The 60,948-nt window shown below is 54.7% G+C and overlaps 1 protein-coding gene across 1 annotated transcript; it reads left to right on the top strand.

The window, feature by feature from the left end:
• Positions 1–3,918: 3,918 nt before the first annotated feature.
• On the top strand, positions 3,919–43,381 carry Cntfr (ciliary neurotrophic factor receptor). Its single transcript, XM_037202526.1, is given in 11 exon segments — positions 3,919–4,053; positions 12,961–13,073; positions 24,572–24,656; positions 29,018–29,199; positions 29,201–29,252; positions 37,230–37,347; positions 37,532–37,698; positions 38,753–38,916; positions 41,991–42,171; positions 42,483–42,651; positions 42,741–43,381. Coding segments are annotated over 9 exon segments (1,119 nt in total). The 5' UTR covers positions 3,919–4,053; positions 12,961–13,073; the 3' UTR covers positions 42,742–43,381.
• The last annotated feature ends 17,567 nt before the right edge of the window (positions 43,382–60,948 follow it).

Here is a 60,948-nt window from a genome sequence, read left to right as displayed (position 1 = left end):
CCGATGGGAGGAAAGAAAGATTAAGGAGGGAAGGAGGCCTTGGGCCTATTGAATAATTTAGAATTTTGATGGGGCGGCGGCGGCGGTGTTTGATGTTGGTTGGTAATCTGGTAGGTAAAATAAATAAATAAATCTGACGTTATCTTGGGGCAGTAGTGGAAGCTCCTGTATCCGTGTGGATTTAAGGACTCTAGTAGGGTGGGACCGGAAGGTGGTTCCAGGGAACCTGGGTGAATGCTTTGCCTCGGTACTGGGGCCCCACCTCTCCACCCACCCTCTACCTTCGGAGAATGCTTGCCCTTTTGTGGTACTAGAGATGGAAAGGGTCAGGGCAGCGGTCTCCACCATGGGATTCCAGGAGGGGGGTTCTTGTGGGTGCGCCCCAGGTGCTGTCCCAAGATGGTGCTGGAGCCGTTTCAGGATGGGGGGCGGTGAGTCGCCCATGGGGGCGGCTGGGCTGGTCCCTGACTTGGGGGGGCTCTGGGTCCCCCTCCCTGGCTCGGCCCGGGGCTGTGTCGGGATCGGGTTTCTCGGCGCCTGGAGCCTCCGCGAGGCCGAGCTGTTCCCGGGCCCCGGCCAAGCCGCCCCGGGCGCTGGCACTGTGCGAGGAAGCAGGGGGGGTAAGGGGGAGTGAGGGGGGGCTGCGAGGGCGTTTACGTAACTGCCTCCCAGAGCCCGCCCCGACCCGCCAACCCCAGTGTGATTGAGAGCGTGTGTGACTGAGTGTGTGCCTGTGTGACACGCAGCGTGCTGTGGCTGTGCCGTGAGTGTGTGCTGCTGTGGATGTGCGACCCAGAAGTCAGTCCCGTCCTTGCCCAAGCAAGGGTCCCATGACGCCTCAAGTCCCAGAGTGAGGCTGAACGTTCTGTGAGGCCGATGAGTGTGTGACTTTATGTGACCCCGTGTTTGGTGCTGTTAAGGTAGCCCGTGTGAACATGTAGCCGGGAGGTTGCCGTGCTGTGGAACCTTCTGGTGCAAAGCTGGTTAGAAATGGGACTGTTTTCTGTAGGAGCGCTTGGAAAGGTGACCGCAGAAGTCGCTTTCCTTCCTGGGGACAGATCAATATAGATTGGGAAAGCGTCCTTGCAGCCTAAAGGCCTGAAGCTAAGTCCAGGGGTAAGGGGGGGTCGGTTTAGTGCACCCCGCCTGGAGGGTGAAGTCTGAAGACCTGGCCACAATGCTCCCTCTCACAGAGGCTATAAAACCCCAGGAGGGCTGGTGTCGCTCAGGGGTAGAGCACTTGCCTAGCACTCCCTGGGTCCGGTCTCTACCAAGCAGGAGCAAAGCTTCTCCAGTGTCCTGAGGCCTCTGCCTGATTCTGGGTCCCTCCACTACTGTGGGGCCTCTAGTCTGGGGGTTCGGCTTCCTGCCACTTCGTCACGGGGCGACAGTGAATCGGCTGAGATAGGGTTTGAGGGCAGGGATCTGAGTGAGTGGGATCTGCCTTAAGGCTAAGGGCACTACGGTAAGAGGAGCTGGGGGGCAGATGGCTGGCCAGCTCTTTCCAGGAGAGCTGGCAAGGGGGTGCGGCCAGAGGTGAAGGCCCGTCTAAGCGCCTAGCTCTACCCATAGGCGGGGGGTTAGACCCTCACAAGGCTGAGGAAGCACAGAGGCTAGTGTGGAGACAGGGCAGGAGCGAAAAGCCGCCAGGACTCCTCCGTTGGCCCGGCTCAGTGGAAAGATCGCGGGTTCGGGGCTAGGCGGCCACAAGATGGAAAGGGCACAGACCCTCCCTCCCTTGCTCGGTAGGACCTCCAGGCCTCAGCGCGGAGCCGGATCGCAGCCCGAGGACGCACACCCCGCCCTGCCCGCCAGGTGTCGCTGCGGTCCCGGGGAAGCGAGCGCGGTCGCTGGTCCCGCTCCAGGAGCTACCAGCCGACAGACATCCCCCCACTCCTGCCACCCCGGGTCCGACGTGCGTCCCTCTTCGTCCTCCCCACACTGAGTCGTGTTCCTGGACTCGGGACGTCTGGTGCGAGCCCTGGCCCGCACCAGGTGGTTGCGGCCGTGATGACGGAGGCCTCTCTCTCTGTGCCCCGGTCTCGTTTGGGGACCTTTGTCGGGCGTAGTTCCTGACTGCCCCCAACCTGCAGAAGGATTATCTGCAAAGCCAAGTCGGCCCACTCGGGACCCGCCGATCTCCGCGTCCGTTTGTCTGCCTGTCCCAGGCTGATGTGAGCGCATGGGTCCATCAGCATTAGCCCCTTCTCCAGAACCTAATCTGGTCCAGGCCTACCTACCATCAACACAGAAAGACATAATTGTGTGTGTCCCCATCTCCCCCGCACCTCCTGCGCTCCATCCCTCAACCCACTGTCTTATTAGGGTCCGAAGCCTGGCGACCTGAGGTGGGCCCAGAGAAGTCAGTTAGAGAACATCTGCGGTCGGAGTTATGCTCCGATCCTATGGGGCTCATCTATGTTGCTGTGTGTCCTTAAGCCCTGGCCCACCCTCTCTGAGCTTCAGCCCTTCCTGGTTCCAGACTGCTGCACCGTGGAGCCGTGGAAGTGAAAGCGAAAAGCCCCAGCAGTGGCGGGAAGGTTTTTTTCCTCTGCAATACAGTCTCTGAGGCATTTGTTGGGAAAGGGCCCGGGCGCTGTAGGCAGCCTGCTGGGGAAGGGCGTGAAGAAACAGCGAGATATTTCCCTCCCCTAGCCCTCTGCCCTGGACCGGTTCCCTGGAGGGGCAAGGCCCAGGGATTATGGGTCAAAGGCCAGTCGAAAAATCCAAGGGGGTGGACCTCTGGTTCTCTGCCTCTGGCATCCCTTTTTCTATTGCGCTTTCGTGTGGCCTCAGAAGCCGATCAGGTTGTCTAACCTTAATCTCCCATATTGTGGCCAGAACAGAGGCCTAGGTTCAGTGAAGTGAAGACCCAGGCTGCGGGGGTGGGCTGGGGCGGGGGTGCCAGAGCCAAGCTCAGCTAGCTGAGGGGTATACCCCGCTCTGGAACTGTCCCACCAGGCAGTTAAGTCACAGCCTCCCTAGCCCTTCCACGGAGGCTGCTCTCCAGGCCCCGTGTCCCGGGGACGGAGGAGAGTGGTGGTGATGACGAGGGCCTGAGCATCCACGCTGGTCCATTTCGAGTCCTGGGAGCGGAAAGCCCGCTAACCCCCCGAAAGAGGGACTCGGAGGGAGGTGGTTGATGGGGCGGTAGGAACAAGGGAGGATGAGAGGGCTGGTTTAACGGGCACTGGGGGGTTCTGCCTCGTACTCTTCTCGGGGATGCTAGAAGGACCCCCGGAGTTGATCCCGGGTGTGCCGGAGTGTCAGTGCGAGACGCCCGAAGAGCAGAGCGGACGAGAGTGTGTGTGCAGGAGAGACCTGGCCAAAGCTGCGAGTGTGCCGAGCGAGCCCGGGGGTGGGTGCGCGCCCGGCCGCCCTAGGAGAGCGGGCGGAGTGGGTGTGGGTGTGTGCGCGCGCGTTTGCGAGACCCGCGGCCCGGGCTGCGCGTGAAGCACGGGGTCCACCGCCGTCCCGAGGGCGCGCCGGAGAAAGGGCGAACGCGAGGGGGCCACGCGTGCCAGTGCGGGCGAGCGTGCCAGCGGGGGGGGTAGGGCGCCTGCTTGCGCGGGGCGAGTGGGGAGCGGGGGGCTCCCAGGCCTGCGCGGGCGAGCGTGCCCCGCGAGCGTGCCGCGCGTGCCAGGCGCGGGAACGTGCCAAGGCGGGGGGCGCGCGCGCGCGGGGGGGCCGAGGCGGGGAGGGGGGGGGTCGTGGCGCGCTGCCGCGGAGGCGCGGGGAGACAAGGCGAGAGGGGGAGGGGAGCAAGGGCGCGCGCGGCCGAGCGGGCGCCCGCGGTCACATGGGCGAGGGAAGGAGGGAGGGAGCGCGCGAGGGAGGGAGGAGGATGGGGGGGTTAAAGCCGCGGAGAGCCGAGGAGCCGGTGCAGAGCGGGCGGCGGCGGCGGCGGCGGCGGTGGAGGCGGCGGCTCCAGCCGGCGCGGCGCGGGGTTCGGCAGTGGGATCCAGCCGCGGTGCTCGCTCCGCGCTCCTGCCTCGCTCCCCGCCTGCGGCGGCCGAAGGGCGCGGCGCGGAGCCCGGGTGGCCCGAGGGCGCGGTGAGTGTTCCGTGGCCGTCTGCGCGAGGCTAGACCCTCGAACGCTCAGGCGGACGGACCCCGCGGACCCGCGGCCCTCGTGCGCGCGGGGAGAGAGAGCGAGGGGACACGCGTGGACCCCGCGGTCGGGGGAGGTAGGAAAGTTCACCAGAAACTTTGCCCGCAAACTCGGGGGCGGGGGGCGCACGAGCAGCAGCCCCCCACGTCCGGGCGCGCCAGGGGTTGGGCGTGGTGGTGGTGGTGGTGGTGGTGGTGGTGGTGGTGAAGCTGGGCAATCGGCTGGAGGGAGGTGGCCCGGGCGGTTGGTCCTAGTGTCCCTGTGCCTCCTACCCTTGAGCAGCACGCTCGGGGTCTGGGAAAATTCCAGAGCTGGGGGATCGCAGTGGCCCCCCACGCACCCAAAGCTTGCTTCTTTCTCGGGGAGAAAAAAAAAAATCTGGACTTCAAAGTGCCCGGGAGTGTAAAAGGATGGCTGCGCTTCTGCCAGTGCCCGGGTATCCGTGTGAATCCGCGCGTGGTGTGTGTGTGTGTGTGTGTGTGTGTGTGTGTGTGTGTGTGTCGGTGTGATCCTGCCTGTGGTTTTCTCATGAGTCCGCCTGCATGTATCTCCTCGCAGTGGGTCCCCTTCAGTGTCTCTTTGTAAGTCCTCTGGTTTGTGTGATTCCAAGCCTGTGGCATACCCCCAAGTGTCCTTTTTTGTGAGTCTGCCTATGTGAGCCTCCTCCGGTGCGGCTGGGTGTCCCCAGGTTGTACAGAGTAGTGTATCTCCCGGTGCGTGGGGGGCTGGGCCGCGGGGAGGTCACCAGACGGACAGCTCTCCTCGACTCCTCTCCTCTGCCGAGCTTCTCCGGCGTCTAGCTCGCTGCCTCCCCGGCCCTCCCCCTCCAGTAGCTTCAGGCGGGCAGGACTATTTCACGCCTTGTTGAAAATTCAGGATTTTCTTTCTCTCTGTCTAGTCTCTCTGTTTGAGAATCTATCCCCCTCACCCCCGCATGTATGTACGTGTGTGTGTGTGTGTGTGCATGCGAGTCTGGCACCTTATCTTGTCGGCAACACTGGGTGTGTTTCTGTATGGCGTGTGTCTTTAACACAAGTTGTTTTGCCTGTGATGTATTTTTTTTTTTGTGTGTCACAGGATGTATTTGTGTGCTTGTTTGCCATATTCACCGAGGTGGTAAGAGTTGGGAATACCGAGTGTGTTTGTGCCTCAGTGAACTGTTGTGTGTCCTGGGGTCTGAAACACCGGGTGTATTTTTGTGCGTCTAACCCTGGGTGTCTGTCATTACTTGGGGCTTGACCAATTGGATATTCATGGAGATGCAGGGTTAGCTTGGGTTTGTGAGGTGACTGAACGGTGAGTCTCATCATGCCCCTGTCTCCGCTCTCACAGCCCACACAAATCCTTCCTGTCGGTTCCTGAGGCTCCAGAAGGATCAAGATGGAGCTTAAGGTTCAGACCCTGTCAGAACTGATCCTCTAGTTGGGACTCTGAGTCTACCCAAAGACTAAGAGTTTAAAGTTCACACTCAAGACTTCCTGGGGTTCTGGAATTCACACTCCGATTCACACTGGAACACTTAAACTCATTCCAGAGACTTGGGGATTACCCTCGTGGGCTTGTATTCAGAATTCCCCCAGCATAGTGGACTTTGCGTTCAGATTTACACTTCCTTCCTGGGGTCTGCTCTCCTATTGGGTCGGCTCTCACGTGGGGCTCATATGTACACATCTCTGTCCTTTAGCTCATAGGTTTCCGAGGAGACTTAGAGCTGGCCCACAGAAGCTCTCCGGGGCTCAAGGGCTGCTACTTTGTCTCCTAAGACCACGGAGCTTCCTCAGATGGACACTTTTATTCAGAGATTCTGTCACATTGAGACTAGAGGCCCACATTCAAACTCACATAAAGAACATGGGGCCCAGCCAGGCGTGCTGGTGCATTAAAGGCATTTCATCCCAGCAGAGGTGGGCGGATCTCTGTGAGTTCGAGGCCAGCCTGGTCTACAGAGCGACGAGTTCCAAGACAGCCAGGGCTACTCAGAGAGCCCTGTCTAGGAAAAACACCACCACCATAGGGCTCGTATTAGAACTCAAGGACTCTTTGGGGACACTGAGGTTCCAGCCAAGCTCACATGCTCCCCGTGGTACTTGTGCTCTGCCTTACATCTTTACAAAGGGGCTCACGGTCAGACTCAGCAACACTCACATGGGGGAACCAAAGGGCTGGACCCCAGGGGGTAGCCTTGGACTCACACCAGGATCTGGGTGACTCCCTCAGACTGCTGAAATCCTGTGACTCACACTCAGATTCACAGAAGGATCTGAAAGTTCCTACTCAGACTCATAATAGAACTCAAGTGCCCACACTATGGATTCTCATGTCTCTCCTGTGATCAAGTAGATGATAACACTGGGATTCCGAAACACTTGGATTTACAGAGGCACTGTGGGGTTAACATTCATGCTTTAAAAGGGAAGCTTGGACTCACACCCAGAACGCCCTGAAGGCCAAGAGCTCACACTTTGAGACGGAGTTGTTAGGGGCTCCTAGGACTCAGCTGAAGTCACCTCAGTCCTTGAGCTCACTTTCTGACCCCTGGGACCGACAGTCAAGCACACCTCAGGACTTTAGTTCACACTCAGACTCATCCTTGGGTCTCCAGCACTGCCAGAGAACCAACCAGCCAACCAACCAAACAAAAAAACCACACTTCAATCGCAGAGTTCACACTCCGACTGACTTTAGAGCCTGGTGCTTACACGAAACTCATTCTTTTGCCCTGTGGCTCACACTCAGACCCACACTAAGACTGTGATGCTCACGATTCCGCTTTGGGACTTAGACTGAGTCACGTGTGCTCGTGTTTTTCTTCGGGTTGTGGTGCAGTGTCAGGGCAATCAAGGCGAAGCTCAGAGAGCCGTCCTGGGTGAAGACCGGATGAAGATGGGGTATACATTTGTTTATGTCTCTCCTTTCACACAGGGCTGTGCTCTGACGGCAGGGGGTGGGAAACACTGAGTAGTCAGAGTCTCCCTCCCGGCCTTCCACAGCCAACGGAGCCCTTGGCAGGATGTCTGAGTGGTTTGTTGGTACAGGGGTCAGTGAACTCTCAGATTCCTCCATGTGCCATATGTACATACTCCTTAAATAGTTGTGGGCACCACTTCCATGGTAGAAAGGATCAGGGCCAGGTGGGGGCAGATGAGACTCGCGTCCTCCCAAGACACCCCTCCCCTCAACCCACACATCCTTGGGGGTGGGGGTAGGGCTCCAGGAAAGTTCCCAGGTGCTGCATTTGTTATGCTAAGAGAGAAGTGCATCCCTCTCTACCCTTTGCCTGCTGGAGAAGGGTAGGGGCCATGTTACGTCTCCTGGCTCCAGTGTTTACCCAGGAATACCTACCCACCCCCCTGCTCCCTGAAAGAACAGTAGCCCTAGGGAGTCTGGGCTGCAGCCAGCCCTGGGACTCTACCTGCCTTAGAGAGATGGTCCTGGACTTCACAAGCCCACTGTGGAGACTAGTGGGTGGGATCACCTGAGGCATACTGTCCCCCACCCCTAGGAGCTTACACAGTAGAGACTCGGTCCACAGAGGGGGTGCATCAGGCTGAGGTGGTCAGGCTTTAACTGCTCCATAGCCGTGAAAGATGTGTCCCTTTGGACACATGCTCTCCAGCTCCCCTATGGGGGAGGGGGCTTGGAGGCAAGGCGTCCTGCACTCTGCCCCCCCATGGCGAGTTGAAGTGTAAATGAATCGGAAACATATGGAGTGGATTTTCTTTGAAATGCAGATCGGTTGGGGGGGGACCATGTGTGCCTGGTTTGGGGAGGGGGGGGTCCCAGGAAGCAAGAAGGCTGAAGTGAACTGACCCCTCCTCCAGACCCACTACGGGTGGGGGAACTCCTGTGGCCCTGGGTGACCACACCCACATGGGCTCTGGTTTCCTGGGGGGAGGGACTATGGATGGAGAGCAGGGGGTCATCTTTGCAACAGGCAAAAAGGGAGCCCCTAAAGTATGGAGCTGTGCTGGGTTGGGGGTCACCAGAGGCAGGAGCTCTGGCTGCCACAGGGTGAGGGCTGGAGCAGATGTGGGCGTTGTTAGTGTGAGCCCCTGTCCCTGTAGAGAACTGGCTCCCAGAAGCTGGAGCTGGGGCTGCAGCAGAAGCAATTGAAGTTAGACTGGGGTGGTGACTTACCAGGGCCTATGTGTGTGTTGGGAATGTGCTGGAGAGTCCATGAACGTGTGGGACAGATTTCCACAGATCCAGGGCAGTGTCCAACCATACCTCTATGTGTTCTTTCCTCCTCGCATAGCTCAGCAAGGTGGTAGTGTTGCCCGTGAACTCGGTGGGTTCTGGCTCTGCCCCATGCACCGCTGTGCCTGCCTGGCACATAGATGGGGCATAGAGTAGGGGAAATGCCTTTTCTCTTCCATCAGACGCGGGGCTTCTTGTGGGCAGGACCGGAGTCCCAGTGCTCGGCAGGAAGTAGATTCTCCATAAATGTTGAGGCATGATGTGGGGAGAAGAGTTCGAGTTTAAGTTTTGAGGACCAGCAGCTCCCGTGTGCACCCCTCTTTGGTTCAAAGGGTCTGTGAATGACTTGCAAGTTGGAATTGGGAGAAGCTTCCCTTTGCTCAGAGAAGGAGGGCGGGAATTAGACACTTTAGTTAGGTCTGGATGAGAGCAGTGACCTGGTCCTGAGGCATTGCCTGGAGGTCATTCTGCCCCCCCACACACACACACAATGGCGATTTTTCTGGTGATAGGAAAGTCTTTATTCCCCTACAGCATCAAATGTATCCCTCACTCCGGACTGTAGGTCCGGAGAATGGACCCCATGTCCAAGCCACCAAAACTCAGCTCTGAAGCTGGGTAGCTGCTTCAGGCAGGGTGGACTGTCTGTATTGGTTATTAATGTCTGAGAACACAACATTTGGACCTTAAAAATACTCAATCCTGCCAGACCCTGGGAGTTACTGGTGGGGGCCGGTGTAGCATGGCTGCACCTTAGTTGGGGAGAGAAAAGGAGAGATTCACACACCCACATTACTGTGGGAGTCTCCTAGGAAAAGCTATGAGTAAATGTGAGAGTTGGAGAAACTGAGGTGAGCCTGGGTGGCAAGCATACGAGAGACCGAGCCTTTGGTTTGTACAGAGCAAAAGTTTATCAAATCAGTTATGCCGATTAGTCAAACTCTGACAGCATTCAGGGCAGTTGGTGGTCCTAAACTCTGTAGGATTTCCTCCTTAGCGGGCTGAGAGCATCCAGAAGTACAACTCAAGTAGTCAGTAGGCACCTTTTCAAGTTCTGAGTGAGCAAGTGTGTGGTAAGTAAACAGAATCTTCCCCAAGTGCCCTCTTCTGAGCCACTGCCCATCCCTGTCCCTCTCCATGCAGTGGAGTTCCAGCAAGGGTTTTAAGACCCCCTTTTGTAGACTTCTACCTCACTTCTGACCTCGGGCCTTTGTGTAAGCCCTCTTCTCAGGAGGAGGAGGAACAGCCTGGTGGTCCCAAAAAAAGGCAAGAGGAGTCCAGTATCAGAAGGCAGATGCCACGTGACCTTGGCCCGTGAGCTGACCTTTCCAGGCCCCTCCGTGAAATCGCAGGATGGGGGGGTGGGGGGGCTGGGCCCTGGCCCAGGCCTGGAGAGAAGGAGGTTTTGGCACCCATCCAGGCCCCTGACGTCAATGTCTCTCCAAATAATGGAATCAATATTGGGGTGGGGGGGCAAGCGTGAACCAGGCCCCAGCGATTAGAAACAGATCGGCACAGACCCGCAGCTGATTCTGATAGAGATGCTTTGGAGATTTAGGGTAGGAGGCCTGGAAGGAGGTAGGCTGGGGGGGTGTAGGGGGGCACTGAGGAATGGGGAGCCAGAGCCACCCAGTATCCAAAGCTGGAGGGTGTATTCAAGCGGGCAGAGACTAGGGTATTTAGAGTTGGCGTGGGGCCGGGGGAGGTCCCTTGTCCTGGTGCCTTCTTCCTTTGAGCCTTTTGAGTTTCCAAGGTTAAGGCAGTTGTGGGTGGTGGTGACATCTTTGAGCAAAAGGGTGATGGTAGGCAATGAGAGTTCACCTGCCTGTGTCTCAGGCCTGGGCCCCTCCGCCATATTAGCATTAGGGTTATACACAGGTGGCGGGGTGGGGGGGGAGGTGTGAGTGAAACTAAGTGAGAGGGCGTCTTGCTTGGCACCTAAGGGCATTCATCCAAGTTAGAGAGATGGGTGGCCCCTGCAGAGCGGGAATCTGGGCTGTCAGCTCCATTCTCTCGGTCTCCTAGAAAGCTGCAGGTGAGGATGGAGTGATGGAGTGGATCATGGGGTCCATGCAGCCGGCCGGCCGGCGGGGAAGGAGGGGGCTGGCCTGGCGGCAGCTGACAAAAACCAGGAAGAAGGGCTGGGGGAGCAGCTGTAATTACAGGGCATTTATTATTAATCAGATGAAATTGCTGGAAGCAGCTGGTGTAATGTGCGTAGCGATGCTGCATGCTTCCCCAACACGCACACGCACATACATGCCACACACAGCTTGAGCCTCGCTGGCTTTTTTTTTTTTTTTTTTCTTGTGAAGGTCAGACGGCTCTGTATTTGTGTGTCTGCCTGTCAGTGTGCATCAGTCTGTGTTGTCCTGTCAGCCTGTCCCCTCTCCGCCGACATCATCTCTTTGTCAGGCTACCTGCCATTCTTTGGTTTGACGTACGCCTGTCCTCCCTTCCATCCCCTCTCTTCGGGGTGTCTTGGTGTGTTGGTATCTGTCACCAGCAGTCAGCCTGTCTCTCTAACACACTGTTTTAGTTACTGGCCTTTTCTGGTTACTGATGTGTCTGGTTTCTGGGCAGGATTCCATGGCAGAGCCCCTTCCTTCCTCATGAGCATGCATTTAGGCCCCTAATCATACCTTTGGCAGATTTATTCTGGGACCTGTTGAGGAAGCAGTCAGACCCTGGCTATCTCTTGGGAACTTGTAGAAGGTGAGGGGTCTATTGAGTGCCTAGATTTCATGGAAGCTTTTTGATAACCCTGAATTCCCAGGGCCCTTGCCAGTGGCCAGTCATGAGATTTGGGACAAGCCGCTTTTGCTGTCTCGGGGTTCTCACTACAGAATGGAAATAAGGTTATCTCAGAAGGCTGTTTTGATGATTCAGCACAAAAATGTAAGTTATGCCGGCTGGAGAGATGACTCAGCGGTTAAGAGCACTTCCTGCTCTTGTAGAGGACCCAGGTTCAGGTCCCAGCACCCACATGGCTTGTAACTTCCGCTAAGGGAATCTGATGCCTCCACTGACTTCAGCCTCCTGCATACATGTGGTACACACACATACACACACTTAGGTGCATGCACACACACGACAAAAATTTGCTTTTAAATGTAAGTTGGGAGCTGGAGACATGACTTAGTGGTTATTAAAAGCATTGTTACTCTCAAAAAGACCCAGGACCCACATGGCAGCTCATGTAACCTGTAACTCTAGTCCCAGGGGTTCTAACCCACCTCTTCTGACCTCCAAGGGAACCACACACTCACATGATATGCATACATGCAGGGAAAATACTCATACACATAAAATAAATAACTCTAAAAAAAATAAAGGAAGAAAGCCAGGCAGTGGTGCACACCTTTAATCCCAGCACTCGGGAGGCAGAGCCAGGCGGATCTCTGTGAGTTCAAGGCCAGTCTGGTCTACAGAGTGAGATCCAGGGCAGCCAAGCCTACCCAGAGAAATCCTGTCTCAAAAAACCTAAAATAAAAAAGGAAAACTATATGTAAGTTAAGCTGGAGGTGGTGGCACACACGTATACTCTCAGAACTTGGGAGGCAGAGGCAGGAATGTCTCTTGAGCATTTAAGGCCAGCCTGCTGAACATAGTGAGAGTCTGTCTGGGGGAAAAAAAGTCAGAAGTCAGTGAAGGACTCAATATAAAGTCTTCTAGCAAAGGCCCCGAGCAGTTCCCAGCTGATGGGATGCAGGTATAGGTCAGTGAGAGTGAGTTCCCAGCACGGGTTCCCCAGCACTGCAAAAATGGAAAAAAAAAAAAAATCCTAGCTGTTTGCATCACTGGAAAAGCACTGTGTAAGTGGGTGAGAGCCACAGAGGCAGATGGGTACGTTAGGCTTCGGAAGCGGGTACTGACTCCATTCAAGGCTCCAGGAGTGATCAGCTCTGCTGTCTCGGACACGTTATCTAACATTCTTGAACGCCAGGGTTTTTAGCTGTCAAGTGGCAAGACTATTAGCACCTAGCTCATGCAGAGATCACCGAGAGGGGGTGGTGCAGACGAGGTTAACATTTCCTGGCACATGATAGATGCTCAGCAAGTTGTGGTGGGATGTGGAGGACATCAGAATGGTGGGTATTCATGCCCACGCCCATGGCGCTCCCCTCCTCTGTGTGTGTGTGTGTGTGTGATGGGAGGTCCTTCTGTCTGAACCCTGCTTGTGTGGGAATTTGTGGTATGTATCTGTGAGTGGTGTCAGGCCTATCCTGTACCCTTTGTTTGTCCCTGTGGTTTAGAACTGAAGTCAGCCGAGGAAGGCGTAGAGGAACACTGTACTGTTTGTCTCTCTTCCAGGCATATCTGCTTCTTGCAGATATGTGATCTTAGCAGCTAGCTTTGGCGGGGGGCAGTGCTGGGGAGTCCATGCTAGGTCCGCACTCTCACTGAGCTAGCTAGACCCACAGCTCATCCACTAGCAACCGCTCAGGCCCTTGGTTCAGCAGACACCATAATCCTTCAGTCATTTTTTTTTTCTTTGTGCTGAATCTTTAAAACAGTGCTCCAAGGTAACTCTGACTCCATTTCACAGATGAGAACAGTGAGATGGCCGGTCTCCCCTTCAGTGTGGACTTGTGAGCTCACTAAGACCTGTGGCTTCCCTGTGACCTGACGTATGTCCTTTGCCCTTCTAGAGCCCAGCCTGCCACAGCATCTCGCCTTCTTGGTTCCGGAAGTCCCAGGAGGAGACTTGGTCTGGAGAGGAGGATAATATTGATGTCCCTGGAGTCTGACTGGTGGTGAAGAGGTAGGTGCCGAGAGCCCAGGCAGAGCGGGTCCATCTTGGGGCCTCAGGCTGGTGCACTGGGGCTGGAGGCCTGGAGGCCATGAGTGAAAACCCTGAGATTCCTGCCTTCAGTTCCTCCTGAGGCCATGGGCTTGAGGTGCTTCCTGCCCCCATGTCAGGCCCAGAGAAGGAGAGAGACTCATCCACTGTCACCCAGGAAAGGGCACACCAGGTCAGGACACACTTCCGCACGAGGGGCGCTGGATGCCAGATGGAGGAATGATCGGTTGTGTCTGTGTCTTCCACTTCCCTCTCCACCCCCCACCCACCCCACCCCCAGCATCTCCCTGGCTCTAGGGGAGCGGCTGAGCTTGAAGGAGGTGGAATGGCAGGTGGGAAGGTCCAAAATCTTCTGGGGCCAGCAGTGGGGCTGAACCTGACTCTCCTTGCCTCTCATTCAAGTCAGGCAAGGCCCCGGGATTGGCAGCCCCAGGATGGGGGCATCTGAGGAATTGAGGCACTGGAGCGGAACGGAAGGCCCTATTGTCCAAAACGCGCCAAAGGCCCACAAAGGCCAGAGGCCCACAAAGGCCGGCTGGGCTTTTCATCTCAGCTCCTAAACAGACTGGCCATTTTCCCGGCTTGGGGTGCTGGGTGGGGGGTTGGTGGGGGTGGGGGTGGCACGGACACCAACCCTTCAAAACTAGGAGTGCATGTTGTTCAGGATGGAAGTGGGTAGGTAGTCCAGTGTTGCAGGACATTTGATCACACTACAGTCCAGGCTGGCACCTGGCCTTAAAGGGAGCTTAGATGGTTCAGGGGTCCTGAAGAGGACATGGCTGTGGTGTTAGGATCCAAGGACATATGGGGGGGAGGGATCTGTGTTAGCAGTTCAAACTGGGAGGGGCTAGGGAATGGATTTATAGAATAATAGGTGATGCTTATTGGGGTGTACCTGGGAATCTGATGTCCCGTTAGGACAACAGGCCGCTGGGCCATCCGAGCACATAATTCACACCTCCTCCCAATTGGGAGCCCTATAGGAAGCCGGAAGAGAGAGCGGGTAGTGCTCAGGAGAAAGACTGAGCTCCCCGCAGCAAGAGGGACTGAGGCCAGACAGCAGGAAGGACTTCCTGCCAGTGAACAGTAGCTCAGATGCCCTGACCCTGTCCCTGGGGATCTCAGAGGATCGCCGAGAGCAGGGGAGCTGGAGACACCCCAGGGGCTCAGGCTTGATGCAGCTTCTGTGGGGCTGAGGAGGCTGAGGAGGGAGGGCTTGGCAGTTCTGTCCACCCTCCCCCAGCAGTACCTCCAGCGCCACTTTAAAAACAGCTTTTTAATTTAACAAAGTGCATGAAAAACTGTTTTTGGAAATAAAAGATATCTGCTGTCTCCCAGGCTAGCACTCAGCCCTTGCAGAGAGCCTCTCCCTGGGTTTCCGCCGCGGCCGGTGCCTGCCTCTCTCTCTGTCTTCTGGTATTTGTTTCTGCTCTGCAGCCCCCACCTTCGCATTGGCCTCCCATCACCTCGCTCCATCTCAGCCTCCACGGGAGTCCAGCCCTCAGTCTCCCCTCTCAGTTCTCCCTCTCTCTCTCTCTCTCTCTCTCTCTCTCTCTCTCTCTCTCTCTCTCTCTCTCTCCTTGTCTCTCTCTTCCGGGCGTCTCTCTCCCTATTTGTCTCTGTCTCCCTGCCCGTCTCAATCTCTGTCTCACTCCACCTCCCCCTTCTTCTCCCCCAACCAGAGCTCTAAATGGGTCTATTTAAAACGCCCGACGCTGCCAAGTCAGAAAAACGTCTCCTGATAAAGCGCATTAGGCGGAGGGAGGGAGGAGGGGGAAGGAGGGAGCGGCAGGCGGACAGATTGATCCAAGCCCGTAACCCCATTAATCAGGCAGCGTGGATCCCCCTCCCTCCCCCGGCTTCAGCCCCTTCTGAGCTAAAAGCCCCTTAAATATTTATCACCCCTCCCCCCACGGGGGCGAGGGGAGGGGCATGTGGCCCTTGGTGAGCATCCCCGGCTGGCTGCCTGGTCCGTCCCCGTGCCAGAGTGTGCAAATGTGTTCATGTGCTCCTGTGCACATGCATTGGGTGTGCGAGCCTGACCAGCCCAAGGCCTAGTTGCTGACTTGCCCAGCCAGCTGCTGTCTGAGTAACTGAGTCCTTTGGGTAGCTTCCTGGTACCCCAGGATATTGGCCCTGTGTGTGTGTGTGTTGGGGGGTGGATTGGAGGGAAGTCCGGTGGCCTTTGCACTGTCCTTCCCAGGGAGCCAAATAGTGAATAGGGCTCAGTTTCTCCCCTGGACCAGATTCATTCCCAGTGCAGGTAGTTAACTTGGGAGAAGAGGCCCATTTTCCTGAAGTACATCGAGACAATGTGGAGGGCAGGCTGAAGGTCTGAAGTCTCCCTTTCTTCGAGGGCAGAATTACGACTGGGTGTGGGGGTGTCTGCCATTTCCTCCAAAGAGGCAGAAAGACGACCCGGCTCCGGCAGGTCCCCACCACTCCCAAGAGGATAGGAAGGTGGCCCTGCCCTGGGACCGAGTCGCACGTCTCCAGACTAGCTGATACCCGGGCAGCAGGGGTCAGCCCCGAGCCCCACATCCACGCCGCGAGTTGGGGGCGGGGGAGTGGGGCCCGCCACCCCTGGCTGTGCCGAGGGTCCCCTCCCCACCCCTCCCCCAGCATCAAGTGCCACATCTCCTCCTGACTCAGACAATTAGATTCAAAGGATGACCTCACTGCATGCCGTCCCTCACTTGCTGCCTCGGCTCGCTCGCTCGCTCGCTCGCTCGGCTCCCGGCGCGCTGCCTCCCCCCTCCCGGCCCGCTCGCCGCCCCGCTCGCCCTCTCGCCCTCTCGCTCGCCCGCTGGCTCCGGCGCGGCCGCGGCCGCTCCTGCCCGGCCCCTCGGGGGAGGTGGGGAAGCCCGGGGGGGGGGGGGACCGATGCCCGCAGGCTGCCGGGCGGACCCACGGAGCGCCGAGCCCCGGCCGGGCGCCTGCGCGGGGACCCAGGTCAGTGCGCGCGGCGCGGGGCCGAGAACTTGTCACCCCGCCGCCCCGCCGCGGCGGAGACGCCCCCGCCCGCGCCAGCCCGCCAGCCCGCCGCGGCGCTTCCCGCTCCTTCCTCGGCCCCCGCCCCCCGCGGCTGCTCGGCGCTCCCCCTGCCAAGCTGTCTCTCTTCTCTGCGCTCTCTCCCCAGCCCCCCCGGCCTCAGCAGCCGGTGGGAGGGACTGGGACTTCCTGAGGTCTCAGGGATGGGGCCGGGGCCCATTGGCTGCAGGCGGACCAGGCCTCTGAGAGGGGAGGGGGCTCTGGCTGTGTCCACCGGCCTGGGGGAGGGGGGCTACCGAGAGGGAGGCCTAGGATGTGGGGGTGACATCTCGACAGGGGGATGAGTTCCTGATATCTCTCTTCTCTCACATCCTGTGGGCCTCTTGCCTAGTTTCATTTGATCCCCCGAAGCCTGGCTTCATTCGTCCACACCTCCCAGCTCACTCTAGTCCCCGGTGCCTGGCCTCATTTGTCCACACCTCCCAGCTCGCTCTAGTCCCTAGTACCTGTCTTCATTTGGCCACCGGTGCCTGCCTGCCTGCCTGCCTGCCTTTGCGACGCTGTCACCCGGCTTCCTTAGACCCCGCTGCCTGATTTCTTTGGTGCCTGATTTCTTCTGCTTTCCTCAATTCGGCATCACCTGGCCTCGGTGGGGTTGCCCTGCCTGGCTGGTTTCCTTAGGTATTGTCCTGGTGTTTGCTGTCATGCCTAGTCCAGAGAGCAGAGCAGGCTCTTCATGGGATGCAAGCCTCAAGGGCCACTGCCACAGCTGGGGTGGCAAGGGCTAAGACTGTCTGTCAGCAGCATCCCCAGTTGTTCCGGGTTGGGGACTGGCCAGCTCAGCCTGCATCCCATCCTGCCTGGACTGTGACTTGGGACCCGGTGTCAGCTCCTGTGATGGGAGCTGAGGGTGGACTCCAGTGCCCAAGAACCCTTCGGGAGTCTTGGGCCCTAAAGTGGTTAGTTGATCGAGCTCCTACGTTGTCTGCTGCTGGGCACCCGTCTCCTCCTCTCTCTGGGCCTCCTGGCACTGATGGCGGCTTGGGGGTGGTTGTTCAGGTAAAGGTGTATTCATTTCCTTCTCCCCCGTCTCGTGGAGGCCTGCTATCTGATCTGGATGCATTAGAGACAGGTGAGGAGCACAGAGCCGGCAGGGTGTGCGTGTTAGGATGCCGTTAGAGTGAGGCCTGTCGCTCCTTAGCCTCGAGACATCGGGAGGCAGGAGGGCCTGAGGCCCAGGCTAGTTTGGGGCTTTTCTGGTACCTGCTGTTAACCAGTACTGCCATCTCTCTCACCCCAGGGCTTCCTCGCCCCTGCAGCCCTCCTGGATCTCCCTCTATCCTCTAATGTTGTTGAGAGCAGGGTTGGAGGAAGAGGGAACTGACCAGGAAATGATTGTCGTCCTTCACCTTTTAAAGAAGGGAATCCTCCCCTCCCCTTTCACGTCTGGCTTCAGCCCTTTGCTTTATCTCCTTCGCTCAAGCACACCGAGGTTCCAGCGTGTGTGACTGCCGTGAGTGTCCGTGTGTTTCCCATTGTGAGGACAGCGGGCTGCGGGTGACCGGGGAGCTCTGGGTTTTTGAAGGTATACATACGGTGGTGTCTGTGTGGAAGGTTGACAGCCTTGAGTGTGATGATGGTATCCATATGTGAAACGGTGGTGGTTCTGTGTGAGGGAGTCTCTGTGTGCAACTGTGACTTTAACGTGTGTGTGTGTGTGTGTGTGTGTGTGTGTGTGTGTGTGTGAGAGAGAGAGAGAGAGAGAGAGAGAGAGAGGACCAATATGGGTGTCCACAGGGGAGGCCATGATATGTGGTTGTGACTGTAGACTGAGTGCCAGTGTGTGTGTGTGTGTGTGTGTGTGTGTGTGTGTGTGTGTGTGTGTGGCTGCCTGCTGGGAATGTCTGCAGAGTACTGGCTGTGTGGATGTGGAGATGGGGGCCTCGGGAAGCTCCCTGGGTGGCTGGAAGAGCCCTCTAGCGTGTGCTTCATCCAGGGGTGAGGTGAACACTGGGTCCTGTGTCACCCTGAGCTGCTGGTGTGTGTGAACATGTGGGTGTGTGTATTCATGCCTGTGTTTACCATCAGGAACAGATTGTGAAGAGCGGGGAGGGGGGAGGGAGGGTGGCTTGCTCTTACCCAGCAGACCAGAAGGTTCCTCAGAAGTAGCATGCATGGCACACGTGCATGTTAAGGGGGCAGAGAAAACAGAACATTGTTCCATAAGGAAAAAGAAATTTCTCCCCCCACCAACTCTGGCTCTGCCAAAAAGACCATCTTCAGTTCTTCCTGTTACAAACTCCTGCTTCACAGTGCCCTGCTGGGTGTGTGTGTGTGTGTGTGTGTGTGTGTGTGTGTGTGTGTGTGTGTACTTACATGCATGGACTTTTTTGAGGGGGAGTGGTGTTCTTTGTTGTTGTTTTGAGACAGGGTCTCTCTGCCTAGCCCTGGCTGTCCTGGAACTCAGTATGTAAACCAGGCTGGCCTCTAATTCAGTGGAGATCTGCCTGCCTCTACCTCCCCAGTGCTGGGATTAAAGGTGTGCGTTTGTACTGTAACAGTCATCTGGCAGGGGAGAGGGTGGGGGATGGTAGAGGAGACAAACAGGTCTTTGAACTAGGCCCCAAGTCTCAAGAGCTGTCTTGTCCATCCTGTCTTCTCCCAGCTGGACACTTACTGTAGACCCTTTCCAACCTCCTACCCCAGCTGGAGTCCCATTCACCCCTACCGCTTTGCCCATCCCCCGGGGATCATGGCATCTGGCAGGCTAACCTCCCCCTGCAACACTGTCTCTCCAAAGCAGCCACACACTGCCCGGCACAGCCTTTCCCTTGACTGGTAGGCCTTTCCTAGGTGGAGGGTCCTCCTGATTCTTCTGGGAACCATGGACTGGACTGGGCTTGGGGAGGAGGGAGTTGGCCACCTGTGCCTCAGAGTCTGTAAAGCTGTGCAGAGCATGTGCCCAAAGAGAGGCTATGCATTCACCTGCCCTGCCCTGCTCTCCATGTAAGAGGCAGGGGCTGGAGCAAATGACTTCTGAAGGAAAAAAAATCCCAGACCTTCTGCATCTAGAGGGATGCTTGTGTGCAGCTTCTGGGCTCCAAGTGGACCTCTCCATGTGGGCACAGGCTGGTGGGATGGATCCCCATCTTCCCAAGACACATCCCACGCTACCGGCCGTCGTTACCCCCCCCCAACACGCCCGCACACACGTGCAGCAAGCAGGGCACGCACATGCTGAACTCAGGGTCCCCACGGTACAAGAGGCTGGGGGTGGGGGGTGGGAGCACTTAGAGTCCAGGCTGCTGCCAAAATCCATCGGAATCTGTGTGTCCCTCCCCCGACAGGCCCCCATCTCTGGCTGTGGAGGTCACAACAGCAGGTGCGGATACCCACCCCCCAACTCACTCACATCGGGCCGCCTCCTTTTCCACAACCTCAGCCAGTGCTGGGGCTGGGGGACCACTCCCTCTGGCTCCTTCCTGGCCCCCTCCCACTGGTGCTCAGCCTGTCCTCCCCCCTTCTCGGCAGGAGGAGGGCACTTGTGCTGGGTGGCATCCTTTCCCCCTCAGCACTGAGGCTTGCTCCGTAGTGGGAGGGGGTGTAGCAGCCCAGGAGGAGAAGAAGGCTGGAATTCCAGCCTCAGTCACAGCTTCTGAATTCACAACCTCCTGTCCTTTGAGGTGGTGGCACCCAGACATGAGAGGAAGAAGAGGTCTGGATTCAAAGAGGGGACAGAGACAAGAGAGTCAGAAAGACAGGAGGAAGACACACTACTACTGCTGAGCGGGAGCCTGTAGCCAGGAGCTGACCCCTGACCTGTGCCCTCCCCCTCCCTGGTGAGGGGACCTGCCAGCCAACTGCCAGGAGCCAGGCCTCCCTCCCTGGCCTGCTCCTCCCCCCGATCCGATCCAACCTGTGAACCTTCCAGGCCTCTGCTCCAGCTCCCACTGCCCACACTGTCCAGGCTGTCCAGGTCTGGTGGGATCTGGGGGCCTCCCAGCCGGCAGAGCTTCCTGCCCGTCGCTCCCAAGCTCCCCCTTGTCCAGGCCAGGCCTTGTCTTCCCTGCTCACCCTATCCTGGTTGTGTGTCTCTCTTCTTGCTCTGCCCTAATGTCTCCCCAGGTCGGAGGCTTGCTGGCTTCCCTGGCATTGGAATCCATGCTCTGGGTGTTTGCCCATGCGTAGGACTTTCAGGGCTGTGTGAGAAGATGGGAAGGAAGTGAGGACCCAGGGTACCCTTTCTGCTGATGCTGTGGGGGTTTGGAGTTGTCAAAGAGGGGCAGGGAGCTGAGAAAGAGTCACTTCAGCCCTGTACTGGGCAAGGAAAGGAGTCCTGGCCAGTGACCACTGAATCTCAATTACCCAACTTGGAGATGGATTGGTAACCTTGCTTTGAGGTCACTGCATGAGGCCGCCCTTCTTCACTGTCAAGGCCAGAAGGAACATTCCTGACCCTCACGCCAGCCTCCACCCATAGCTTAGGACACCCTACTGCAGATCAACACACACACACACACACACACACACACACACACACACACACACACACACTGTGGCTGAGACCCAGTCAGTGGTGCTGCTAACCCCCACCCCAACCTGGTTTTGGCAGGGACTCTCCAAACTTCTGGCTGTGGCTTGGCAGCCATAATAGGGGCTTTTCAAAGAGCCTCCCCTAGATTGTACCTTTAGCTAGGCAACCAGTGAGGTGGGGGCACAGGACAACTGGGGCGTTGCTGGGGCTGGGAAGGAGTGGTCTTGGGGTCCCGGATCCTAAACCAGACTCCAGAACTGAGTAATTGAGATCCCCAGTCTGGAGCTTGTCACTGTGTCTGGCAGCATTACTAATGGTGACTGTCAGCCTCCATGGGCGCTAACGTTTCTGTGAACTGGTATCATTCTGTATGTCACTGAGTCTGTCAACATCTCTTTGTGGCCATGTGCTACCCTGTGTGACTGTATCCATCTCAACAGGTGTCAGTGCATTGTTGGGTCATATTATTGCAACATTGTTACGATGATGACTGTCAACATCCTTGTGTGCCACTGTGAACAGTGCAATTGTATCGTTTTCACTGATTTATTATCACCGTGTGGTAGTTAGTGTCTTTGTGTCACAGTGGGACAGTGACACTAAACTGGACCCTGGGATTTGTCTTCTGTGTCACTTGTGTGTGTAAATAATGGTGACACTGGGATTCATGTGAGAAGTGTTGGGAACCTTGTGCTGCAGGGCGCTGGGCTGCTTCCGCTCTCTTCCATCTTCCTTCTGGGCTTAACCTCTCCTTCGATGATCGTAAGGAGCCTAGGCCAGTGTACCGCCTTCCCTCGGGCTGTATGACGTTGATCGTCTAGATCCATCCTAGCCTGGAAGTATGGACTTGGAAAATTCCTGGGAAAGGAGCTATTGGCCCCGAGATGGGAGTTGGAGGTGATTGAGGGCAGGGAGGTGGTGGGTGGTGTTACGTTCCGGATGCCTCTAGCTTCAGTCTCCCCATTTAGAGAGTGGGCCTAACTGGGGCATTGAGGAGAGGTGGGGGGAAACTACCCTGAGTGGTTTTGTTGTTGTTTTTATCAGCAGCGGAAGCAGAGGGGTGTGGCTTTATTTCACCCCTGTCTCCTAGAGGCTGGGCTTCTAGATCCCCAGTGAGAATCCTTCCAACCCCAGAAAGAACCTGCTGTGGCACCTGGTCAGTCCTGCGTGCCGCATTGACTGCCCGCCTCCTTCCAGCCTTAGGAGTTACACAGGCTCCTTGCCATGGTCTAGGGTGGGCAGAGAGGGCCTTTGTGTCTGTCTTCCCATTTGCCGCGGGGGGTCTGCGGTTCCCAGTGTGCCCTGTCTTCCTCCCTGTGTCCCTTCTTCCACTCTGCCTCTGTGCCTTGTCCCTGGAAGAGCCCGCTCAGCACTCTGCCTCACCAGGCCCATTTCCCCTACCCAAGGCTCTCCCGTTTCCGGGTGCCCAGACCCTGCAGTGTCTGTCTTGGTACCCCACCCCCACTCTCCGCAGCACTAGCCAGCTCACTAGCTCTCAGCAGCACCCGTCTCCTGTGGCTGCAGCCCCGTTGGCCCAGGGCCCGGCCCTTACAGTAACTCATCGGGCTGATGGAGGCGACTTTGATGAAGAAGTCTCCCCTCCCCCTGTGGGGGCCTGAAAGTGTGTGTGTGTGCGTGTGTGTGTGTGTGTGTGTGTGTGTGTGTGTACACGCTGGAGAGGATGCATGTGTGCCTCTCCTGGATATCTTCCGCCTCCAGCCTGACGAGGACCTAGAAGGAGTAGGGAGCAGAGGTTTTCCTCTTTGCTCTGACTCTCCCTCTGGATCTGACCTCTGTCCACTCTGCTTGCTTGCCTGCATACCTACCTGCCTGCCTGCCTGCCTGTGGCCTGGTTCTTGTTCCCAGGTGGTGCTCAGTGAACTGGCACCGAGGCCAAGGATCTAGGAGAAAAGCGTGGACAGATGGCAGAGATAGAGGGGGAGGGTCTGAGGGCTACCTTCCAAGGCTGGGGGAGTTGTTGGGGGGAGGGGGAGATGACCAGGTAGGATTCCGGCCTGTCTCTTTTTCTCCAGAATCAGCTCAGAAGTCTAGCTGACTTCGTGTAATTTGCTAGTGATGTGCCTTTGGTCACTGTCTTAACCTCCTAGGCCTAAGGAGTAGCTGAAGATGAGACATGATTGAGAGTCATAAGGAACCTGGCCAGAAGGTAACCAAGGCCCTAGGAGTCACCAATGTGGAAAGGGGGTCACGACCACACCAGCAAAGTGTGGCTGTAGCTGTGGCCATCAGGACAAGCAGGCTCAGAGGAGATGAGCAATCCGGGGTGGGTGAGGGAAACAGAAGGCAGTGGAAGCCCTTTCCCATAAAGGAGCTCCCAGGAATTCAGGTTTGCTCCCACCCGGCTGCGGCAGTTAATGCCCACCTTCCTCTCCCTCCTCCCAGCTGCGGTCTCTCGGGCACTTGGTCTGGGTGTCTCTGGCCGTATCTCTGATGCTATCTCTGGCTGTGGCCCTAACAGTGTCTCTGGCAGAGTTTGCAGGGGTGCGGATACTTCCTGACTGAGCATCCGGCTGTGGCTCTGATTCTTTCTCTCGCTTTGTGCCTGAGTGTATGGCTGTGTGTGTCTAGCAATTTCTCTGCTTGTGTGTCAGAGTTTCCCTGGCTGTTTCTGGCGGTGTCTCTGGCACCGACTGTCGCTGCCGGTTTCTTTGCCTCAGCTCTTGCTCTTCCTCGGCTGGGGTCTGGCTGAGCAGACTGCCGTGTGTTTGGCCGCTTCTCTGGTTGTGCTGGCTACACTCGGATCGCTTCTCTGTCTGGTTATCTGGCTGTGTGCATGGTTGGAGGCGCTCTCTCGACAGCTCGAGTGTGGAGCTGATTGTTTGGGGGCTCTGTATGGTTGTTTGGGCAGTGTTTCTGGGCAAGGTCTACTGTGAGACTGCCTGGACAGCAGCCATGGTTAAATACCCCATAATATCCCCTGGTGTCTATCTTTGGGTCTCTGCTTCTGCATGGTTAACAGTCCCTTGGTTTCTATCCTGAGTTTAGAAAAGGGAGGTTATCACACTTAGAGCCTGTCCTCCAGGAAATAGTTATTTCCCTGCCTCGGGTCTGAGCATGTGCTGGGGTGGGGGAATTGAACTCATTCCAGGAGGCAGGACATTAAGTGGGGGGACCACTGGATTCTTCCTGGTTTCTGGGGACATGTCCTGGATGTACTTCATGTGCCTGCATGAGCACATGTAGACCCTGCTCCTCCTGGGCTGGGGGTCCCAGGCTTCTGAGAACACGTCTCTGAGGTGAAGGGTGGTCTAGGATCCTTGGGAAGGGCTCACGTATGAGCAGTCTTCGTTTTTTTTTGATCACTGAGACACAGTAAAGCCAGAGCTGCATCTGGCTTGGCGAGAGTGCCACTGTCTTGATACCCCGAGTTTCCAGAGCCCAGTAGGAGTCTGGGTGGGGGCCAGTGATAGATCCAGGGGTCTCTTGAGCATCCAGGTTTCAGGCTTTCTCCCCAGGAGTAAAGCAGGGGCCTTCTGTTCAAGGCACTTTGGGGAAGTACAGACCTTCAATTAAGCTAAAGCGTTGCCCTTGCCGTTGGTGGTGTGGATACCTAATTAGCTAAGCTCACTGGTCGAGGTATGTTTTTTAATTTTGAAAAACGGCCCTGGCATTGCCGATGTTCTATAACTCATCCGTGGTTGACTACATTCTGCAGTCAGCACTCTTACTGAATGACAAACTGCCGGAGTTGTCTGCCACCATCTCAGCGATCCTTCCCACAGGTGACAGTACGCTGGTTTTCAATGCTGGAAAGGGGACCCCAAGCCCCATTAAGAGGGGTGTTTGGGGTCAAAGTGCCCCTGGCTCCGGGGCTGAGATTTCCCAGCCTTCCCCGAGAGCAGCACCCCTAACCCCACCAGGGGGTTCCTGCCTGGGCTGACGCTGCCCCTCCACAACCCATTTCTCCCAACAGATGGCTGCTTCTGTCCCATGGGCCTGCTGTGCCGTGCTTGCCGCTGCCGCCGCCGCTGTCTACACCCAGAAACACAGTCCACAGGGTGAGTGCTTGGGAGGGCTGCTTGTCGATGCCTCCTCCCAGAACGGTGCATGAGTCTTCATCCGCACAGCTGCACACAGATGCCCCCAGGAGTCACACTGGTACACTATGGCACCGTCACACATGCCTCGCCCAAAGGACGCGTAGTCACGTGACAGTGATATAAGCAGGATAACCCACTGATGTCTCAGGCAGAGCCTTCTACAGTCACACCCGGATCGTCGCATGCTTGAAATAATTTGTTCCGTAGGGAAGGCAGAGGACACAGGCAGGTAGGATAGGACTTGGGAATGGAGCTGGGGACAGGGCTTCTGGACAGTATTTAGGTAAGATTTGTAGGGGTGTAGGAGGCATTTCAGAGACTGAGCAAAACTGCTCCAGGTTACTTCCTGGTGTCAGCCTAATCGCTGAAGGATGGTGGCAGAGGTGGTGAGCAGACATTGAGACTCATGAGAGAGGGCCGGAGCACTCAAGGTGGACCCTGGCTAGGGGAGGGAGGGACTGCTCAGGGGTGAGTGACAGGGAGCCTCTCCACCCATCCCCCACCTGTCTGTCTAGTGAGGTCTGAGTCCCCATAGCTTCTAGGACAAGGATCTGTGCCTCTGCTGGGGACACATGTGCCCTCTTCCCTAACCACGTTGCGGTCTGAACTTGCAAGTCGCCTCCAGTAAGATTCCCCAAGTCCCTCCATTGCTTGGGTCCTGTCCTGCCTCTGCCTTGGCTGCGGAGGCAGAAGCAGGGCCTGAGAGGGAGTAAGTCCAGGCGCTGAACAGGCCTTACTGGCTGACCTCCTCTGTCCTCAAGACTATGGGCCGAAAGGGTAGTAGTGGGTCCAGGAATCTGTGGCCTCTCCCTTAGGAGACGAGCCACTGAGGCCCGGGGAGAGCCTGATCGGTCCCAGAGCTCCTGGCTGGATCAGCACAGGCCTGCCAGGTGCCTCTCTCTGCTGTGTGTGTAAAGATCTCTACTTACATGTGAAGTCAGGGCTGCGTCTGGCCGGGGCCCTGGCATGAGATCACAGCGCAGTGTGTGGGACGTTTGTGTGTGTGAGAGCGTGGCTCTGTTGGGTGTCTCTGTGTGGCTGTCTTTGGAGGCTGTGCATTACCTGGGTGAATGCCCGTTCAGGTGCTGCATCATGGCATCTGAGACTGTACCCTGTGTGTGATAGTATGGCTTTCTTTGTGTGTTTTTGCCCTTGTTAAGTTTCACCCTGTCCACGAGCGCCTGTCCCCGTGAGTAACTGTGCCCCTAGGTGATGATTCTGTTTTTGCACCCGCCTGAGATCTTGTACCAGGTGTTACCACCATCCCTGAAAGGGCACAGTGTCCCTGTGTGATTGAGCCTGTGTGTGACTGTAACCTTGCGACGAGTGGCCGCCGTTGCTTCTTTGTGGGTGACCGTCCTCATCCTGCCTGTGTGGTGATATGAAGTTGCTTAGGACACCCGGGGGGACGATTTCCGGCACGCAGTCCCCATGTGAGTCTGTGTGTGCAGGTGTGAGGGAGCCGTCAGCTCTGTCCCTCTGTGTTCTCCATGTCCATGACCTCATCCTGTCTCTGTCTCTCATCCTGGCTTCTAACAACCTTTTCACAGCTGATTCCTTTGGAGCATTTGTCAGGGCCAAGAACCCCATCCTCCCCCTGCTGCTTGATTTAATTTCTGAAATGGACAGGCATGTCAGGAGGGGCACCTGCAGAGCGGGCCAGAGACAGCACTAAACCAGTGCCGTTTCTGAAGCTGGTGTGTGTGTGTGTGTGTGTGTGTGTGTGTGTGTGTGTGTGTGTGTGTGTGTGTGTTGCCGTTGTGGTGTGACCGTTGTGGCACTGTGTGATTGTCATGCCGTGTTGCTCCTGTCTCTGTGTTGTGGCCTGCGGTTGTCTTCTGATGCTGCGTGTCTCTTCTGCCCTTTCTTGTCATTGCCATCAGATTGTGTCTCCACGGTTGTTTCCAAGGCAGACAGGGTGTGATGATGGGGGACGCGTCAGGCCACTGCTGTTGTGCTTGTCGTGAGGCGTCTCCTCACCGGTGGCTGTGCCACCCCCTGCCCCGGTGCTGAAGGGCCACACTGCGTCCATGTTTGTCCTGAGCGGCTTTTGGTCAGGGTTGGTGTGTTGCCTCTGGGACCCCGATGGCCACGCCCCCTCCCCAACGGTCAGTTTTCAGCCTCCTCCTCAGGCAGCTGGATGCAGAGTCTCTCTGTTGGGGGGGGCGGGGGTTGTGTGGAGAGAGGGGGCTTGGCATGTTTCCTGGAAGCTCCAGGTTTTTGGAAGGGAGGTTGGAAGGGGGCTCAGTGGCCGGAGCTATTTGATTGAGGGGGGGCTCAGTGGCCTGAGTCTTGGACACTGGGCCTCTGATCAGGGGGAGGCCTCCATTCAGCCTCGGGTCCAGCCTCACAGCTGTGGCCTCCAAGGCCCCCAGCCACCGCCCTTCCGCCTGTTCATCCTCTGTTCGGCTGGTCCCAAGCCCCACAGACAAGTGGTCAGGGCTGGCTCCGTTTCCTGCTTCCCCCTCCTCTGGACAGGGACAGAGAGGCTCAGAGAGGGGCAAAGGCAGAGACAGGCCGCAAGGGGGACAGACCGGAGACACAGAGACCCCGGCCAGGGAGGGTGGCAGGCAGCGAACAGGACAGATGTTCCCGCCAGGAGAAAGCAGTCCTGGGGAGGGGCTCCGCTGAGGAGGGCGACCGAGGGGCCCTTGAGGGATCCCTCCCCCCTCCCCTCGAAGTCCTGGTGGTGTTAACAAGTCTAATTAAGAGGCCACTGGCCCAACTTAATTGGCTCGTTAACAGGAATTGCCTCTGAAAATCCCCCAACTCAGCGGGGTGGCTCTCTGGAGGGGAGATGTGAGCGAGTGTTAACGAGGGATCCCGCAGCCCCCCCCTCCCCGCTGCCCCTTCCTCCCCCCCTCTCCCCTCCCACCCTCACTCCACAGATCTGGCTGGGATGAGGGAAGCATCTGTCCTTCCAGGCTCAGGGGGCAGGAGGTGGGGGTGTCTGAAGATTCCGACTCTGCATGCCTGTCCCTCTGCTGCTGCCTGTGGATCTGCCTCTCCGACTCCGTCCTGCTCGCTGCCTCCTCCACCTGGCGCTGCCCACCCGCCCGCCCGCCGGACAGGTGCTGGCTTCCACCTTTCTATCTGCAGTCTCCTGGGGCCAGTCCATCACGCCTCGGTTGGCCCGGGCTGCCAGGGCCAGGGCAGGAGTTTAGTTTTTAGTTCTGACAGGCTCCTCCTGGGGGCAAGCGAGAAATGGACGGAGCACTCCCTCAGTCCCAGCTCCCACCCCAGCCGCAAGCTGCTTCACAAACTTGACAGTTGCCAGGAGTTCCCCGGGGCCCACTTCTGCAAGGTCTGCCCGCTCTCCCCTCTAATGCTGCCATCCCAGCCCTGGATCGCTAAGGTGGGGCGGGGAGCTTGTGTGGAGTGGGCAGAGCTGGGGGCAGGGGGGGGGGTCGAAGAAAGATAAGGGAAAGGCATGGGACGGAAAACCAGGAATGAGGCAGAGAAGAGAGTCCAGGAGGGGCACCCTCTGCACCACTGTAATGGCAGTGAAGGAGGCCGACCTGGAGACATGGACCGTGGCGCAGAGGGTGATGGGGGCAGCAAGCAGGACAGATGCTCCGCTCCAAAAAATAGTGGTCCTGGGGAGGCGTGGGGCTGGGCCTGCTGATGACAAGAAGTTAGAGTCAGCCAGGCAGTGGTGGCGCACGCCTTTAATCCCAGGACTCAGGAGGCAGAGGCGGGTGGATGGATCTCTGTGAGTTTGAGTTTAGCCTGGTCTACAGAGTGAGTTCCAGGGCAGCCAAGAACACAAAGAAAGCATTCTTGAAAAATCAAAAGGGCCTTTAATCCCAGCACTCGGGAGGCAGAGCCTCTCTGTGAGTTCGAGGCCAGCCTGGGCTACCAAGTGAGCTCCGGGAAAGGCGCAAAGCTACACAGAGAAACCCTGTCTCGAAAAACCAAAAAAAAAAAGAAAAAAAAAAAGAAAAATCAAAAGGGGAGAAAAAAAGAAGACGAAGAAGAGAGGGAGGGAGGAAGAAGAAGTAGTCTCGTAGTTAGGGTCATAGGGGTCAGGAAACTTTGTAAAGGTGCAGAGACTAAAGAGGAACTGAATTTTCACTGAGAATAGATCCTTCCAAATGCCACACAGCACCCACTTCCCTCGCCCCACAGAGAGATCCTCTCATGTGCTTTCCAAAGCGAAGACACACTTGCACAGCCACAGAGAAGTTCTGCGCAGGCCGCCATCTCCAGCGACGCTCCCTCTCTCATGCCCCTTCAGTCTCACCTGTCCATGTTCACCTGCGCTTGCTAGGCAGGACTCTGACCTGTGACTCTTGTTCCTGCCCTCCCTGGCCCCACAGAGGCACCGCATGTCCAGTATGAGCGCCTGGGCTCCGATGTGATGCTGCCCTGTGGGACAGCAAGCTGGGATGCTGCTGTGACGTGGAGGGTCAACGGCACCGATCTGGCTCCTGACCTGCTCAATGGCTCTCAGCTGGTACTACGAAGCCTAGAACTGGGCCACAGCGGCCTGTACGCCTGTTTTCCACCGCGACTCCTGGCATCTGCGCCACCAAGTCCTTCTACATGTGGGCTGTAAGTATTACCCTGGACTGTGACCTCTTATTGGAGGTTTGACCTTCCTGCTGGGAGGGAAGGAGAGAGGCTGCAGCCTGAGCCTTGCTCTCTGATCCCACCTAACCTGTTCTTCTGACCTCTGAGTTTCGTCTTGCTCACTGAGTCCAAACCCTGGTCACTTTACCTATTTATCTTACAGCTATGTCTGAAGGTCTTTTAGTCCTGATGTCCTTTTGTCCCCTATGACACAGTGAGCAGAGGAGGGCTGGCAGGGCTTCGTGGGTAGAAAGGGATCCTAGGGTCACAGCTCTGAGCTGGAGTGGCCTCACCATGTCTGCTCCCACAGGAGACAGTCCATGGCTGGAGGGAGGGGAATAAGACACGAGGTTATTAGACGTGGGAGCAGTCTGGGAGGCCCGGGAAGGAAGAAGGCTTCGTACAGTGAGAGACACATGGAGACTCCAGATTTAGGAGATATATGGAAACAGACTTTCTTTCTTTCTTTTTTTTTTCTTTTTCTTTGTAGTTTTGTTGTTGTTCTTTCTTTATTTGAGACAGGGACTAACTGTGCCACCCTGGCTGGCCTAGAACTAACAAAGTAGAGACCAAGCTGCCCTCAAACTCCCAGAGGTCTGCCGGCCTTTGCCTCTTGGGTGCTGAGATGACAGGCGTGCACCACCCCTGCCCGGCTGGAAACATCATTTCTGACTGAGTGCTGACAAGGGCCTCAGAGTCACGTGGGTTGATGACAGTGGAGACAGGGGACTAAGGGAGGTGACCGAGTACAGATCACGGTCCCGGGGAGATGGCCAGTGATAGGGTTGGAGTCAGGTTCAGGCAGTGAAGAGAAGCTCATTGGAGGGAGGAGGCAGGGCAATAGAGATGCACGGGACCAGAGAACGGAGCTGAAGAAGCAGGGATGTTGTGCCCTCAGGAACTGGTGATGGGTCGGAGGTGGGAAAGGCTGACGAGTTGAGGGTGGGAAGGTGGAGAGGGCTGGTGGTATGGTCACTGTGACATGTGGCAGGGAGGAACAGGAGGAACAGGTGTGCTCTGTTTGGACAGTGGCTAGACCCGGGTCTCCCTAGAGTCAGATCGAAAATGAGAATCTAAAGACAAGCATTTTATTTTGCACGTGATGGAAACCTCTTGAAGAGTGGGAAAGGGATATGGGAAAGGGAAGTAAGTTATTTAATAAAAAAAATAGTTATTAGGAAGATGAAATGGCTCAGCAGATAAACCCCGTGTCTCCCAGTTCCTGCAAGCTGTCTTCTGATCTCTGCACATACATGCCATGGCACGAATGTGCACTCCACCACCTCCCCACACCCCACACCTCACACACACTAAATGTAATAATTAAAAACAAAAAGGAAGGCTGGGCAGTGGCGGTGCATGCCTCTAATCCCAACACTCAGGAGGCAGAAGCAGGAGAATTGCAAGTTTCAGGCCAGCCTGATCCATCCAGTAATACCCGTCAAGGGGGGGGGGTAGTTACCAGAGTCTTTGTTGTCTGTCGGTGATAAGAGTCACCAGTGGGGAAACTCAGGGTGTGGAATGGAAGAGGCACCCTCAGAGTTGTCCTCCTGAGGGGTAAGGGCACTAGACTTTTTAAAAAGTATTTATTATTACTATTTTATGTGCATTGGTGTTTTGCCTGCAGGTATGTCCATGTGAGGGAGCCAGATCCCCTAGAATGGAGTTACAGATGGTTGTGAGCCGCCATGTGGGTGCTGGGTCCTCCGGAAGAGCTGCCAATGCTCTTCACCTCTAAGCCAGCTCTCTAGTCCAGGGAACTGGGATAGTTAACCCTCTCCTGCCATTGGTGATGGAAGATTCTCCTTCGGGAGTGTGTGTCTGAGTGCTTTGGTTACCCAGTGCTTTGATGACCAGAGAAGTCTCTCCAGAAAACAGTGGCAGAAGTTGGCATGGGTGTAGGAGAGCTCTGCAAGTCTGTAGACATCTGCTAAGATGTCAGGTGAAGGTCCTCCCAGGGCAAGGCGGGGCGGGGGAGGGGGGACGGACCTAGAGTTGGTCCAGAGTAAAGGCCAGTGGAGCTAAGGGTCTGGGGTTCAGGGACAGGTGTCTACTAGAGATAGAAATGCAGGGGTTGTCATCTACAGGAGGGAGGTGATGAGGTGAGTAAAGAAGAATTGAACCCTGAAGACCATCAGTGTGTGAGGGGTTGATGGGAGAAGGAGCCAGGCAAGGCAGACGGAAGGACAGATGAGTGGTGTGGAAAAGAAGTGAGGGAAGGCAGCTGTGATGAGGTCATCAGCCGAGGGGCAGGTGGGCAGGTGCCCAGCTCTTGGCCAGCAGAGTGATGGCTTGGAAAATCCTCCATCTTTTCTCCTGAGCTAAAGATTCGAGCTTCTTTGGCCTCATCACATTTGGATTTAATTTACCCCAGAGCCGAAAGATTAAATAAAGTTCTTTTTATTCCCTGGAAGCTACCTGGGAGCAGGCCCTTGCCCATTGTCAGTGTGGACAACCACCAGAAATGTTAACACTGAAAAGTTGTGTAGGACTGCCCACAAAAAATCCCACATTAGGGCTGACTGAGGTGTGAAAGTACATTAGTGGAGACGTCCTTTCCCATGGAGAAGCCTTTCCTTTTTCTTTTTCGAAGCAAGGTTTCTCTGTGTAGCCCTGGCTGTTCTGGAACTCGCTCTGTAGACCAGGCTGGCCTTGAACTCAGAGATCCACCTGCCTCTGCCTCCCTAGTGCTGGAATTGAAAGGAAACCCCAAGACCAAGTTCTCAGCACAAAGGAGATTTTTTTTTTTTTTACCAGAGAGACAGAGGGCAGGAATAAGAGACAGAGACGGGAGATAGAGAATGAGGGAGAAGGGGAGGGAACGAGGGGAAGGGAAGGGATATTTGTCCTGGCGAGGCGCAGGGGGGGGGGGGGGGAACGGGGACGGACGGACGGACAACAAAGGACCTGCCTCTGGATAGAGGAGACAGACATAGCACATGGGGAAATGGCGGTTTATAAAGGTACAAGGAGAACCCTGTGTTAGGACGAGGTGTTTAATTCTACTTGGGCATGTTAATTAGGTGAGCCAAAGGGGGCTTCTGATTGTTGGACTTCAATTCTTTGATAGCTGGCCCTTGGTAGTCAGCCTCAGGAGGAGGGATTGGCCAAATAAGAGAATGGACCTTGGGGACTAGCTTTGGGAATGTGAATTAACAGTTTTTAGCAAGGCAGAGGGAATTGGGGAGAAGGGCACGGTCTGCCAGAGCCACATGCTCGAGTGGGCTGGCGTCCCCTCAGGATTGAAGGTGTGTGCCACTACCGCCCCTCTGGAAAGAAACCTTTTCAAACTGCTTAAAGTGAAGAGATGGCATTCAGGCTAAGTGTTTTAAATGTGAGCCAAAGATGGAGTGACCCCTGTTGTCTTTATGGAGAAATGCAGGACCAGCTTAACCAAATCCTCCTTGGTTTAGCACCCAGTAACAGTGGAAACCACATCAGCTTCAGGCTAATCCTTACACGGCAAAGAGGACGTTGTCAGAGTGTATAGAAGGATGAGACCATCTCATCAGTTACCTGCTCTCCTGATTTCCGAGTTTGGCCAGATAAATAAGGCTGGTGGTAATGGCTGGTGTCTGGTAGCCCTTAACCCAGTTTCTGGTGCTGTGATCTTTGAAAGGCCTTCGGAGGGGAATTGAGTTTTGAAGGAACATCCACAGTCCTTACCAACAGGACATGGCCACCGCATCTCTACTGTGACCAGAGTCCAGACCATTTTTTTGTTTTTGTTTTTTTTTTTAAGTTGGAGTTTTTGTTTATTTTGTTTTGTTTTTTAAGATTTATTTATTTATTATGTATACAGCATATGTGACTGCAGGCCAGAAGAGGGCACCAGATCTCATTACAGATGGTTGTGATCCACCATGTGGTTGCTGGGAATTGAACCCAGGACCTCTGGAAGAGCAGTCAGTGCTCTTAACCGCTGAGCCATCTCTCCAGCCCCCAGAGTCCAGACCATTTAGATACAGCTCACTATACTCCCTTGATCTTGCCCCTCAGGGAAGAGCAGGACATGAACTGGCTGTAACATCTGTAACAGGTACTTATCTCTTGCTGCCTTATTTCCGTCTAAAGATCCGGTTAGAGGAACAGGGGATATTAATCACAACCATCTCGGCCACTTTATGTAATAACAAGAGACCAGGTTTGACAATACTCAATACTCAAGTATTATTCTTGCCAGCTTCCCAAGGGCATGGCGACATTACCTGTGGTTTGCGGGTCCTTCAGACTGAGAATTATTATTGAATGTTTATCCTAAACACATGTAGTCTTGATTTCCAAGTTTCCAAAGGAACTTAGCCATAGTGATGTCCTGGTGGAAGACTCCTTAGCCAGGCAGCTCCCCACTACCTTCCCCTGCCCACCTTCCTTCCCTCAGGTGAATCCTCACGCAGCAGCAAGGCAGCGCCTACTGATGTGTTAGGAAACGGGATCACAATGTTCCTTTTAGTAGCATCCTTTTTTGTTTACTGGACACTGCTATCATTCCGATCTTAAGCTAAAACAAACCAGAGATTAAAATAATTTTGAAATGGACAGTTTCTTGTTCAGCCCCTCCCACCAAGAGTCATCAGATAGAGGCTCCTGGTTCAGCACCGAGCTGCCCCCAGCTCTGCTTGGCTAGGAAGAAAAGAGTAGCTCACAGGACTGTGGTTAACGATGTCAAGGAGAAGTGAGTGGGAGGCAGGAGGAGGTGTTCAGGAGTCCAGAACTTGGGGTACCTCAACAGATCCCACAAGCAAAGGTTAAGACAGGCCATGAGCCTTGAATGCCAGGCAGGAGGAGTGTGGGTGTGGTGTGGGCAGGGCTGCAGCGGAAGGGTCAGTACGCCCCACCCTGGCCTGATCTGGCCTGGCTCAGGGTGTGGGCAGCCTGCCTCTCCTCCTCTCTAGGCCAGCGGGCAGGCCTCATGCGTGCTGGGGGCTCCAGCCCAGGCGGGCTGGCTAGATGAGAGGAAAAACATGCGGTTTGGTGGGCTGGACATGGAAAAACAAGCCAATTAGGAGGAAAACAAACAAATCCCAGGCCAGCAGAGGCACACGCACACGGCCCTGTATGGGACTCAGACACTGTCCCAGCTGACACAGCCACTCAGGCATCTCAGGAACCCCCACAAGGGGAAACTCGGGCTGCCTGGGCACCTGAGAGCATGCCGCACACCCAGGTATGACACTGTCATGTATGTATAGGAGTTTGCTCAAACACCCCTGACGAACCCTCACACCAGGTCCAGCCTATTTGTAGACATGCTGGGAATCCAGGGTTTCTTCTCATACCCATGGTTTGAAAAGCACACTCAGAGCCAGGTGTGGTAGCACACACCTTTAATTCCAGCACTCGGAAGGCAGAGGCAGGCAGATCTCTGTGAGTCTGAGGCCAGCCTGGTCTGCATAGTAAGTTGTAGGCTAGTCAGGGTTCCCTGAGACGTCTCAAGGGGGGAAAAAAAGCATCCATCACAGTGTAGCTGGCCAGCTGCGTGTTTTCAGGTACGGTGACACACGGGAGGACCTTATGTCCAAGCCTTGCAGGACACCAGGCAGCCTCACCCCACGTCACACAGTCATCCAGCTTGTCCCACACAGCCTCCACTTTTACACGACCAGGAGTCGCCCACGAAGCCACCTCGCAGCCGCAGTGACTTCCCGCAGTTCTCCGAGCTCACAGCACACTCAGCGCCAGGGCCTCCCAATCCCACACTGTCCCACGGCCTCACACTTGGTCTCTCGCTGCACCCCCATCTCCGCCCACCCGGCCCCTCAGCTGGGCTCCAGCTGCAGCCGGCTCACTCCTTCCTTTTCTTCCTTTTCTTTGTTTTTCTTTCCTCCTTTCCCCTCTGAGAAACCTGGTCCCTGTCAGGGAACCCAAACCCTCCTCTTCTCAGGGCCCTGGACCAGGCAGGAGTAGCCAGATGACAGACCGAACCCCTGCTTGGCCCCTACCCCCTGTGACCTGCCCATTCGGAGAGGGGAGCTGGTTTGAGGGGGAGGTTTGAAAGGGGACTGATCTGGAGGGGAGGATAGAAGGAAAGGGGTGGAGATAGTCAGCCCGTCCAGGGGAGGGGGCTGTGAGTCCAGTGCCATGGCCCGCTCTGCCCTCCACACCCAGGGCAGGCAGCGGGAGCTGACTCTGCAGCTCCCCCCCCCCCCCGACACACACACCCCAGCGCTCTTCTCCTTTGAAGCTGGGGGTAAGGGGGGGTAGCAGCGGGAGCGGGGAGTGGAGGTTTCTCCGCGACCTCGGAATGTCCTTTCCTCCTAGAGCGGCTGCCAACTCTGGCCTGGCCCACAGGCCCCCAGAAGGCACTTCCTGTGTCCTTGGCCACCCCCACCCCACCCCCATACAGCACTCTATACCCATGGGGTAGATCGGGCAGGAACACCACAGGCACACAGGATGACAGGAAACCCACATAAAGAGGGGCAGGTTCCCCGGGAAGGACAGCAGTGGTGGGCAGATGCCAGGCAGCCCCTGTGCGCTCTCCCCTGTGCTGGGGCAGGGCTGCTCTGCCCACAGTGTCTCCACCTGCTGCAGGGAGGCTCTCCTGGTGCCCTTCCTGCCCCTCAGCCCTGGCTGCAGAGCCGGGTTTGCTCTCTGGGGCGTGTGGCCCGGGCTCCGCCACGTCGTCACACAGGTTTCACATACTAGATGTGTGCGTCTAGAAGTCACCCCGAGTCGTGTACACGGTGGAAACCTCGGTTCCCCGAGGGTCACCACAGCGACTCTGCAAGCGTAGACATGTACTCCCCTTCACCGTCCCTGGCTTGTTCAGTCACCCCCTCCCATTTCCTGTCCACCTGTCAGGCAGGGGGTGGGGAGGGAGAGGCACTGAAGGGAGGTGTCAGTGTCCCGGGAGCCACAGACAGACATTCCTTGCCTGGGTCAGATCACAGAAGCTGCCTCCTTCCAGGAACTTGAGCCGCCTGTCCTCACGCCTTGCCCAGTGCCTGAAGGTGGGACAGCTGGGCTCAATGCTCACAGCAGCAAAAAGCACAGTTAGACAACAGACAGAACTTCCCAAATGTAGTCATGTAGGTGAGTACTACCTTTCTGAGAGTAATTTCAGTTCTGGTTTTCTGTGTGACCTCAAGCAAAACAGTATCCTTCCCTGTGTCTCCTTACTCCACGTGGAAGGCGGCCACTGGTCATGTCACAGCCTCTCTTAAGGTGGTGGAGCACTTGGAGGCTGGAGCCAGGAGCCAGGGGGAAACACACCAGAGGAACAGCTGCTTTCTGCCAACAGACACTTTGCACACACAAATAGTCACATAGGGTTGTGCATGGATGATGTGACCAGGAGCTGCATAGATGCTTTATGTTACCAGTCAGTCCTTCATGTCAGAGACGTGTGTGTCTCCTACACTGGTACATGCAGGTTTGTACACACATGGATGTGCTCATGGCTGTCCTGCTTGTACTCCTGTGTGACTGCCAGGCCTGTTCTTGTATCAGTTGGCCTGGGGCGGGGGGGGGGGGGCTCTCTTCTCCAAAAGGTGCACAGGTCACCCTAGCAGGTAGAGAGGACCACTTGGCTCCCTTCAGTGTCCACGACACTTCTTTGGACGTGGGCACATTTGTGATAGGAGACATGGGCAAGGACAATTCCCTGAGACATCATCTCCGTGCTGTGATCGATGAGCTGGGACTCAGAGCTCCCCCCTCCTCCTCCCCACCCCACCTCCCCGTCCCGTCCCGTCCCCCCATCCAGTTCCTGCCTCCATTGAGCAGGTGTGGGGGGAGGAATCCTCCACACAGCCTTGTTTTTCTTTAATTAAACATCTGGCTCTCTGTGGCCTGGGAAGCCTCAGACCCTCGCTGACAGCACCCCCCCACACACACCTTTGGCATCGATGATAGGTAAGGGGGGAGTGCTGGGGCCCTGGGGCCCACCTGTCCCCAAGCTAGTACAGGGGACTGGACGCTTCAAGAAGGCCCTGACCTCCCTGTCCTCGCCCCCAGTGCCGCCGCGGGAGCCTGCCCTCAGCTGCCGCTCCAACACTTACCCCAAGGGCTTCTACTGCAGCTGGTATCTGCCCGCCCCTACCTACATCCCCAATACCTTCAATGTGACCGTGCTGTGAGTAACTGCGCGCTTGACCCGGTTCCAGCCCCGATCTTTGACCTCCCCCTCTCCTCACCACGTCCTGAGTCCAAGACCCCGGCCCGGCCTTGGGCTTGGCCTCCCCCCCCCCCCCCCCCCCAGCCTGCCCCAACCTGACCCCCGATGTTGGTAACAGTGCCTGGGCCTCCTTCCCTTCCAGGCACGGCTCCAAAATTATGGTCTGTGAGAAGGACCCAGCCCTCAAGAACCGCTGCCACATCCGCTACATGCACCTGTTCTCCACCATCAAGTACAAGGTCTCCATCAGTGTCAGCAATGCCTTGGGTCACAACAGCACAGCCATTACCTTCGACGAGTTCACCATCGGTGCGTGTGGTAGTGATGGAGGGGCCGCTGCCTGCTCCGGGAGTGTGAGAGCGTGCCAGAGGTGTACCTGCGCGCTGGTGGGGATGTTCACGTGTGTGCACAATGGCGCAGACACGCCCTTGTGGACACCTGTGATTGCACACGTGGATGTCCCTACCTGCAGGGCAGGGCTTCTTCTCCAGCAGTTCTCTTCATTGTCTCTTTGGCTCAGAGAACATGCAACAGGGGGAAGGGGGCCGGGCTGGGCCAGACTCCTGCGCAGCTGCAGCCCCCCCCCATGCTAATGGCTTCCTTACGGTCTGTGATAAATGAGGTGTCAGAACAGGAGACAGGAGTAGGGAGAGACACTGCCCTCACCCCACCCCTTATCCCATCCAGACCCTCTGCCTGCCCTTGCCATACTCCAGACAGGCTCTGCCTGCCCCTGCCCCATCCCATCCCAGACAAACCCTTTATCTGTCTCTGAGACAGTCTCTCGCCTCCCTCTACTCCATCTTCCCGCAAGCCTCACAGCTGGCTCCTCCGTCAGATTATTTCAATATGAGCTGGGCCCTTGGATGCCGCTGCCATCAGATCCACAGCTTACCTCTAACGCAACGAACGTCCTCAAATCTGGACTCTCAACGAGGGTGTCCAGTCCCCGTCTAGAACTGAAAAAGCCCGAGGGGGAGCCAGCAGGGGCAGTGTGTGATCCCGGTGGAGGAGAGGTGATCTGGGTGGCAATAGGGGCGATGTGTCGGCTTCGTCCTTGGCATGCTGGACAGCGTGAGAATGGGGTTGCGATGGAGGTTGGTTGAAGTTTGGGGTGTTGCTACCGAGAGCTGGTGACTGTGGCTGTAGTGACGGCCAAGGGTGACGATGGGGAGGTCAGAGCTGGTGACTCGTTAGGTGGTGGTTCATTGTAGTTGCCAGAGCTGACACGGGCAAGAGAGACAGTAGCTGTGGTCGTTGTCAACTGTTGGTCAACAGAGATGGCTGATCCGTGGCTGGGGTTGACAGGGTGTGATTCTTCCCAGAGATCAGCACGCTAATGAAGCAAATGTCTCCTCAATAGTGAAGCCTGATCCTCCAGAAAACGTGGTAGCTCGGCCGGTGCCCAGCAACCCTCGTCGACTGGAGGTGACATGGCAGACGCCCTCCACCTGGCCTGACCCTGAGTCCTTCCCTCTCAAGTTCTTCCTGCGCTACCGGCCTCTCATCCTGGACCTGTGGCAGCATGTGAGTGCCCTGTCCCTGCCCAGATCCTGATGCCTGGGTGTGCGGTACTGAGAGAGAGAAACTGTGCCCCAGGCAGTGTCACCACCAGAAGGGGACCCAGTGGCAGAAGCTTGGGAAGATGAGTGGAGCTGAGGGAGGCGTCCTCATCGGAACATGGCTTCGAGGGTAGTGGGGGAAGTGCTGGGTGGGAGGTGAAGGGTTTCCTGTCCTATTCCTAACGATTCCTGCTCCTAATCTTGACTGTCAGCCCTGATCAGGTGCCTCCCATTACACACTGGGCCCGTGATGGACCCAAAGAACAGGATGGTCCCACCCCTCAAAGGTTTGCAGATGGGCCCAAGGGGTTAGGACCAGACATGTCGGTCAAGTTTGGTCTAGGGGGTGAGTTTAGAGCCTAATGACTATCGAGGCTCCAAAGTTAGGCCTAGTTTAAAGGTCACTTTAAGGTTATAGGTCAGGTAGTGGGAACTGGACTGGGACCCAAACAGTGGACAATGGTCAGTGTGGGGTGAGGCTGTGGTCTGGCTATTGATGGAGCTATGATGGAGAGCTCTAGGAAACAGCCAGGGATTTGAAGACTTCTGGGTATTCTCATATTGAGAGCCCAGGGCCTCTTAAGCTGTGGGCACTCTGGGTGGCCCTTGAGCTCTGGGCTAGGACTAGAGTTGGGAGTGCTCCATGAGGCAAGCCAGTCTGTCTACTGGGGGTCAGCTTGAACCCCCGCCGGGCTCCAGTGCCATCTCCTCCTGCCCTTCTCCCATCTGGCCTTTAAAACATGTAATGTGATGCCTAGGTGCCTGTCCTGGTTGCAGGCCTGGTCCCCACAAAGGCTACTCACACTCTCACTCACGTGTTCCCTGACAGAGTCCGGAGTCCCTCCCGCCTGGCCAGCTGCCCGCGCCTAATGCATTGCTAATAACCAGGGTCTGGTTTCACAAGGCCCCTCCCCCGCTAACGAGCTACAGGCAGCCGCTCTGCGCGTCACAGCGCACACGCCTTGCAGTGGACCTGGCATACTGCCCACCCCCCCACACACACACACACACGGGAACATGCACACACACGCGCGCGCACACACACATGGCTCCCAGCAGGAACCATGCTGATCCGTGTACGGGACCAATATGCCAAGGAGCGTCCATGGGCCCCATACAATGGGCAGGACTCACCTCTGCACTGAGAACACGCATGCCCAGTGGTACGTTGTTCCTTATTCCATGTCTCATAGGCGCTGGGACAGGTTAGGTTTGTGGCTCTTTTCAACTTGAATTTTGTATAGAATATCTTCCCTGTCCTTGCCTTCGGAGAGTAACAGGTGTAGGCTGCAAGAGGGGAGCAGAGGGAAACGTCACTTGGATTTTCAGGGGAAATGTAGACTAGGAATTTGTAAGAATAGGGCCCAGGTGGTACGGCAGAAGCTGTCTCAGCATGGACAACGGTCAGGCAAGGACCGGAGCCCAGCGTGGGTGCCCTTGTCACCTGCTCTGGCCCTGACTCGGCCTGACTCAGTGTCTGACATCCGCAGCTGACTGGGTAGAGGGCTTCCAGGCCAGGGGGTGCCAGTGAGAGCACCTGCTCATTGAAGAGCTCTTCTCTGAAGGATTAGCGACAACCTGGCAAGGAGGGTCCAGGCCTGGGATTGTCGCTGCCCAGAGATCATTGGCGAGAAGCACAGTGTCATGAGTCCTCCAGTGATCCACTCCCCTGGGCTCTCTCCTTTGTCTTTGGGGAAAGACATGTGGAGTTCTGTAGGCCAAGAAGGAGGGAGAAATGAGCTAATCAGCCAGAGGGAATCTTTATAGACAGAGGAGAGGGAGATCCAGAGTCGGGACTGGAGCCTCACCTCCGTGAGAGGAAGGCTTGGGAATAGGATTGACTGGGCCAGGGTCTGGGCACAAATGTATTTCAGCATGACCCTGACCTTTACCTGGGGCTCCAGCATCAGGACCACAGACACAGCAGGACTTAGAGAGGCTTCCTGCTCTACATGGGCCTGACAGCACATGGACACATGGATGGGTATACACACACACACACACACACACGCACGCACGCACGCACGCACGCACGCTTGCAAGCGTATCACAGACCAGCAGGTCAGGTGGCCTAGACCTTACTTTTCTGTGGTGAAGACTGAAACGGGAACCAAAAAGGCCCTAAAGCCAGACATGGCCCAGAGCAGCCCCCCCCCCTTCACCCCCGCCGGCTGCCCCTGTTTACGAGGAGGCTTAATGAGGCGGCGGGTGCCGCTGAGATGAACCAGAGCCCAGCCTGGGTCTGGGAGGGGCGCCGGACAGGCAGGCCGCCCTGGAGAATGGAGGGGAGACCAGAAGGATGAGGCCAGCAAACGGGGCGGGGGGTATGGAGTGGTGGTGACGCCATTCCTCCAGGAGGAAACGGAGCGGCAGTCCCGTCACCCTGGGGACTGTCCTCACCCCTTCCTACTTCAAGCAGAGCAATACCACATGGAAGCCTTTCTGGGAGAGGGCCCTGCTGGGGCTAGGTGGCGGGTACACTGGCTCTGGGCTGAAACCCACAGTGACAATGTCGGCTGGGGTCTGACTGGTACTCTCCTCATAGCTTAGTCACTAATAGCAGTTTATAGATAGGCACTCAAAGCCCATGGAGGCTAAGCAGCTTGGTCTCCAAGTTAGCAAGAGATGGAGCCAAAATTTTATCTTGGGCAGCTCTCCAGCGTCGGTGCTTGTGGTCTTTCCTCCGTAGCTCCCTGAGAAGGAGGTACCCTACCACCACGCTGCTCTCCATTAGTCTTCCCCTTGGCCTGACAGCGTCTTGGACAACAGCATCATGGCTACTGAGCAGAGTCACTCTGGGAGCATCCCAGCCTCCTTCATGCCTGAGGCCGCTCCTCTAGATCTTCCTCCTGATGGCCTTACTCTCCCATAAAAAGTTAAGGTCTCTCCTTGTGGCCTCTCCCCACAGGAAGCCCTCACTCCCTCCAGGGGTACATTCATGTCGCTCTCCTAAGATGCGTCTTTGCTCCCCTTGGAGGCCACCTCGCCTGTGACCCCCAAGGTGTCCCTTCTCACCCCGTCCCGTGACTGGCCTTGCAGGTGGAGCTGTCGGATGGCACAGCACACACCATCACGGATGCCTATGCTGGGAAGGAGTACATCATCCAGGTGGCAGCCAAGGACAACGAGATTGGGACGTGGAGTGACTGGAGCGTGGCTGCCCACGCCACACCCTGGACGGAGGAACCACGCCATCTCACCACGGAAGCCCAGGCCCCCGGTGAGCCTGCCTGCCCCCTGCCCTGGCTCCTGTGTGTACTCTCTCCAGAGAACAGTAGCAGGGTCTCTGTGACTCACCCTGACTTGTCGCAGCCCCACCCTTCTGCCCGACACCTGCGTTCCTGGTTCTTGTTCTCTAGATGTCCTTGGTAGGGATGGCCGGGTGCAGGGGTCACCTGTGAGCCCTGGGGCGCAGGATGGGAGAGGTCACAGTAATCCGATCAGGAAGCAGGAACGGCGTGCCTCATGAAACCCCAGCTCTGGGTGGGACTCAGTCCTGGCCCTGCCCTGAGTTTCCCCCATGCTCCCCAGAGACCACGACCAGCACCACCAGCTCACTGGCACCCCCACCCACCACGAAGATCTGTGACCCCGGAGAGCTAGGCAGCGGCGGAGGACCCTCGACACCCTTTGTGACCGGTGTCCCTATCACTCTGGCCCTGGCTGCCGCTGCTGCCACAGCCAGCAATCTCCTGATCTGGTAGGTTGAGTGAGGCCGGGCAGCAAGGGGAGGGAGGACCCTAGGGACCTCCACCCTCACAGCCCCACCTCCTCCGCCTATCTCCCCAGAGCCGGGCATCCTATGAGGACACGCCAGAGCACCTGCAGAGGAGCAGAGGCCGGAGCTGGGCCTGCAGACCCCGGTTTCTATTTTGCACACGGGCAGGAGGACCTTCTGCATTCTCTTCAGACACAATTTGTAGAGACCCCGGCAGGTCCGGGCCCTGCCGCCCCCTAGCCCCCACCACACCAAGCCGGCCCTCCTTTCTATCCAGGGAGGACCATGCAGCTAACCCACCCACCAAAGACCCCTCTCATCCTACCCCCCTCGGGCTGGACCCTCCAACGCCAGCGACTCCCAGGAACCCTTGGGGGACCTGAGGGGAGCCCCCCCATAGCCACAGTTTTCTCCTCCTGCCCCAGCCTCCTGTCTGTCCCAGGGTCTCTGTTGCCACCATCAGATTATAAGCTCCTGACACTGGGGGGGCCCAGCCATCCCCCTCCCCCCGGTGCCCACACTTTTCAGTCCCTCCACCTCTGCCCCTGTTTTGTACGATTCTCCATCGACCCTTCCTGCCCCCAGTATTTAATGTCCTGTCGGTCCCTTCTAGTCTGACTCAATGGTAACTTGCTGTATTTGAATTTTTTATAGATGTATATACGGGGGGAGGGGGTAGGGAGTTCTCATTAAACGTCACCATTTCATGAGACCTTGGAACGGAACCACTTTGGGAGGGAACTCCTCTTCTGAGGACCTCTGCCCTGCAGGCGTGGAAGAAGAGAGAAACCAGGCTGGGGGAGGTGGGCAAAGGCTGGGCCTCCAGGCCACGGTTCATTCCGGATGATGGGGTCTACTTCAAGGGTGGGCTTCCCTGCAGCCAAGGGCAGACTTGTGGGAAATGGACCCGTGTGGGGTACCAGTCACTCGGAGAAGCTGCTGAAGTTCTGGCCAGCTCTTTACGAATCACCCCCAGAGCTACCTTCTAGGAGGGCCCAAGCGGGAGGCCTAGTCCAGATGGACCAGCAGGTATTCAGCCAGGCCACAGAGGTTCAGAACACAGTGTCCCAGGCCTGGCCAAGCAGGAAGGCAGCCTGAAGGCAGAGATTCCTTATAGTATTATAAAGAATATATAGTATTTAGGGTGAATTTAGGGGGATCTGGGCTTTTAAAGTCCCTAAACAGGTCTTAAGTTCCCTCTGACTTCTCCTGGTTGTCCCATATGTGTTCAAGGTCCAATTTCAGCCAGATGTGGTGGCACATTCTTCTAATCCCAGCACCCAGGAGGCAGAGGCAAGAAGATCTCTGTGAGTTTGAGGTTAGCCTGGTCTACATAGTGAGTTCCAGGCCAGCCAGGGATATGTAGCAAGAGGCCCAATTTCTCTCATAGAAGCCACCTTACCAAAGCTCCTTTGCTGGAAGTACCCGGGGCTAGAGTCAAGTCTACAGACTTCTGAGGTAGGGTGGGAAGAGGCCAGAGTCCTAGCCTGGCTTCCAGGCTGTTCTGTGTGCTTAGAGAAAAGTGCGGTGTCATCAAAGCCACACACACCAGAGTGTCTGCTCTGGTCCACACTCCCCATAGTAAGTGCTCGATACCACCAAGAACTCCCCCTGGGCACCACAGCCCTTTCTCCTAGACCAGGCACTTTACACTGGCCTTTGCAGGCCCACATGGGACCGTGCCTTGGGAGAGAGTTCACAGACCTAGAGCATTGGTGCATCAGGCCCAGACAAGATACAGACTGAGTTAGTCCCAGCGGAGGGTCTACAGAGTGAAGGAGGTTGGCCGTCCCCCAGGCTGGGAGAGAATGTTTCAGGTAGAGACTTGTGGATGGAAAAGACCCAACACAGGGCAACATGTGGCTTTTCTGTTTGTTTTCAAGACAGGACCTCACTATGCAGCTCTGGATGCTCTAGAACTCACTTATGTAGACCAGGCTGGCCTCAAACTCACAGAGATTCACCTGTCTCTGCCTTCCAAATGCTGGGAATAAAGGCGTGTGCCACTATGCCCGGCGAACCTGTGGCTTTTCAAACAATGGGGACTGTGCCTCCTTGGGCACAGAAAGAGACGCCCAGAGAGGACAGCCTAAGAAGTAGCTGTGGACCTGCATCTGTACCCTGAACTCCCAATTCTGCCTGTTGGTTTGGGCTCGGCGAGGTGTGGCTCAGGCTGGAGCCTGCATCTAGGTCCAGCGGGGTTACGTAGAGATCAGGGGTTACCAGCTGTCTTGCCAAGAACATCAATAGTCCTGCAGTGGGTTAGAACCTTGCCCCCTTGCCTATCTTTAAGGTGGGTGGGCTGAAGTCAGAGGGTCTCTGGCTTCTGCTGCCTTTCTGACTCGAGAGCCTTGGTCAGCCCTGACCCACCCACAGCCCACCCAAAGCTTGGGCATCAGCAATCTGGCCTCCATTAGCAACATGGGAAAGCAATTATGTTGGGCCTGCAAAGGAGGGGGCAGAGCAAGGGGAGGGGGCCCTGCTGAAGCCTTGGAGGCTTATGGAGGGGAGAGCTGGGGTATCTCCCTGCCCCCAACCCCAAGGGATCAGCCGTGTTCTGAGCCCTTCTGGTCAGTGTCATTGACTCTGGGGGTGGTTCCCCCTCCTTGCAAGCCCTCACCCCTTAACCTCAGAGAACATTCACTCTGGAGGGTCGCGGCTGCTGGTGCCTGCTGCCTCCCTTCAGCGCCATCTCTCCACAGCCGCTGCAAGGGTAGTTCTGGAGAGCCTGGGGTGAGTATAGGCACCAGTTCTTGGAGCTGGAACGGAACTCAGAATCAGAACGCTTTTGGGGGGCCAGGGAAGCTGGGGGCCACATCTGCAGCCTGTGTAGCAGCAGCAGCCTAGTAGACCAGTCTTCCAGTTCATTGGTTCTGTTTGCTCCCCCAAACTGCACTGGGGATGGGGTACCCTCTATGTCTTGATTTATGAGCAACCTGGCCGCAGGATCTCTCCTCTCAGTGTGGCTGTCCTGTGCTTTACCCCTCTCCTCTCTGACCTGACTCTTGTCTCTGTATTTGGGTCTCTCCATCCTCCTGTCTCTGGATAAGTCTTTGGCCTGGTCCCAAATCCCCTGGAACTGGAGTGACAGGCAGTTAGTTATGTGCTGCCTGGCTTGGGTGCTGGGAAGTAAACTCAGGTCCTCTGGAAGAGCAGTACACACTCTTAACCACTGAGCCTTCTCTCTTTCCTCTGGTCCCCAATCTTTGCATCTCTGTGCGTCTCTGTCTCTTTCCTCCTCTGTCTTTTGGGTTGTTTTCCCTCTTTATCCATCTCTTGCCCTCTGACTCCTTCCTTTTCTTAGTATCTCTCTGCCTGGTCCCTCTCTTTCTCTTTGTCTTTCTCCCCATCCCCCTGTCTCTAACCCCATCTGGTCTGTCTCTGCCTCTCCATCCTTGTCTCTGTGTATATGTGTCTTTCTCTACAACCATCTCCATCCCTATGCCCATCCCAGTCTGGGTCCCTTTTCCCAGACTCAGCTCCTCTTCCTTTGCCTCCCTCACTCTGGGTTCCTGCCCCACATCCAGACCCCAGGCTGTGGCCTTTGCTCCTCCCTGGTCTGAGCCAGGGTCTGTCCTAGATTCTGCTGCCCCCTCTCGGCCACCTGCCTGCCCTCCATTCCTGTTCCGAGGCAAGTGGCTATGGGCATGGAGACCCAGCAGCTAGCCAGGGTAGAGGTGACTATTAGGCACGACTCCTTCCGGACAGCCCCCAGCCCTGAGAACTGTCAACAGCAGGGAGCTTACTCCCTCTGGAGGGTGAGATTCAGGAAGTTCATTGTCACAAGGAGAGGATGGGTGCTTGGCTCTGAACTCCAGTGGTATGTCCCGCACCTGCGTGTCTGTATCCTTAGTCCTACGTGCCCACTGTATCCACAGTCAAGAGCGCCTGACCTTTAGAGGCTTCCACATAGAGTCCTGTAGGCAGGAAGAACTGGGGTGTATTTCCCTCTTCTTCCGACTCACCTCAGAGGTGAAAAGGGAGGTAGGTTGGTCTGAGGAGAGCAGCAGGGGGGACCTTATCTGGTAATGCCACTCTGGCCAGGGTGGGGGGGGGCGGCGCTCACCTGAGAGTGAACAGCCTGAGAGGCCTGGGTAACAGGGTCAGCTTGAAGGGAAGGGACTACTCTGGTCCATGCATCCCAGGAGACTGTGATTTAAAGGGCTAGTCTGAAGGAGTAGGTCTGACAGGTCCTGGCTGAGGAGCCTGATCTGAAGACATAGTGTGTCAAAGGAATAAGATCTCCACCCGGTCCTGGTTTGCCTGGAGCTTTCCCGGTTTGGGTACTGAATATCTCAAATCTTGGAAGACCCATCCCAAGCAAAGTGGAACAGTTGGCCACTCTATCTGCCACGGCCGCATACCAATCTGAGTGGACGGACTGGTGTGGAGGATATCTTAGGGGTCCTCACCTAACAGGTTACTTTGAGGGGGAGGCTGTTCTAGGCCAGAGAGACTTCTTTGACTGACAGCAGGCCAAGGAGGTAGCTAGAGTACTTCCAAGGGAGTGGCCACCAGGGGGCAGGGCAGGTTCTCAGGAGATTCAGGCGATGGCCCCAGAGAGAAGCCAGACGTCTGGACAGGTACAACAGCAAATGCAACTGTGGAATTGCGTGCAAACTGTGGTGCTGGTGTGCAAACACGCAGCGTTGTGTGTTAGGGGACGTGGTGTACAGGGCACCTCTGTGTGGCCCCAGTCGAGGCCTTTCCTGGGGCTGTAGAAAGACGACAGAAACACCTTGGGCCTTATTAGGACAGGGACGTCATGAGAATATAGCAGCAGAGATGCCTCCTGGGAGGGGCGGAGGATGGAAGGAGAAACACGGAACGAGGTTTTCCAATGTGTCCCTACCCCATCCGGCAGAGTTCTCTCTCCACAGGAGTGTGTCCCATAGGAGCAAAGCACACATAGTACAGAGAGCATGGGGACAGTTTTTAAGGAACCGCTAACGTTGGCCAGAGGAAAGGCGTTTGGGAAGAGAGAGATGAACGAAGCAAGGCCAGGATGGGACAAGAGTGAAGCCATCATAGAATCCTTCCACCCCAGCCCCACTAAGAAAATGAACGAAAACCGAAACGGGACACAATCAAAGGAATTTAGAAGAATCCTTAAATAATGACAACCCCTCCCCAAAAGTAACACAAGATTTGAGTGCAGCGAAGCATTCAGAAAAGGTGAACTGGCAAACGAGAATTCATACTAATGTGGCCCTGCAGGTGAGCACGTAGGCAGAGGGAAAGTCAGGCCATGGTGATGAGGGAACTTAAAAAAACAAACATTTCTTTATTGATTCTTGGGAATTCCACATCATACACCCTAATTCTGCTCACCTCCCGGTCCCCCATATCCTCCTCTCACCCCTGCAGTGCAAAAAAAAAATCAAACAAAAAAAAAAAAACAAATCAAAGTAAACAAACAAAAACAAGAACAAAACAAAACACCTCTCTTCTCCATCTTTCCCGCCTCTCCAACCCCTCTTCATTCATCTGCTGGCATTGGGAGCTGCAGTGTGTCACAGTGGATCCTTTTGTCCAGTCAGCTTTACTAGCAGATGTTCATTGCAGTGAGCCACTGGTCAGGTTCAAGGCCTCTGGTGTCTGGTGCACCATCGTCACTGGGTCCTCACTAGAGCTCCTCTGGGATATCTGGAGGCCGCCTCAAATCAGGGAGATCCTGCTGGTATCATTCCACAGGACCAGTCCCTTCACGAGCTCCAGCAGGTCCTACATGGGGTAGACGTTAGGGTGGCCAACCCAAGGCTCAACTGTGGGCCTGGGTGGTAGCTGAGCTGGTCAGTCCAGGCCACTGGGGTCGCCTGCCTCAGGTGAGGGGTCAGACTCAGCTCCTCAATGCCCATGCCATGAAGGTTCCCCCTTGCCTGTGGTCAGGGGTGGGGCCATCTCCCAAGAGCAGGGGTCAGCTCTCCTATGGGGGTTGGGGCCAGCTTTCTTGCTGCAGTGTCCAGCGAGAGGCAGGACCAGCTTTCCCTGGGCTAGCAAGGGGCAGGGGCAGCTCAGGATGGCCCCCAGATCTCATCACACATGGCTCCTTCGGTCCCCTGGGGCGACATGGGCCACAGACTGCAATGGGGGCCACAGACCCCAACTGACACAGTTCTTGGCAGCAGTTTGGGCCCGAATGACATCCTGGATCTGGGTAGAAGCACGGGCCACTCAGATTAGGATTGCTCTGGTGACAGCATGACCCCCAGACATCACCAAGGCCAAGGCCTCAGGTTGCGTCCCCAACCCTGGGCTTCTGTGCAACCTTTGGTGGCAATGTAAGACTTGGACTTCAGCACAGACACCAGCCATGGTAGGCCCACAGACCCAGACATGGTCCTCAGCAGCAGCCAGGTCAAGATATCACCATTATCCTACGTGGTAGTGCAGGCTGCTCAGATAGGCAGGGCCCCAGAGGTAGTGTGGCCTTCGGACAAGAACATGGCACTAGACCTTGGGCATCCACATGGCCTTCGATGGTAACAGGAGCCTTGGACATCAACACAGACCCTCACTGCAGTAGAACCACGGACCCAGACATGGCCCTCAGCTGCAGCTCTGGCCCAGATGTCACCATAGCATTGGGTAGCAGGGCAGGCCACTCAGATCAGCATGGCCCCGGCTGCATCATGGTCCTTGGACCCCAACATGGACTCAGGTGGCTGACCTGACTCTGGGCATCCATACAGCCCTTGGTGGCAACAGGAACCACATCCATCCATCAAGACCGTGGTCCCTATAGAGCCACGGACCCAGACATGGCCCTTGACAGCAACCTGTACCTGGATGACCCCATGGCCTTGACTACAGTAGGGCCTGATAAAAGAAGCCCCATGACCCTCTGTGACACCTCCACAGAGACAAGGAGAATATGGCATCTTCCATGGTATGGACTGCTGTTCCAGGGGCTTGAGCTATAAGGCTGTAAGAATGGAATACGCTCCCCTTCAATTGGAGCAGATGTCTAAGGGCCCTGGGAGGATGGATACTTAAGCACCAGCAAGGTTGACTGGTAGTCCCAGCCAGGCCACCGTCAAGCCACAGCATTAGGAGGCGTGGCAGGCCCAGAGCAACAGCTGTTCCTTAGGGGAAGATAAATTAGTTGGGATGAAGGGACCTACAATGCAAAGGAGGAGTTTATTAAGCATGAGCCATGGCGGGTAGCAGTAGGAGAAAAAGAAAAGGATGGCCTTTGGGCACAAAGACCGTGAGCAGAACACAGGCAGGAAGGAAAGTGAGAGCGTGGGAAGGAATCTGGAGCATAACATACACACAACTACACACCCGAGTGCTCACACGCACTCACACCAATCTAGAAGAAAACATAAACAAAGGAATAAAAGCAGATTTCCCACAAGTTCTTCCTGTTGTAGGTCTTACTAATATATATATAGATAGGACAAAGGACCCAAGGACAAGATGGTAAGACAGAATGAGGCGAGTTGAGAGAGTAGAGAACAGAGGGAAATAATAGAGGACCCAAACAGCAGTGTTGTAGATGAAGCAAATAAGCCAGGAACAGTGGCTGAAAGTGATGTGGAGGAAAGGCTTGGGCTGTGGAGTCAGCTGGTAGGAAAAGATGAGGCCGGGAAAGCACCAGGCAGGCGAGAGAACCAACCCACAAGCACAGCCGGGAGCATCCTTAGGACAAGTGGAGGCTCCGAAGATTGAAGGCCAGAAGATGCTCCAGGGTTAACACTCAGGGGAAATTCCCCCGATGGGGAACCGGATGTCCGTCTTGAAGATGACACCACACAGCAGAGTAGCTGACCTTAGGACGTGTGGCTCTGGACAGCCTGGCGCTGCTCCAAGCCAGCGCTTTACGAGGTAAGCGGCATCTCTGGAGGGAGGTTTCAGAGTGAATGCAAGCATAAACGACAGAGTTAATCATGAATCTGGGGGTGGGCTGGGAACTCAGGAACCTTTCTAGAAAAACAAACCCCTGGAAACTCAGGGCCAGGAACGTGGCTCAGTAGGAGCCTGAAGTGTTGGCCTGGCATGAGGGAAGCCCTGGAGTCAGTCCCCAGCATTGCTGAAACCAAGGCCTGGAGATACAGGCCTGGTATCCCAGCACTCAGGAGGATCAGGAGTTCAAGGTCATCCTCAGCTCCAGAGTGGTTTGAGGCCAGCCTGGGATACATAAAACCTTGTGGGTTTTGTTTTTGTTTTTTAAAAGACAAAATCCAGTCAGCCAAGAAATTAATCAAAACCACGACTGGAGGAGAGGGGAGCCGTAGTAAAGGGACTGCTGGTGACATGAATTCCACGGGGGTTCAGATTCAACTGCGGGAATTTCAGTTGTAGAACAAAATGTAAATATTACAAATCTTGATAAAATAAAAACAACATTGGCAGCGTGATCTGGAGAGGAGAGGAGGGCTGAAGGAGGACGGTACTAATCGAGTTTTCTTCCACAGTGCAGAGTCAATTAATAGTGTATAAAGCTGAAACATGATGGTAAAAATCCTACCCTAGCTTCTTAATTGAAAGCATTTTTCTAAACTCAAGAGAGATCTTTTAGGAATGACTGCTTTTTTGAGGTGAAGAAATAATTCAACTTGAGTTCGTTTATTGCATTTTTACTTGTCTCTTTTCCTAGTTAAGTTCAAGTTAATTTTTTACTTTCGTTTAAAAAAATATCTGCTATGGCGTGTGCAATTAGAACTATATGAACAGTCCCATTCTTAGCTAGCTCTGCACTGTTCTGTCTCCCTCAATGCTTCTTTCTCTATATAGGCATCTGCTAGCTAAATGTAACACCAACCATTTCTGGGCGGTGACACAGACTTGCAATTTTAAAAAATTATCTACAACTTTAATAATAACATTTTTGGTGTATTTAAAAAATGTCTGCCTAAGACAAGACATGGTTGTGTATGCTTTTAATCCCAGCAATCAGGAAGCAGAGACAGATGGGTCTCTGTGAGGTCAAGGCCAGCCTGGTCTACATACCAGATCCAGGCCAACCAATGCTACATAGTGAAACCTTATCTTACACACACACACACACACACACACAACACACACACACACACACACACACACACACACACACACACGGAAAATGACTTATCTTATGTGAACCTCAGAGTGCTAGGCTTAAATTTCAGGCTAACTAAATGCACATTAGAGGGCATTTTGAAGATTGTGAGATAATCGGCCACCCTCCTGTGGTAGGTTGAATAATGGTACCCAACATGTCCAAGTCTGAGTTCCCAGACCTGTGACTATTACCTCATATGAGAAAAGGACTTTGAAGATGTGATTAAGATCAGGATCTTGAGATGCAAAGATTATTCTGGATTGTCCAGACGTGCCTGAGAATTGCAATGGTTCTGAGGGAAAAGAGGGAGGAGTGAAGGAGGAGGAGGAGGAGGAGGAGGAGGAGGAGGGACTTAGAGAAGGTGCCGGAATGATGGAGGCAAAGTTAGAGTGACGTGTTCTGAGGATGAAGCAGTCCATAGCCAGGAAGTATAAGCTCCCTAGAAGCTGGAAAGGAAGGATACAGATGGATCTGTCAAAGCCCACAGATGAGACCAGTCTCTCTGACACCTTGACTTTAGCCCAGTGAGATGGATTTCAGACCACCAGACGGTAAGAAAAGACCTGTGGGGCTGGAGAGATGGCTCAGAGGTTAAGAGCACCACTGCTTTCAGAGGTCCTGAGTTAATTCAGCACCACATGGTGGCTCACAACCTTCTGTAATGAGATCTGGTGCCCTCTTCTGTATACATAATAAATAAATAAATCTAAAAAAAAAAAAAAAAAAAGAAAGAAAAGACCTGTGTTGTTCAAAGCCACTAAGTTCATACAGACTTGTTACAGCAGCAACAAGAAACTGATGGTCACTGTCCTCCATGGCCGTCCTTTGCCCGCTGACTTTCTCATCTATGTCTCATCCAGCCAGTTCTGACCCTCCTTCCACTGCCCGGCACTGCCCCTGACGTGGGTACTCGTGGATCTCTCTCTCTCTCTCTCTCTCTCTCTCTCTCTCTCTCTCTCTCTCTCTCTCTCTCTCTCTCTCCCCCTTTTCTACATTTACCTGGTTTTCTCATGTCTTGCACATAATGTTCTTCTGATTTCTAGAAAACTGATCACTGTCATCGATTCAAAACACTGTCTGATACTTGTGTGATTGGGAGTAGGTTTATCTTAACATGGGTGTATCATGGCCACTGACCTGGAACTTGTTATAAAGGACAGGCCAGTCTTGAACTCACAGAGATCCACCTGTACTTGACTTCCTAATGCTGAGATTCAAGGTATGTGTGTCACCATGCCCTATTATGGAAAAAAACAACACAATAAAAACTTTATTTTATTTTATTACTTTTTAGACATGGTCTCATTTTGAAGCCTAGCCTGGGCTTGAATTTGTTATCCTCTTGCCTCAACCTCTTAGCTGGTTTCCAGGTGTCCTAGTTAGCTTTCAGTTCTGTGATAAACACCATGCTCAAAAGCCATTTGGGAGGAGAGGGTTTATTTCATCTCACAGCTTACCACTGAAAGAAGCCGGGGTAGGAATTGGAGGCTGGAATGCAAGCGAAGCCGTGGAGGAGTGCTGCTCACTGGCTTCCTCCCTGTGGCTTGCTTATATAACCTAGGACCACCTGCCCAGAGGTGGCACCACCCGCAATGAACTGGGCCCTCCTGCATGAATCATTGATCAAGGAAATGCCCCACCTGGACTTGTCTACCAGCTGGTCTGATAAGAAACATGTTCGCAACCCAGGTTCCTTCCCAAATAACTCCAGCTTATGTGAAGTTGACAAAAGGGTAAACCATCACAGCAAGGCTGTAGCCCACTCCCGGCGGCCTGTGAACTTTTTTGAGTCAGTTTTCCTGTATGTGTGGTATCTGGGCAATGAATGTTAAATGTGTATATTCTCTCTGTGAACATGCTTTTTTTTATGTGCATATGCCCAAGTGGGTTTTTAAAGATTTATTTACTTACTTACTTATTTATTTTCCTGAGATGGTTTCTCTATGTAACAGCCATGGCTGTCCTGGAAGTCACTCTGTAGACCAGGCTGGTCTCGAACTCACAGAGATCCGCCTGACTCTGCCTCCTGAGTGCTGGGATTAAAGGCGTGCTCCACCACACCCAGCTCTTAAAGATTTCTGTTATTTTACTTTATGTATTTGGATGTCTTTCCTGAATATGTGTATGTGGACCACAAGTGTGCCTTGTGCCTTGGAGGTCAGAGCAGGGTGTTGGATCCCCCGGAACTGGAAAACCACCAGCTCCTCTGCAAGAGCAACAAGTGCTCTTACCTGCTGAGCCAGACCTCCAGACCCCACTTAGTGTTTTTTGAACAATTGCTTATTTATTTGAGAGAGCATGCAAGTCTACGGTGCATATGTGGTAGTCAGAGGACAATTTGAGGGAGTCCTCTCTACACGTGAGTCCCAGGAAATGAACTCAGGTTGTTAGGTTTGGCAGCAGATGTCTTTACCTCCTGAGACATCTCACCAGCCGTATACTTAGATTTTGTTTCGTTTTGGTTTTGTTTCTTTTGTGTGTGTGTGTTTTGTTTGTTTGTTTGTTTGTTTGAGTTTTTCGAGACAGGGTTTCTCTGTGTAGCTTTGGAGCCTGTCCTGGATCTCACTCTATAGACCAGGCTGGTCTCGAACTCACAGAGATCCACCTGCCTCTGCCTCCTGAATGCTGGGATTAAAGGTGTGCGCCACCACCGCCAGGTGTACATCTAGTTTTTATGAAAGAGAAACTATTGATTTTGTCCATCTGAGCACACACAACATTAGGCTCAATGTTAGTAGAAAACCCTCATCAGTGGGGAAAAGATGGGGACTATGAAGGCAGGAGACATCCCCTGCCTGTGAAGGGCAAAGCATGAGGAAAGACGGGCAGGAAAAGGCAAGGCCTTCCAGCCTTGAGAGATGGCTCAGTGGTTAAGAGCATTAGCTGCTCTTCCTAGAGGTCCTGAGTTCAATTCTCAGCAACCACATGGTGGTTTACAACCATCTGTAATGAGATCTAGCACTCTCTTTTGGCCTGCAGACATAATGCAGACAGAACACTGTATAAGTAATAAATAAATCTTTAAAAAAAAAAAAAAAGACAGGGTCTTCTGTGTGCTGGGGAGGAGTTGGGCTGCAGAAGATGTGGGGCCACATGCCCTAATTTTGAAGGTCAAGCTGAGGTTCTGAAGTTTTTGCTGACAGTTGAGGGCTCAGGGTTGAGGCAACAGGTCAGCTGCATGCTCACTGTGCATGCTCAGGAAAGACAAAGAGTGTGGACTCTGGTGGCTGGGGGCTCTGACGTATCCTGGGAGAAGCTTTGATTAGATGGTGTGTAAAGTCATGTGCAGCTTCTGGCTGGGGATGTAGCTCAGTTGGTGGAATACTTGTCTAGTGTGCACAGAGCCCTGGGTGTTACAGAATAGGCCTGTAATCCCAATATTTGGGAAGACATGCCAAGCACAGGTTCAAGGATGGCCTCAGCTATGTAGTGAGGTTGAGGCCAGCCTGGACTTCAAGATATCCTGTCTCAAAACAAACCAAAAGCTCTTGCCATGCAGCCCTGAGGACCAAAGTTCAAATCAACAGGAAAAAAGCCCGACACAGTGTAATACCATCACTCCTACAGGAAGATGGAACAGAGATAGAAACCACCCCCTAGCCCCCCCCTGCCTGCCCCAAGCGTGTGGGCCAGCTAGCCTGTATATTTAACATAAAAACAACCAAGATCCTGTCTCAAGATGGAAGCAAGGACCAACATGCTTGGATAGGTCCACCATCCGCACCCCCTCCATTCAAATTAACAACCACCCAGCTATAGCAACAAAAAGCTCCGCTGCCTGCTGTGTTCAGGCAGAAGGACTAGGATCGGGCAGTGAGAAGGGTACTTACCAGAATACACGGTCCTCAATCTTGGTGAACAAGGATTTGGGAAGGAGAAAGGAAGGAGATTCTTGTAGAATCCTGTCGACTTGGGGATAATAAGACTGTCTGTTAAAATAGCCGTCATGAGAAGACAGGATTTGGGCTACAGCTTGGACATCCTGTCATTTGCTCTGGTCACACAGCTGAATAGGGATAGACAGGCTGAGACTCAGCCATCTCAAATATGAGCTGCTAAACATACCTCCCGATAAAAGAGTCAGCAGGTAAGACGGTGACTAAGCCTGGTTTGGTGCTAGGTGCTTGTAATCTCAGAATTAGGGAGTCTGAGGCAGGAGGATGGTGAGTTCAAGGCCATCCTGAGCTACATAGCAAGACTGTGTTTCAAACAATGACTTAAGGTTCAGATAAAGCTTGGCTTCTCCTGACCTCGAGACAAATTGATAACTTCTCTAATACTCAGTCTTAGGAAAATAGTGTATGAATATCTGCCTCTCAGTGTTCTGAGGATTTAATAAGATAACACACATAACGAGTTCCGCACCGCACCCACCCTATGGTAACGCTGTAAACCTCGGGTCTTAATAACGACAGCAGCAACAGTAAATAGCATCTGGGACTTGGGGAGTGAGGTCTGGGTGAGTGGTAAAGCATTGTCTAAACAAAAATGGGCACTGAAACTACGCAGAGAAGCTTGCTGCGGATGGGAGAAGGGGTGTGGGGGAGGGGACAGGGAAGGGAGGGAGGGTGGGTGCAAAGAGCGTTGTCCACGGAGGAGCTAAGGAGGGCCAGAGAGGCGGGAAGCCAGTGAGCTAGAGTCAAGGGCAAAGGAGCAGGCTTGGGTTCAAATCCAGCACTTGTTGCTATGGGCCTTGGGAAAACGCCTTGGTTGCCTGGAGCCTTGGTTTCCCCGTCTGTTTCCTGCACCTGTCTCACAAGGCGGAGAGAAGTATCTACAAGGGATGTGAAGCGCCAACAGAGTGCAGGTGCCCCATCAGCACGAGTTGTTTTAGTAGGAAGAATAAAGGTTCTCGGAGAAAGTACCCACCTGGAGAGAGGAAAGGGCAGTTTCAAACAGGCGTCCTCAGCACCAAATAGTCATCAACAAAGATGATAAGGACGAAAAAGGTTCATTGGAAATGACTGGAGATGAAAGTGACCTTGTGAGCCAGCCTCCGGAACGGTGGGAGCAGAAGGCTGTGATGGGGTGGGGGATGGGGGGCGAGGGTGGGGGGCATGTGCAGCTAGGAAAGAAGGTAACAGCCGGGCAGGGCTGAGCAGTGAGGGGGTGAGCAGGGACAGCGATGGGCAGGGTTTGGAGAAGGGGGATCAGAGCACAAGCAAGGTTGCCTGTCCCAGAATGGAGTGGCTCTGTCCTGCCCTGCCCCTGCGAGGGAAGGACCGGCCCCAGCTCTGGGACTCTGTTCTTCACACAGAGCGGCCCTGTCTGGGACAGTCCCAGGCCCCAGGTGCTCCCAGGGCTACAACTTGGGTCACCCAGTGCTGAGGCCAGGTACCTCCCTCCTCTCCCTGCCCTACTTTCTGCTGTGACTTGGGGAGAGTTGGACCGGCTCCTATCTGCTGACCCAACTTTGGCTTCCGCCCTTGATCCCGCTTGCCTGGATCTGCACAGCGCAAGGCGGTGGGTGACAGTATCAGGAGCTGTGAGTCAATCCTGCCTTCTGGTTCCTTCCCACCAGTATTTGTCCACATAAGAAACTTAAAATTTCATTAAAAAAAAATTATACGTATCGACTGATTGATTGCGGGGATGGGACATAACAGGTATTAGGATGAAAATATTCTCAAAAATAGACCTGAAAATGAGGAACTGACTAAGCTGGTGGACAGAGGGCAGTGGGCATCACCTAATCCCATCGTGAGAGGGGCCAGTAAGATGGGTAAAGAGGCTTGCCCTCAAGTTTAGAGATCAGAGTTTGATACCCAGAACCCACATGGTCGAAGGAAAGGACCAACTCACCCAAGTTGCACACACATGCACACTCAGCAAATACATACACATGCACACATATGCATGCATGCATACATACATACACACATACATGCATGCATACATGCATGCATACATACATACAAACATGCGATGCAATAACCCAGTGTAAGGCTCTAGGAGGCCTTTTCATGCAGCAGCAATGCATTGCTCTACTGCGGTCTGTTGTGGCTTCTGAGATCTTGTGCTGGCTGAAGCGTTTGCAGACACGGTGGTTAAAAAGGCGAGGTATCCAGAATGGGTGGTCTGCGAGCCACTGGGGGAAACAGAGAACGCTTTGCATTTGGAGAAGAGAACTTGATTTAGTCTTGACCCCAGGTTGCTAGGAGTCAGACAATTATGTTGCCTTGCTGAGTTTCAGACGCTGTGATTTGTTTCTCTCTAATTAAGGAACCGTGAGTTACCAGCAATCAGGACTGGGGTACACTGAGCCGCCAGAGGCTGGAACCCCCACGTGATGTTTCTAGCCTGCTGGGCAAATGGGGTAGCACTTCTGTTAAGATGTCGTTGGCCAGGGTGGCATAAGATGAGCGCACTATTCCAGGACTGTGTCAAAAAGGTCCATTAGTCTGCGTTTCCCAGGAAGCCCGAAGGCATGGTGAGAGGGATCTGAAGAAATTACTCAGAACCGTGCCCAGACCGTGGGCCTTCTTGGTGGTTTGGGGAACATGGCTCCACTAACTTCCTGTGTTGCTGTGGTGCCAAGTAGTAGAAATATTCAGTGTTCATGAATGTCTTTCACCCTTCAGACAGCTTTCCTATCTGGAAAAATTCCAACTTTAAACTCCTACCTTTAGAAATAAAAATCACTTGTGCCTCCCTCCCTCCCTCTCTCCCTGAAACCTTGCAGGGCATGTTGGTGCGCTCTGGAGGCAGAGACAGGCAGATCTCTGTAAGTTCAAGGTCAGTCTGGTCCACTTGACAAGTTCCAGGCCTGTCAAGGCTGCACAGTGATACCCTGTCTCAAGAAAAGAAAAACAAACCCTACCTCCACAGGGGGTGAAAATCAGAAACGGCATGTGTTCTCAGCATCTCTGGCAGCTTGTGTGCTTCTTCACCCATGTGAGACTTCTGTGTGGAGGGAAACAACAGAAATAAATTGAAAATGACGAAAGTTGACTAATATTTCTGTTCCTTTTCTTCAGAGCACAGAGAGATTGATTTCCTGTGTCCTTTGATGTTAGTTATGGCTGTGAGATTTGATCAATGCATGGCAGCAAAAGCCAGTGTGTGCTTGCTTTTGTTTGTTGTTTGTTTGTTTGTTTGTTTGAGACAATGTTTCAAGTGCCCAGGCTGGCCTCACACTCGATATGCATCTGAAGCTGGCCCTGGACTCCGTCCGCTTTCACCTCCCAAAGTGCTGGGCATGAAGGCTCAGGAACCGCTTTTCCTTGTCTGCCTAGCAACAGCAAGCCTGGCACTCTGGTCAGGAAGGTGGCATCCAGTCGGGGGCGTGGGTTCACGCTTATAATCCTACCACTTGGGAGGCTGAGACTGGAGAATTTCTGCAAGTTCCAGGCCTGGCTTACTTACTTACTTACTTCAAAGTAAGACCCTGACTATAAATAATGCTGGAACTCCCTGCGGCCTGACCCTTTAGTGATCACAGTGAGCAGGACTTCCCCATCCAAGCCTGGCCCATGCTGGAACTACAGTACAAGCAAGAAATGTGTCTGTGCTGTTTGAAGCAATAGGAGAGCTGTTTGTAATTATACTGCCTCCTAGCTAGTCTTGATTGACATAGATAGGAAGCGTGTTGACATAGGCTTTGGTTTCTGCTGTTGGTAGGAACACAAGTGTCCAGCTTTGGGGCTGGTCGTGGCAACAGCCGTGGTTTCCCAGTGGTTGCAGTGAGTTCCTACCACAGGATTGCTGCGGAGCTTTTGACATTGGCAGGCGATAGAGCTCTGACTGACAACGGCTGTGATTTCCTCATCAGGCTGCGTGATAAGGCTTGGGTGTTGTTCCTATAGTAGCCTCACTCAAGACCATTTCCCAGTTCCCCTAACAATTCTGGGCTAAACAATCTTTTTTCACAAGTCCCTTCTCTGTTCTAACTAGCCAGTGTAGAGTCTATTATTTGTGAAAAAGAACCCTGACCTGGCAAAATCATTATATTTAAAAAAGCTCATATCCCATCGATTACAAAAGGCAAGTTACTTTGTGAATTCCTAAGGGGAAAAAGGACTGGAGATCTATTACATGTCACCACTTGAAAAACCCTTTCTGATTCCAAAGTTGTTTAAGCTGCGGGGAGGAGGGGAAGCCCCTTAGGATCAATGAAACACTTTCTCAGCAAATGGGAGGCCCCCCCCCATGAAATTGCCAAGTCATTTGTCGTTGTTTTATTCACTGAGTTTTTACACTTATGTGGTGGCGGCGGTGGGTGTGGCATGAGCATTCCGGAGCATGTAGAGATAAGAGAACAACTTGAAGGACTTGGTTCTTTCCTTCCACTATGTGGGTCACAGGGATCCAGTTCAGGTCATCAGACTTTTCAAATGCCTCTATTCTCTCCCTCTCTCCCTCTCTCCCTCTCTCCCTCTCTCCTCTCTCCCTCTCTCCCTCTCTCCCTCTCTCCCTCTCTCTCTCTCTCTCTCTCTCCCTCTCTCCCTCTCTCCCTCTCTCTCTCTCTCTCTCTCTCTCTCTCTCTCTCTCTCTCTCTCTCTCTCTCACACACACACACACACACCCCACACACAGAGCGCACTGCACCTGTATATTGTATCATCTGGAGAGAGACCTCCACACCTAATCCTTATAAATGCAAAAATCCATGCTTGCTCAATCTCAGGACAAGCTCTAAAACACCACTAGAGGAACAAAGATCCTTGGAACAGGGAACTCCTCCATAGCAGTCCTTTCAGAACACTGAAGAAGGGTCTCATCACTGAATAAAAGCTAGACCAGCTGACCAAGGAACTTCACAATCAAAACAGTGCGTCAGCAAACAGATATCATGAAGTTGTCTAATCTTATTTTATTATTCATGGCCCAAAATATATAGAGGATGCTGTGGATTAGTGACAAACACATAATGCTTTATTTTGATTCCATTTTATTTTCTATTTTTCCATTTCTTTGGAGAGACACGTGCATTGGTTTAAAGGTGATCCAAAGGTACTGGACTTACTAGAAGCCATATTCCTATATCACAGAGATCTAAGTAGATCATGAAGGGACATTACCCTGAGAACCTGTATTTGAACAATGGTCCTATTATAAAATGACCTCCAGATGTAGCAGCTGAATTGCCATATTGGAAAGGAGATGAATTTATATATATATGACAGTTGTCAATTTGGTGCGGCCTGAACCGCCTGGGCGTGGCCATGGAGATTACTTCTGTTCTGTTTGTTGGGGTCACTGGTGCAATGAGAGAACCACCTCCTGAAAGTTGT

Source organism: Peromyscus leucopus, chromosome 2, assembly GCF_004664715.2.
Source record: "Peromyscus leucopus breed LL Stock chromosome 2, UCI_PerLeu_2.1, whole genome shotgun sequence".
NCBI lineage: Eukaryota > Metazoa > Chordata > Mammalia > Rodentia > Cricetidae > Peromyscus > Peromyscus leucopus.
Note: the sequence above shows the minus strand (reverse complement) of the source record. Positions and strands in the feature narration are given on the sequence as shown.